At 33.4% G+C, this 72,089-nt stretch overlaps 5 protein-coding genes and 3 pseudogenes across 9 annotated transcripts; 4 read left to right on the forward strand and 4 right to left on the reverse strand.

Moving 5' to 3' along the window:
- The first annotated feature begins 16,463 nt into the window (after positions 1–16,463).
- LOC118044596 (DDT domain-containing protein DDR4-like) lies at positions 16,464–25,185 on the forward strand (annotated as a pseudogene).
- Positions 25,186–25,525: 340 nt separating this feature from the next.
- Positions 25,526–26,963, reverse strand: LOC118044860 (AAA-ATPase ASD, mitochondrial-like; annotated as a pseudogene).
- A 12,370-nt stretch (positions 26,964–39,333) lies between these two features.
- On the reverse strand, positions 39,334–43,326 carry LOC118044595 (hydroxyproline O-galactosyltransferase GALT6). 2 transcript variants are annotated; one of them, XM_035052967.2, is made up of 7 exons: positions 42,293–43,324; positions 41,668–41,900; positions 41,294–41,584; positions 41,072–41,200; positions 40,802–40,975; positions 40,306–40,413; positions 39,334–40,221 (listed from the first exon to the last, which is right to left on the reverse strand). In XM_035052967.2, exons 1-7 carry the CDS (start codon positions 43,152–43,154, stop codon positions 39,877–39,879), a joined length of 2,142 nt encoding a protein of 713 aa, XP_034908858.1. In that variant the 5' UTR covers positions 43,155–43,324; the 3' UTR covers positions 39,334–39,876. The 2 variants fall into 2 exon arrangements, with proteins under 2 accessions (XP_034908858.1, XP_073259798.1); XM_073403697.1 differs by having other exon boundaries at positions 41,072–41,584; positions 42,293–43,326.
- A 4,307-nt stretch (positions 43,327–47,633) lies between these two features.
- On the forward strand, positions 47,634–49,508 carry LOC118044859 (transcription factor MYB92). Its single transcript, XM_035053339.1, has 3 exons — positions 47,634–47,766; positions 47,875–48,004; positions 48,638–49,508. The coding sequence occupies exons 1-3, from the start codon at positions 47,634–47,636 to the stop codon at positions 49,506–49,508; spliced, it is 1,134 nt and encodes a 377-aa protein (XP_034909230.1).
- A 1,565-nt stretch (positions 49,509–51,073) lies between these two features.
- Positions 51,074–53,803, forward strand: LOC118044594 (uncharacterized). 3 transcript variants are annotated; one of them, XM_035052964.2, is made up of 4 exons: positions 51,074–51,585; positions 51,717–51,833; positions 51,948–52,241; positions 53,511–53,803. In XM_035052964.2, the coding sequence occupies exons 1-4, from the start codon at positions 51,139–51,141 to the stop codon at positions 53,640–53,642; spliced, it is 990 nt and encodes a 329-aa protein (XP_034908855.1). In that variant the 5' UTR covers positions 51,074–51,138; the 3' UTR covers positions 53,643–53,803. The 3 variants fall into 3 exon arrangements, with proteins under 3 accessions (XP_034908855.1, XP_034908856.1, XP_034908854.1); XM_035052965.2 differs by having other exon boundaries at positions 52,739–53,545; XM_035052963.2 differs by having other exon boundaries at positions 51,075–51,585; positions 53,402–53,803.
- A 7,392-nt stretch (positions 53,804–61,195) lies between these two features.
- Positions 61,196–64,375, forward strand: LOC118044593 (transcription factor bHLH79). Its single transcript, XM_035052962.2, has 6 exons — positions 61,196–61,581; positions 62,173–62,376; positions 62,601–62,666; positions 62,950–63,018; positions 63,126–63,203; positions 64,042–64,375. Exons 1-6 carry the CDS (start codon positions 61,309–61,311, stop codon positions 64,168–64,170), a joined length of 819 nt encoding a protein of 272 aa, XP_034908853.1. The 5' UTR covers positions 61,196–61,308; the 3' UTR covers positions 64,171–64,375.
- LOC118044858 (germin-like protein subfamily T member 2) lies at positions 64,325–65,745 on the reverse strand (annotated as a pseudogene).
- LOC118044592 (5-formyltetrahydrofolate cyclo-ligase, mitochondrial) lies at positions 65,641–69,215 on the reverse strand. 2 transcript variants are annotated; one of them, XM_035052960.2, is made up of 8 exons: positions 68,912–69,215; positions 68,669–68,809; positions 68,266–68,430; positions 67,249–67,290; positions 67,080–67,125; positions 66,316–66,386; positions 66,054–66,180; positions 65,641–65,972 (listed from the first exon to the last, which is right to left on the reverse strand). In XM_035052960.2, exons 1-8 carry the CDS (start codon positions 69,177–69,179, stop codon positions 65,954–65,956), a joined length of 879 nt encoding a protein of 292 aa, XP_034908851.1. In that variant the 5' UTR covers positions 69,180–69,215; the 3' UTR covers positions 65,641–65,953. The 2 variants fall into 2 exon arrangements, with proteins under 2 accessions (XP_034908851.1, XP_034908852.1); XM_035052961.2 differs by having other exon boundaries at positions 65,641–65,979; positions 68,912–69,213.
- Positions 69,216–72,089: the final 2,874 nt, after the last annotated feature.

Consider the following 72,089-nt stretch of genomic DNA (forward strand, 5'->3'; position numbering starts at 1 on the left):
CGCTTTAAACGCCGATGATATTAATCGGGCGGCCTCAATGTTTGTGAACCTGAAAAGAAATGAAATTAATTTGTGATTACTTCATAAATTATGTTTTAAATTTGTTTTTTTTATATAAAAAAAACTAAAACATTAACAAACTTACATTGAAAGATCGTCCTTCCACTGTGCCTCGAACTGGCGGGTAAATTGATTCCGCTTCAAAGGCATGCCGCGTCTGCGATGTGAAACATCGCTGGAAGAGGCAGCATCGGTTGACGGCGCAGGTGGTGTAGGTGCCTCTTCTTGAGAGGCATCTAAGGAAACATCATCATCGCTGCTAGACGAACTTGATTCGACTTGACGACCAGCTCTGGTTTTCATTTTGCGCATCTAAACAATTTTATATTAATAATTGTAAAATAAAATTCAAAAGTTAAAAAAGATACTACCTAAATCCACAAACCTGCAAATATTAACAATAGCCACAACCAATCGAACCAATCTATACTAATTATTCCAACATATTCAACTATTAATCCTAAGATAAATTCAACGTTAACAATTTACAATTCACAAATTAATCAATAATTATATTCAAAACAATAAAAAATATAACAAAAAATAAATTCAATAAATTCAACAAATTATACTTCAACAAATTAAACAATTACAATTCAACAAATTCAAAAAATTCAAAAAAATTCAAAAATTCAACTTTAACTAATTCTAAGTTAAATTAACTAATAACAATTCTAACACACAACAACAAAAAATATTCAATAAATCCAACAATTAAATTCAATTATTCAAAAATTAAATTAACAAATATTCAACAAATTCAAAAAATTCAAAAAATATTCAAAAAATTCAACTTTAACTAATTCTAAGTTAAATTACCTAATAACAATTCTAACAACACAACAACAACAAATATTCAATAAATCCAACAATTAAATTCAATTATTCAACAATTAAATTAACAAATATTCAACAAATTCAAAAAATTCAAAAAAATATTCAAAAAATTCAACTTTAACTAATTCTAAGTTTAAATTACCTAATAACAATTCTAACAACACAACAACAAAAAATATTCAATAAATCCAACAATTAAATTCAATTATTCAACAATTAAATTAACAAATATTCAACAAATTCAAAAAATTCAAAAAATATTCAAAAAATTCAACTTTAACTAATTCTAAGTTAAATTACCTAATAAAAATTCTAACAACACAACAACAAAAAATATTCAATAAATCCAACAATTAAATTCAATTATTCAACAATTAAATTAACAAATATTCAACAAATTCAAAAAAATATTCAAAAAATTCAACTTTAACTAATTCTAAGTTAAATTAACTAATAACAATTCTAACAACACAACAACAAAAAATATTCAATAAATCCAACAATTAAATTCAATTATTCAACAATTAAATTAACAAATATTCAACAAATTCAAAAAATATTCAAAAAATTCAACTTTAACTAATTCTAAGTTAAATTACCTAATAAAAATTCTAACAACACAACAACAAAAATATTCAATAAATTCAACAATTAAATTCAATTATTCAACAATTAAATTAACAAATATTCAACAAATTCAAAAAATATTCAAAAAAAAAAAGGAACGAAATATACATACCTTAATAATGTGTCAAATTCAAAACTTTATCTACATTGCAACAAAAAACACCAACACAACAAAAATAAAAACAACTAAAAATAAAATAAAATAAAATAAATTAGAAAAAAAACACATACCTTTTAATATAATGAAGATTTACAACACCAAATCTTGCTAGAGATTAAAGGTGAAAGTGTTTAAGGATTGAGGGGGAAAAAATGAAAAATCTAGGCTGAAAAACGCAGGAGAAGAGAAGAAGCGGCGGGGAGAAGAAGAAAAAATGAGGCGAAGCGGCGGGGGTGGAACTTATAGGTCAATTTTACCGACGGACTCCCCGACGGAATTAACATCCGTCGGTAACAGGTTACAAATCCGTCGGTAAAAGGTCAAAATTCCGTCGGTATTTTTCGAATTTCGCCCCGAATTTTTAAAAGCCCTCCAAAATTTTTGAAGTCCGTCGGTAATCTGACAAGTTCAGGGGCGCATTAATTAACGCACTTTGGGAAACGCGCGGTCCGTCGGTAATTCTGTCGGTAAAATGGGTAACCTACAAATTACCGACAGAGCTACGCCGTCGGTAATACCGTCGATGGTGGTTTTATGTTTTCGAGCTTACTGTGAGATGCCGACGGATGTTATTCCGTCGGCATGGCCGTCGGTGATTGTGGCATTTTGTTGTAAATATTTTCGAACTCTCTGTGAGATACCGACGGACGGTGAGTCCGTCGGCATGGCCGTCGGTGATTGTGACATTTTGTTGTAAATATTTTCGAACTCTCTGTGAGATACCGACGGACGGTGAGTCCGTCGGCATGGACGTCGGTGATTGTGGCATTATGCAGGAAAGTTTGTCTTTGTATTGCCTGTTTACCTTCCTGCAGAAACTTAACTGATAAACTGTCCATCACATAAACACAATAACCACATTGCTTAAACAGTAAATATTTTGTTTTACAAAATACATCATCAATAATCTAAATTACATGAGACAAATGTTTTTACATAGGGCTTCATGTTCATAATTAGTCGGAATTTTCTTCTTCTTCCTCGTCAATTGAATTGTCATCATCTTCATCGCAATCTTCAATATGGATATCATCTTCTTCATCGACATTTGGTTGTCCGCTAGAGCTGAGAACAACATTCAACTCCTCTCCGTCAATATCAACAAGACTATCATCGAGAACTCGAAAATTTGAATTTTCTTCCAATTCAATCGAAGGAGCAACTCGATATGGTTCAACCAACTCACGAACTTGAAAGACTTCATCTCGCACACTTGTGTCTTCGTTCTCATCCTGAACAACCTCGACACGACCCCGTGGTTTCGTTTTTAAAACGGACAACCAATCAACTCTTGAACGATCCTTTCTAAATGAAGGGGTGTATGTGTAATAAACTTGTTGACATTGCTTTGCGAAAACAAAGACATCGTTTATGTTGCGGAGTCTAGCTTTTGAGTTGATTTCGACCAGACCATGGTGTGGATCAACTCTGATTCCTCTGTCCGTCGTGTCATACCAATAGCATTTGAATAAAAACACTTTATTCTGCTCGCTATGATATTGCAGTTCGACGACCTCTTCTAATCTACCATAGTAGTCAACTTCTAACTGGCTACTTGTGGATCCCTTAACACAAACACCGCAGTTGTATGTCTTTCTTCCTTGCCCGTATTCTTCAGTATGGAAAACATATCCATTGACAAAATACCCGTTGTAGCACTTAACTTTTCTTTCAGGGCCGAGGCTTAATGAAGACAATGACTTGGGCGCACTCCTTCCCATTTGATAAACCTTGTAAATATATGTAATTAAATGTACATCCATACACGGTAAATGAACGAGAATCTTATAATGACATGCATACGTTAGAATGAGTTTGTGATAGTGCTTACATGTGTTCTGAACCATGTGGCAAATTGTTCATCTTGTAATTGAAAGATCTGGGATTCGGTCAGCTGCGAGTTATTGGAGAGCAAATATTGTCGATGTTGCCTGCAAGTGATAATGAGTGTATGATATTACAATATATAATTAATAGTATATTACTGACAAAGTTTAATTACTATTACACATATATAGACTTACTGAATAAATGGTCTCAGCTCATCACAGTTAAATAGAATATAATTGTGTGCTTGTTTGAATTCTATTTCCGACAAATATCTTCCTCTTACGGCATTTTTAGGTGTGGGTCGTCCAGTATTGGAGAATATTGACAAGTTCCCACTGGAAGGCACTTCACCGCCATCGTCATGTCGTGGAACGCGATTGATTCTTGTTCTCAGATGAGGTTCGAAATAGTACGAGATAAATGTTGATATCTCTTCAACAATATAGGCCTCAGATATCGAAGCCTCAACATGCGCCTTGTTCTTAACCTTTTTTTTTAGATTAAACAAGTACCTGCATTGAAGTACAATTCAAGTATTTTCAAATAAGAAAAACATAGAAAATACTTTAAGATATGAATTCCATTGCAACTGTAATATCTCACCGTTCGAATGGGTACATCCATCTATACTGGACCGGTCCTCCAGCTTTTGCCTCGAACGGTAGATGTATAGGAAGATGCTCCATTGAGTCAAAAAATGAAGGAGGGAATATCATCTCAAGTTTGCATAGTGTTTCGATGATATTCGTTTGAAGCATCTCAATGTGCTCAACATTCATCTTGCTGGAGCATATATCTCTGAAGAAATGACTGATCTCCGTTAGTGCATCCCATATTCCCTTTAGCAACAAATCACGAAAAGCTAATGGGATGAGTGTTTGCATAAACATGTGGCAGTCATGGCTCTTCATTCCATACAATCTGCAGTCCTCTATGTTAACAAGCCTTGATATGTTCGATGCATGTCCATCCGGGAAACGCAGACTCTTAAGCCATTTGTAGACTAGCAGTTGTGCGTTTTTCTCTAACACAAAGCTTGCCCTTGGTTTTGCAACCCGTGACTCGTCATAAACCAACTCTATATTTTTACGGTTACAGTATAAAGCTATATCCAATCTAGCCTTCATGTTGTCCTTTGTCTTCCCCTTCACATCCATGACGGTGTTGAAAATATTCTCAAACACGTTCTTTTCGATGTGCATGACGTCAAGGTTATGGCGGAGAAGATTAGTCTTCCAATACGGAAGCTCCCAAAAGATACTTCGCTTTACCCAATTATGGGTCAAACCAAAACCTGGAAACTTTTGCTTACCTGATTGAAGGCCAAACACAATGTCACCGTACTCTGATATAACATGATGCAATTCTTCACCAGAAAGACGCGGGGATGCAACATCTTTTTCAACTCTACCAACAAAGAAATCTTTTCTGTTCTTTCTGAACCTGTGATTAAGTGGCAAGAAGCGACGGTGACAGTCAAAAAAAGAAGCTTTACCTCCGTTTGCTAGCGTGAATGCCTTGTTGTTTTCCATGCAGTATGGACATGCGAGTTTCCCATGCGTGCTCCAACCAGAAAGCATTCCATAAGCTGGAAAATCACTGATAGTCCACATCAAAGCCGCCCTCATAAGGAAATTTTGTTTTCTAGATATATCATAAGTCAGAGATCCGGAGGACCACAACTGCGCCAGCTCATCTATCAACGGTCGAAGACAAACATCTATATTCCGCCCCGGGCTGTTTGGACCGGGTATGACAGTAGATAGAAACATGAACTCCGGCCTCATACACATTCCCGGTGGCAAGTTATAAACTGTGAGAATGACCGGCCAACAAGAATAGGGAGCAGCAAATGACCCAAATGGATTGAACCCGTCTGTACACAACCCAAGTCGAACATTCCTTGATTCAGCAGAAAAGTCAGGATGAACACTGTTAAAGCGTTTCCATGCTTCGCCATCAGAAGGATGCACCATCACACCATCAACGACATCGTGTGTTTGGTGCCATGTCATGTGCTCAGCAGTCCTTGGTGACATAAATAACCTCTGCAGTCTAGGTGTGATCGGGAAATATCTAAGTTTTTTATATGCCACTAGAGTCTTCCCCCTGCCAGTTCTGGGTTTGTAACGGGAATGCCCGCATGTCATGCACTCGGTCATCACAGCATTTTCAAGGTAGTATAACATGCAGAAGTTAGGGCACATGTCAATTTTATGGTATCCTAAACCGAGGGGTTTCATCATGGACTTCGCAGCATAGAAGTTCTCTTTGAGCCTGTTCCCTTCTGGTAAAATGCTTCTTGCCCAATCAATAATTTGGTCATACCCGGCCTCACTCAACCCGTGATCTGACTTGATGGTGAACACCTGTGCCACAGCCGATAATTTACTGTGGTTTGTGCAGCCATCCCATAATGGTTCGTCAGAATCTTTCAACAAATCAAAAAACCTAGCTGCCTCTGCATTAGGTTCTTCTTCTACGATTGGACATTGATTGACATTATCTTGATTCATTCTCATTGCATCCATAACCATGTTTCTGTAAGGATTAGTGTTGTCATTTGCCGCTTCATGCACGTTGCTAGCACTAGAAGTTGACCCAACCACCGTTTCTCCCATTTTCCTATTACTAACAAATACCTCTCCATGTGCATACCAACACTCGTAATCCTCCACAAATCCTTTGTGTAGAAGATGCATCATTACAACATCTGGATGCAGATACTTTTTATTTTGACACTTCCTGCATGGACACCTAATACCGCCTCCAGTAAAATTTCTGGGAATAGATGTTGCGAAATTAATAAAACCCTGAACCCCGTTACAATAATCCATCCTCCGCAATCCTTGGGGTGAATCTAGATACATCCATGAACGATCATCCATGACTTCTATCGAACCTCTATAAAAAGGACCTATTAATTAAGCAAGCTCTTAATTATTTCAAAACACAACATGTAATTCGGTAATTCTACAAATTAAATTTTAACAATTTTCAAACAAATACAATCTTACAAAATCTAAAACAAACCATAACAAGTATAAAATTATACATTCATATACTACAAGTTTGTTTGAGAAATAACAATAAAACATGTACATCTACTAAAAAAAAATAATACATATACTAAAAAAACAATAAAATTAACATTTAAATGTTAAAATTTTAAAAGATAGAATTACTTACAAAAAATGATAAAATCCGTCGGTAAATCAGAACACGGATGCTGTGACCACAAAACAAATACAACTTGTTGTGCTGAGATGAGAAAAATTCTTGTTTTGGGGTGAGGGGGGGCTGGTTATTTTGCAGATGGGGAGGGTTAGGATTAGGAAGAAGAAGGAGAAATGGGGGAGAGAGTGTCGGCAGAGGAGCCATATATTAACTTTTGCTGACGGACTTACCGACGGACATTAATACCGTCGGTGAATCCGTCGGCAAAACCGTCGGTAATTCTGACGGGCAATCGACACGTCACCGCACGGACCTGCTGTTCAAATCCATCGGTGATTCCGTCGGTATTTTTAACGGTGCACCCGTCACGTCACTGGTACGGATCTGGCATTTCAAATCCGTCGGTGATTCCGTCGGTATTTTTTGACGGTGAATAGGTCCCATCACGCGTACGGGCCCCAGTTTTTAATTCCGTCGGTGATTCCGTCGGAAAAATCACCCGCCAAAACCTCTGCGCTACTGCCCACCCTTTTTTCATTAATTCTGAATTTTCGGTCGGTAATTACCGACGGAAATAGTCCGTCGGTAATTACCGACCGAATTACCGACGAATATTTTCCGTCGGTGATTTCGGCCGAAAAATACCGACAGAAAAAATTCTGTCGGTATGTCCGTTGGTATTTAGCGATTTTCTGGTAGTGAATATTATAAAATTGATCCTATTATTGTGATAATAAATGTCTAAAACTAGTGTTAATAACATTGATTCACCGATTATCCTCATAGATCTCGTTGCCTCAATTGCTTCTACTAACTAACTCTATTCTTGTACATGCCCAACATAGAGAAAAACCTAAAAAGTTCAATGTTGTGGACTTTAAGAGATGACAACAAAAATTGTTATTCTACTTGACCACTTTGAATCCTATATAGTTTTCCTACTGGAGGAGGCTCCAATTCTCAATGAAAAAGAATTGTATTTGACCAAGATTGATATGGTAAAAACATGAAAGCACTCAAATTTTATATGTAAGAATTTTATTCTTAATAGGGTGGAGACAACACTCTATATAACATATATAATCCAATTAAAATTGCTGAAATATTGCGAGGGTCCTGGATAAGAAGTATACGATTGATGAAGTATAAGATTGATGATGTTGGCATGAAAATATTTATGGCTTTGTTCATAATATGTAAGGACATTATGCTAAGGACATGCAAGGACATTATGCTAAGGACTATCCTTATCGTAAGTGGAAGAATGCAAAAGCCAATATGGTTCAAAGTGTTATCGTAAGTGGAAGAATGCAAAAGCCAATATGGTTCATAGTGTTGATGACAAAGATATAAAGCTTGTTGTAGTTGTGTTAGAAGTGAACTTGGTGAACAATTCTAAAGATTGGTGAGTTGATATTGGAGTCACTTATCTAACATGTTCTAATAGGAAGAGTTTTTCTAAGTATATAGCAACTGGTGATCAAAAGTAATTGTTTATGGGTTATTTTTTTATGTGCAAGATCCTAATGTATGGAAATATGGTGTTAAAAATGACATGTAAGAAAGAGATGACTCTAAACAATGTGGTTTATGCTTATGATATTCAAAAGAATCTTATTCTTGTCTCACTTTTATTAATGATTGTATAAGATATTGTTATGTTTATTTGCTAAGAAGCAAATAAGAGGCCTTGAAAGTATTCAAACATTTAAAAACGAGGTTGAAAACAAATTTAGTAAGAATATGAAGGTGGTAATAAGTGATAGACGTGGAAAATATGATTCATCTTTTAATGAATTTTGTTCTGAGCATGGCCTTATCCATCAAACTAAGGCTCCTTATACACTACAAAATATGGTATTGTTGAGCGTAAGAACTAAATGCTGAAAGAAATAATAAATTATATATTGATAAGTTTAAAACTACCTCAAAACTTATAAGAAAGGCTATTTTATCAGTAAATTATTGTGAATAAAATACTCCTTAAAAAAATTAAATAAGACACCGTATGAATCATAAAAGGGTAGAAGACTATCATTTAAATATATGAAAGAGTGGGGATGTCTAGCCAAAGTCATGGTTCCTCTATTAAATAAAGTCATAATAGGACCTAAAACCATTGATTACATATTCATAAGATATGCTAACAACAGTTTCACTCCTTCTTTTCTTATACATAAGTCAAATAATTTATATATTCTTATTAATATAATAATTGAATCTAGAAATGCATCATTTTAAAAAAATATTTTTTCATGAAAAAATGTATAAGAAAAAATGCTACTAAGAGAGCTAATAAGTCCATTAATAGTGATCCTTAAAAAGTTAAAGAGAAAGAAAAATCTAAAAGAAGTAGAAAGGCTAAAATATCTAAAACTTTTGATCTTAATTTTTTAACTTATCTATTAGAAAATGAGCCTCAAATATATATATATATATATATATATATATATTATATATATATATATATATATAAAGCAATGTCAACTCCATAAGCATTATTATGGAAAGAGCCCATCAACAATGAGACATAATCCATAATACAAAATCAAACATAACAATTAATGAATCCTCTTCTTAAAAATAAATCATTGAAGTGCGAATAGGTATTTAAAAGGAAGATAAAAGTTGATGGATTTATTCAAAGCTAAACTGGTAGTAAAGAGTTACAAGTAAAGGAAGGTTTGGATTATTTTGATACTTACTCACCAATTACAAGAATAATGTCAATTTATATGTTAATTGTTATGGTTTTTGCTTAGCAATCTTGAGATATACTAAATTGATGTTAAAATTGCTTTCATGGATGAGGTCTTAGATGAAGAAATATACATCGAACAACCAGATAGATTTAAAGTACCAGTATATAATATGCATGTTTGTAAGCCTGTTAAATCTTTGTATGCTTTAAAACAAACACTAAAAATACGATATGAAAAATTGACAATGTAATGCTATCAAATAGATTTCACATTAATAAATATGATAAATGTGTTCAAGTAAAAAAAAATATAAATATAACATATATTGTTTGTATATACATTAATGATATACAAATCTTGGATGGTAATACTAATATCATTAAGACTATTAAGAAAATATTAATTAGTAAGTTTGATATAAAAGACACAAGTGTAACATATGTGATTTTAGGAATCAGAATTTCTAAAATACATGATGGCTTAATATCATCTCAATATCATTATATTGATAAGATTATTGATAAATTTGATAAAAAAAATAAGTATAGATAAAAAATCAATTGATATAAATCAACATCTATAAAAAAAAAATATTAGTGATAAATATCTTAAGTAAAATACTCATGTATCATTAAAAGTTTTATGCATCTCATGAATTACACTAGACCAAACATAACATATACCTTTAACAAATTGAGTGCATATAAGTAACCCTAAAAAAGATTATTGGAAGGCCATTATAAACATTCTTGGATATTTGAGATATACCTTAAAATATAAAGCTATATTGCACAAGATATCTAATTGTACTTAAATGGTAATTGAAATATCTTATTCTAAAAAATCAAAATCTATAAGTAGATTTATCTTTACCATTATTAAAGTTACAGTATCTTATAAATCCTAAACAAATATGTATAGCTAGATCCATTATGGATTTTAAGTTTATAGTTGGAAAAGATGCAAAATGGCTTTGAAACTTTTTAAAAGATATATCAAGTTAGCCAAAATCTATGCTTATATATACATGGCAATAGTCAATATACAACTGGTCAAAAATATTATGTGTAATGGTGAATCTCAATACTTTTGTCAAAGATATAATATCGTATAATAATTACTCTCAAATTGAATTATCTTTATTAATTACATAAAATAAAAGGATAACATCATGGATCCATTTATAAAAGACTTAACAAGAGAGTGAGTTGATAAATTACCAAGAAGAATGAGACTAAAGTCTATATTTAAAGAATTCACAAGATATCAACCCAACCTAATTGATTAAAGATCCTAGATTTATGTTCAAAAGGACAACCATATCAGTTTAATAGTAGCGTTCTTATCCATTATTATCATGAATAATATTGCATGAGGTGAAAACTAGAATAAGTTAAGCTTTTAATGATTCTTCTAGCTTGATAAATTTAAGTGGAGTATTCTAGGATACTCTTAATAAAAAAATCACCTGTATGAATTTGAAATTAAGTCACTTCTATAAGAATTGAAAATCCTAAATTCTTTAAAGCACTCATAAAAACTAGAATATGTTTGAGATTAAATTGAACACAATTATGAAAACCAAAATTATACAAAGAAGAATCATGTGATCTTTATTGTCTAGATATATATGAAAGGCTAAATAGTTTAAGAAATTATGGTCATTGCTTATTTGAGTAAATTTGATAGTTTTCAGTAGAAAATATTCAAAGTAAAAAACTACCTCACTTAAGACAAATACTTTAAAACAAATACTTTTCATTGTTATTCTCTCTTGTGTCTATTTCATGGTTTATTTTGATCAAACAAAATTTATATTAAAGATTGTTAGGGTGAGTGATAAATTTAATTTTAAATAGATTTGTATCTTTTTGAAACAATATTAGTGTATGTTAAAATAAATAAATAAATAATTTTATTTTCAAATGATAAAACTATAATAAATTGTTAGAATGTTTATTAAAATAATTTTTTTATGTTTTCAGATTGTTTTAATGTGTTGATGTCAAAAATAAATTTTAAAAAATAAAAAAATTTTATTTTGATGTATTTATAAACGAAAAGCACTTTAAACTGCCACTACTACAATCCCAAACAGGTCCTAAATGTGGAATGTTGATGTGAATTTTTTTTTTTACGAATTTGTGATAACAAAACCAATCACAAAGTGCCATATGTTTAACCTTTTAGTAAAATTTCTCATTGTTATATAAAAAAAAAAAATTCATGTTTTAACCTTTTAGATTAAGCCCTTTTTTTTTAAGTGTAAACCAAGAAGAAAATTTTATCAATGTACATGAATTTAATTAAACTTTTATTTACATTTTCATAGCCTTTCACTCAAGTCAAGTCCTTACATGGTAAAAATATTAAAATAAACTAAAAGGATTCCAATTTTTATTGTAACTTTATTATTTTGCATATATATATTTATTGTTGCTATGGTTTGGAATAATAAAATAACGATTTCGCCCCTATAAACATAACATAATTGGCCTTGGGAGCAAGGGTATGATAGTCTTTTTATGTTATTATTTACATAATAAAATTACTTATATGCCTTTATAGATAAAAATTGAAACACTAGCATGTATGACACTCTCGGCCTTTTCTTTTTAGTTACAAAGTAAAATAACCACAATGCTCTTTGATCATAATCATTTTATATATATATAAACAACCACCCTTAAATAATATGAAAAAATAAAAATTAGATATGCTAAGATACATTGCAAGTAACCCTTAAAATGAAAGACCATAGTGAGCCAAGTCTTCTAAATGTTAATCAATAACAAAATTGAATTCATATATGGAAAGAAAATCAAAAAGCTCAAGTCAGCCTACCACAAAATGAAGGAAATCGAAACACTCATATCCCGAACAACCAGAAAGAAAAACACTCATGAATTGGTTCCTCTCGTTGGTGGTGCTTTTTCACCCTACAACCTTACTTTGCTATTGGTTAAAAAACATTATGCTTACAAATGTTTCAAGTAATTAATTAATACTTGGTTAAATTCTATTAATATGTTTTTTTAGATATAAAAGATTAATAAGGAAATTCCACATGGTACAAATATTTTATTAACAAACACTAAGTTATGTTGCTGTAGCATTTTACTTTTCATCCTCTCAAAAATCACCATGGATTGGAATAGTCAAATTTTTTAAAATTTTCAACTTGGTCTTTGAACTTCTTCTTTTTCGACAATTGAGCTCTTCTAAGCCCAAAATAGCTTCCAATTGCATTTTTTTTAAGAAAATATTGAATTGAAAGATAAAGGATTAAAGTGTAAGGACGGGTAAAATATATGGTGTCTTTTAATTCATTTTAAAAAGTTCATTTTAGTCTCTCTTCTTTTTCATCTATTAAATGACCAATCCCTTTAGTCTCTTAAAATTCAATTTTAGTGCTAAACTTCATTTCTCTTATTTTTTAATCCTTTTTTTACAAGAAAGGAGAGGGAGGCTTACTAGATTCTAGTGTAAAGATACAAATTCATCATGATAACTATTCCAACCACAAAAATAATTGACTTTGATGTCAGTAGGTTCTATTTCATTATAGAAGTTTAACCTATGTGTTTTCTTTTCCTTCTCCTTGCCCGAGGAGATAGATCTGGCTGCGAGAATAATTTTGGCTCTAGGTGGATTTTGGCCTTTTGAGCTGTTTTTTGAGTTTTTTCTGGCTATAAATAGATCTGTCAATGTGTTTAGGGTGTTTGGGGTCAAAATTTAGTTGGAAAATGAGTTTAAATTGAACAAAACTAATCACTTTATTTTATGATGATCCTTGATCGCCGAAATCTACAGAAAGCGAATGATGCATTATTTGTTGTCTTTAAAAAAAAGAAGGGATGGATGATAGGTCGTTCATTGCTTTAAAAATTAAAAATAAAAAATAAAAACAGGTCCAAGCTTGTGGGCCTGTCTAGAAGTCACATGTTTCTATGCTTTTTTTTTTTTTAATGCTTAGGCCTAATTGGATGTGCTTTTTTTTTTTAGTTTATATTTTATATTTAGTTTTACAAAATTGAAAAAAATAAACCATTGACCCAAGTGGGTTTCACAGGGCAATCCAAGTGGATTAAATATTATTCTATTTCAATATTAATTTAAAGTATTATTCACTTCAATATTAAAATCTATTTTTAAAAAAATATATATTACCAATACCTACCTAGAAATTTATTTTACGCTCAAGAAGTTTTTTTTGGTGTCATGTGCTAGTGTGTTCTAAATATTACATGTTATATGTGTTCATGCATTACAGTAATCCAACAAAATGATTGGACCCTTGAGATGTATGTTTTTTTTATGATAACAAATTAACTATAGCTCTGAGCTAACATCGATTTAATCAAACTCAAATCAAACCAGGTTAAGAAGATAGTCCATAGGATTAGCATTTTGTTCAAATTATTCAGTTTGGACCAAAATAATTCAATTAAACTGAATTTATTTTTCAAAATTTTGAACCGAATGAAAGAACTAAATCTATCAGTTGGATTTGATTTTATATTTGTTAAAACTACATAAGTTCAATTTGAATTTTATGAACCTTTAGAGGTTTTTTTTTATCAGACTTTGATGTAAACAAGCCTTGTGTTTTTTTAGGTTTGATCGAATCGGGTGAATTTTTTTGTTTTAAAAATTTGAATTTGAAATTGAATAAAATATATTTTTAAATTTTTTATTGAAATTATTTTTAAAAAAATTGTTCAATTCAGTTAATCTCAAATCAGTTTTGACAAGTGTTCTAATTAATTCGATTTTTTTTTAGATTAACATAGGTGTTCGAGTTAGCTTGCGCATCCCTTGATTAATCCCGTGAGCCCTAAAATTAACGACTATATAAGCCTCTAGTGGGCCTGAGGTTTGTAGAACTCGAATTGGTGACCTCTAGAGAGTAAATCCAGAATCTGACTAATTGAGCTACACCCCTCAGAGTTATTAATTCTATTAATTTAGTCGACCTTGTGCAGTACCATAATAAAACCTGGCATGATGCCAACCTTTGCAAGCTTGGAGAGGAGACAACACTATATATAAGCTAAATCAAATCAAACCAAGATAAGGTGAACTACCAGTTGATAAACACTAATAAATTTTTGTTGTAACTAGATAGGTGGTTCACGTTATACTACTGGCTGAGTTAAATTTTCTCTAACATAAAAAAATGGAATGTTCATGTAATGCCAATGTTTTTTAACAAGCAAGAAAAATATGAGACATCATTCATTAACTTGACCAAGTTTAATAAACTTGATTAATTTAATAATATGATAAAAAAAAATCGATAGTAAATAAAGAAAAAAACTTTTTTTTGATGATAATTAACTATAAACAATAAGTTGCTAATATCATACTCAAGATGAGAAAAAAAAAAAAAAGCATGTTAAAGACTCTCCGTTGCTTTACTACAGACACTACCTCATCACTAGAAAGAGCTCACTGAGATGGTTCTAATGCCATCGTGAAAGGCTGCATAACGACATCAAAAGAGGCTATACGTGGCGTGAGAGCAATGACCTAGAAAGCAAACCAAACAAAGTATCATAAAGTGAACATCTTATGCTTATATTCAATTAATTTTAAAACAAAATTTCTTTAAAAATACATAAATTTAACAAAAAATGATAAATAAAAAGACCCGAGATAACCCGAGTCATTTCAAAATCAATGAAAAATCCTATAGGAAATAAAAACAAAAAATAATGGAGCCCATTTTCCAATTAAATATATATTTAAGGATAAAACTAAAAAATATTGAGCTTTTAAAAGGAGGGAAACAAGCAAACCAGGATGGATGTCCTAAACCTAAATTAATATCTCAGACTCGCTACTCGTTAAATCCTAGAACCTAACTCAATTAAGAATTTCAATTCCCAACTAAATTTAACGTTGAAGGATAAGACGACAAAACAAATATCAATTTAAAAAGTTTATAAAAGTAAAGAAAATAACAATCAAAATAATAAGAATAAATTATTATAGGAAAAAAAATTAAAGGAGGATTAAATCATAAAAAAAAATCAATTTTAAAAATGATCTTAAATAAAAAAAATAGCAACCAAGATAATGAGAACCAAATCTAACATATTAAAAAATAAAAAGAAGATTAAATTGAAAAAAAATGTTAATTTTGTAAATTATTTCAAAGAAAAAAAATAGTAATTAAAAGAACATGGACCGAATTTAAAAGCAAAAAAAATTGAACAATTGCACATAAAAATCGAGGAGAAGAGAGAAAAATAAAAAAAAAGAAAAGTTTGTGTACATCAAATTGAAGGTACGTTGACCATACGCGCTGCCTACGCATGAAGAGGTCATCAAGGAGATTCCAATACTGCCTCAAAAGCTCGTGTTTGGCCGCTCGAAAAGCGCGACCACTGCCCATATGTTGATATGTGTAACAAACACATCAACCGTTTTGTTTTTAATAAAATTTATGTTAATTAAATGACCAAATCACCCATAAAATGAACTTGATAATTACAAAAAAAATAACACCACTTAATGAAAGTTAAAAAATAATAATTTGATTTTAAAGATAATATAGTTATTTAATTGTGTTTTAAGTAAAAATACAAAAAACATCTCTAGATGCTGGTTTAATTTTTTTTATTTTTAAAAATAATTTAGTTTATTTTATTGTGTAAACATAATGTACAAAAACCAATTTATTCCCTAGTAATATAATAATTACAAATGGATCAAATGAAAAAGAAAACTTTATTATCCCCAACTACAAGTTATTTGATTTTGTTATAAAAAGGTGAAATAGTAATTATATTATTTCAATCTGGAGCGTAAGTGTTTTACTGATATTTTTTAGTTTTTATTTTATTTTTAATTTTGTAATTATAATTTTGTAATGATAAACTAGTATTAATTGGAAATTACCATCCCAACCCAGAATAAAATCAACCAAGCTAAAATTATCTTATCGAATGTATATCATCATTCAAATACCTAAGAAATGAAGGATTTTTTTTTTATAAGAAAAAACCCAAATTGAACACCCAATATCAGCCCTGGGTTAAAAAGGTAATAACCCTCCAACAGAAAAACACTCCCCCAAATTCGCAGGCTATTGTCCCCTCGTTCTCCTTCTTCCTTCTCTCGACAGACACCCTCCAACTTCACAATCACAAGTCCTTAGTCTCCTAAATTTTTTTTTCTTTTTCCACCTCCAATAATAAATATTAGAGCATTATTAAGCATTAAAAATCACAAACATAATTATAATAATACTAATTTAATTATTGGATGGATGATGGTTAGGACCTTAGGTCCTCCATCTCTCCCTCTCTCTGCAAACATCGAGGATCGTCTACATGTAATCCTACATTAACTAACATAAACCCTCTCGATCTCTCCCTCCTTAACCATGTCTCGGGAACAACCCTCGCCTTCACCGATCTCCCAAAACGACGCCCAAACTCCTCTAAACGACGACGCCCAAGCGCAATCCCAAACCCCGCCTGTTAACAGGAGCAATCGGCCGTCGCGAGCTTGTACAATAAGGGCGGCGGCGAGGCTGCAACAGCAGGCGGTGATCGAGCGGAAGCAGAAGCCGAAGAAGCAGGAACAGAAACAGCAGTTAGACAAGTCTTCGGTGCAGCAGAAAGAGCAATGCAGTGGTGGAAGTAGCAAGATCGTGACGCAGCTGGTGGCCCCTCCTGAGCCGGCACAGTTGCCGAGGTGGAGCCTCCGCTCCATGTGGGAATTAGCTTCAGTACTCCATTTTTTAAATGTAAGTTTTTCTTTTTTTTGGTTTTGGGGTTTTGCTAATTTCTTGGAGACTTCGATTTGTTTAGAAAAAAAATATCATTAAAATTGTTGATGGTTCAGGTATTTAGGCATCTATTGAATATAACAGTGGAGTTCTCAGCTGAGGAGTTTGAGACAGCTTTGATTACACCTAATGATACTTTGGGGGATATTCATATGCCTTTGTTAAAGGTTTAGTGCTTGCTTTCCTTCCCTTTTCAACTTCAACAACTTTTTTTTTGTCCTTGCTTTGGATGGATGGAACCTCTCGAGTTCTGCATCTTTAGAAGCTTAAGTTACAGCAAATGTTTTTTACTTTGCTGAGGGTCCAATGTTAGTTAGTAACATCAATTTATTTTATTTTTTTTTTCTTTTCATTTTCCACTGCTGCGAACAAAGTTGATTGTTGCACAATAGCATTTTCATTGGAGATTAAATACCTCAAACAAATAACTTTTTTTTTTTAATGTGTCAATTTGAGTATTGAATGCTGCTTTCTCATGTTTCTTCCATTATGGAACTTTACCTTTGAAGTATGTGGTTGGATGCGCAGTGTTTATTCTACAATAGAAAGAGAAATTGGAGTTTTGTGGGTTTTAGTTTAGGCTCTTGCTTCTATCTGTTAGGGACTGCTTGAGATCATATGTGCCACATGTTCGAGGCTTGTATAGGCTGATCTGGAATTATTACTTGTAGGAAGTTTGGTATTATTGGTCACCAGAGATATCACTGGATTTGGTATCCTCAACAACTTCTTGAATCTTTGGATGTTTTGGGGCCCTCAAGTCAGACATGTCGAAAGATTTGTCATAGGTGTTGGAAATTCACTATAATTTCAAATAAGTTGCCTCCAGAAAGTTGCAAAACGTGATATGTAGGTGGAAACATGCCCAAATATTTGCTGGATAAATGGCTAGTCTTTTGTAGTCTAACAGGAAGAAGCAGTAATTTGTTTGCCCAACTTGAGTTCATGTGATGTTGCTGGTGTGCACCTTTAAAATCAGACTAGGGTTTTCTCAAGTTTGGTAGGAAAGTGATAACCCTGAATGGTTATTGTTTCTCGCTATCCCCACTGGAGGATAAATTATTCTCCACAGAGAAAGAGAGGGAAAAAAACATGATTAGCTATCATAATTTTGGAAGCAAATATGGTGTTTTACAACATAAAAGGTGCAAGATGACTTGGATCATATTTTGGACAGGGAATGGTACTATTAACCTACAATTTTTCATGCAGGAACTTCTTTTAAATTTAAACAATATTATCAATTTTGCGTCTTGATTTGAAATGACATCACAAGTTTCTGGAGTTCCTATACTGATATCATCACCTATTTTGATGAAATCATTGATTTGGAGGTACTGTGGTTCTCACTAATGCACAATTGACTTGCATGATTCTTAGGCATGCTGTAGCTTATTAGGGTTGCATATGCTGCTAGGTTAGGTCTTTTAGTTAATGCGGTTTCTCCCAGTGTTTTTTTTTTTCTCACCACTGAAGTATAAATTGCTGCAGAAATAATTCCATTATCCATGCAGTTTTGAGCACTATATCTAGATGATCATTTTAAAATGGGAGATGCTTGAAAGAAGTTCTTTCATGTAGCTGTGATCTATGAAATTTTTGAGAATGTTTTTTGGTTCCTTTCAGTCTATCTTCATCTGTGACTTATGGATTGATTTCTAATTATCTACACAAATCTATGGTCTGGCTTTAGTTTGAATTCATGCTTGAGAGTTTCAAGGCAAAGGTTTTAAATCTTAGAAGTAGAGCAAACAAACATTTTGGATTTGTATTTAAGTTTTAGTTGGGAAGTATAGCATTTCACTTGTTGCTATTTTGCGTTGTAAAATCACATGCTTGAACTAATTGATATTTACTGAAGATAGGGCACCAAACCAATGTGTTACATATTTGTCATCATCCTTTTCTTTTCTTTGTTATATGTTGTGTATTTACTATTTTCTGATTGATATTGTATTTGTAACATGCATTTCCCTTTATAATGGATGTCTTCCCTGCAAGGTAACGCCTAGATTACATTACCCCAAAAACCAGATAGATGGGATATCAGCTTTCAATAAATGCTCTAAGTTTCGCCTTAAATGGTAAAACCCAATTATGTATTGGCAGCAAACTATATGTGGTATTTTGTATGGTCATCTTATTTGACAATGGAAACTTTTCTTATGGTTTGGTTTGATTGATATGATAAATTATGCTTGGAAAAGCTAACTGCTACTTAAATCAAATTGCATTCTGATGCAGTATTTGAGGTGCAACAGGATCATATTTATGTTCTTCCTGATGGAAAGCCAGCTTGTATTACATTGATGTGCACTATTGCAACATTGATTTCTCATCGCATTTGATTTATCTCATTTTAGGCAATCCCCCCTGTTACGAGAATGGCCCTTACACGAGATACTTGGGTTACTGTTTTGTGCAGAAAATTAAGAGACTGGTGGCACTGGGTAATTCACTATACTGTTTTTTAATTAATGTTGACAGTATTGAACAAGAAAAAAGGGGACCAGTGGGGGGGGATTTAGCTATTGTGAATATCATTTTAAGATGACTTTGGTGTCTTTGCAGGTTGCAGATGGGGAACTTCCCTTGGTTGCTTCACATGGGTGAGTAGATTTGCATTCTGGATACTCTTGAATCAAATGTTTTTAGATTTCTGATTCGTGTTTTCACCTTAATGTTTATAGGTGGAGGTTGAAGTGTATAAAACACTTGATCCTAGTGTCCGTGTGGTGATACTGAAAGCATTATGTGACATTCGTGTTGAGGTACTGTCACTGGCAGCAAAAATTTTGTTGGATTCTTGGTTATTTTACTGCTGCTTGGTTCTCATTTTACTGTTCAAACTGGCAATACATGTCAACTGCAGCATTAAATTCATGTTAAGATTTGTTTGATTGGATGGAGAACAGAGCATGATACCTTGATGGCCATTTTGACAGATAAATGAAATTTCTGGAGAATTTGACTCTCTAAGAACTTTTACCTTTGTTTTTGTACAACGTGACCACCAGTCCTTTTGGCATTTGTTTCATCTTGTAGTCCCTTCAGCTTGAATCAAATAGGTCCCAGCTCTTGTTTTATATGTCTTTGTTGTGCATAACTGAGCCCCTTATTTTTCTGTAGAGTAGTATATATGGTAGATAATTTACTTGGTATTCTTTTCATTTATCTCAATATCATTGTGTCCTGTATGCATGTACTTCACTATTCAAAATATTATTTGTTGCTGTCAAATATTTTTCATCACAAAGCTTTTGGCATCCTTGTAATGTCAGGAAAGTTTCATCTCTTATGTATTCCACAGAATAATTTAGATGCAGTTTCTTTATTATGTGTTTCTACGCATCATTCTAGAAGTACCTTTGTGTTTATTTATAATCATGTTTAATCATTTCCATATAGAAGTATTTCCTTATTGTCAATACCTTCCATTAATCACGTAAGTAAGTGGAACACCTGCCACAGGTTATCTCCTTTTATCAATTTTGAATTAGTTTGTGGCTTGCCAATAAAATCTTGCTTTTGAAAGCTTTTGTTGGGATGTTTTACTAGGAAATTATGATGGGGTTTGCCATTTATTATTATTTTTTTCTTGGGATATAATTTTGTTTTCTTTTATTTGTCTTTGCACTTTTTGAACACATCTTGGTTGCTTTGCACTAGTTTCTTTGGACTTTTTTTTCTATAGCAATGAAATTGAATCTGGGTGATCTTCCGCAGCAAGAAGATATACGGAATTACATTGACCAACTCCCTCAAGCATGGCATTCAACTTTCATTAATTTCGTTCAAGGAACGTATTGGAGGTGATTCACAAGGAATTAATTACTGGTAATGGAGATAAGCTTCTAATGATGCATTTAAATTTACTTATGGTTACTCGTGTTTGCTTATCAATCTTTATAATGATTGAAATGATCAGCTGGATATTTTTATGTTGATAACTAGAGATTTTTCTTCTTCTTTTTTCCTATTATTTTTGTAGTTGTTTTTGTCCTTTGTGTAGCTAAGTTGTAACAATTACAGTTTAGTTTTTTGGTCCTTTGTGTAGTGCAAGTTCTACAATTACAGTTTTGTTGTGTTGATGCAGGTATGAAGATGATCCGACAATTGTCAAAGGTTATACCGGGAAATAAAAAAAACTGAGGTGAAGGCTAAAGCAAAGGCAAAGGATCTCAAATCATCCCTATGTGACATACCTGTGGAGACAGTTGCAACTAATTTTGAAGAATTTCAAGATGTTTTCCGTAATACTTCAATGGCATGATTTTGTTGTTTGTGCCTTGTTCAAGTACTGATGCAAGGTTGTCATGATTTCTTATAATATGAAACTTTTCTATTTATTTCTACAAGCATTCATGGAAATTTCACGTTCATATCTCATTCTTTTTTTGTGTGGATGATAATGTGTTGTTGTGAGATTATGTTTTGAATCTGTGATGTGCCTTGACATCCGTGGCAGTGTGCCTTCCTTGTAATATGTCTCTCTCTATTAGATTCTTTCTCCGGGCAGTAATGACTTATTGATGAAAACAGAATTATTGGATGATGAGAATGTGAGATGTTAATCTAATAAGGAATACTACGGTGAAGAACACAAAAAAGAGAATTTTATTGTGCAAAAGAATTGTCAGGTTGTATGATTTTGGGACTTGTATAAGTTAGATATTATGATGCCCTCCCTGCTAGTCCTGTAAATTTACTGTAAACAGAGTGGACTTTTTCAATAATCTATCACACAAGTGCGCTGAAAAAATGGATTCCAAGATTGTACATAAAGAGGTTTGCTTGTAGTGCCCATTGACATATGTTAGTTTGAAAATGGCATGGGATGAGATTTTCTTCCAGGCTGCAGGAAGTCTATATAGATGGTTGAGACGCTGTGCATGGATCCTTTTAGTGCGCAGCTAAAATTTTTGAGACTACCTATCATTCACAATGTAAAACGCAATCCAGTCAAGAGATCTAGAAGCTAGAACCCATTTTTTCAACTGAAACTTCTTGGCCAAATGCCAAACTGTGGTGTTGTCAAAGCTATCTCTATGAGCCTTGACCCTCTCAAGTTCCATTTTTGGATTTCTCACTTGGTGGATTTTTATTTCATACCATTCCTGGATTTGTATTTCATACCATTCTTTGTGCCACACTTTCCTTTTCTGGTCTCATCAGAGCAATTGTACTTGTAATGAGTACTTTTAATTTTTTGTGTGAGGCTAACCTTCTCTTCTACAATTTTATACTCAGCTGCCATTGCTGATTAGTTCCTTTGATAGGTTTAAAAACCTGAAAAACAAAGTAAAATTAAGTTGTATGATACACTAATTACGAACCAATCTTACTATCTCAAATAGCTTTTTACTGATCTTGGGTGTTCAGTTGTTGACAGTGAAACTTCGCAATGTTTAACAATTCTATACACTAACCTTTTAGTGACAGTGGTATTCCAGTTGTGGTAAATACACTTGGTCCACCTGATGGTTTCTAACGTGGCCATTTGCTATATACTTTTGTGGGGGTATTGTTCCTCATTGAGGCTTTTTTAAACTGCTGTAGGAGAAGCTCTTTACTAGCAAAAATAGAACAGAGGCTTCATTGGGGAAGAAATTAAAGAATGACATGCTCCCCGAGATTGAGAAGGTTTACAAGGTACTGAAAATTGCTTAGTGATTAACATGTTTTAGGTGATTGGATTTCATCTATCAAGAAAGAAATGTTATTTCTTTCTTGCCTCTAGTATTCTTGATTGAAATCTGCTTTAAGTTCTCTTTCCTAAAAATAAATCATATTCAGGATTCCTTCTTTTATACTTGTGTTTGCTCAGAGGAAGAGAGGTTGCTGAAAAAGCAACATAGGCAGGCTTTACTTCTTGATAATTTCTTGAACATAGATGACTTGCACCAGGACGTTCACTCCGTGATAGAAAGCCTGTTACATATACTTTTGGTAAGCAAAGAAACTTATGAAACATGCAGTAGCAATAGATTTAGTAGCTGTTGTAATTGATTACTCTCGACACCTGTTGTATTTTCCTATTACTATTTCTCTCAAAGTAGATTTTACCTATAATGCCTAGTCCTCTATGTTTACCATTCCAGGAGTTTTGCTTTTGGGAACTTGAGGGATGTTGAACAGAGAATTTATATTAACATTGGAAAGTAAACCGGGAAATCTACTTTTTGCAACTTATCCCTCTAATGTTCTTGAAATTCTAATTTGAATAAAACTTTCATATGTTATCTCAGTTTTGCTGAACTTTCAGACATCTGTTCTGGCTGATGAGCACTTCTAAATTAGGATGTGCTATTATTATAGTAATAATTGTTCTCATACAACAATGGGCAATCTGATTGCTGTGTCAAATTTATTTTACAGATGATTATGATCGGTCAATCAATGAGGCTATCAAAATAACAAAGTAAGCTACTGATCATGGACATTCATCATTTATTTGTTTCCTTCCCATGCTTGGAGGAATTCATTTTATCTTCATCCATGGAATATCAATTTCTCTCTCATTCTTTACTTTTTTTAGGCGCAAACCACCATCCCCAGAACCTGTTCACAGAAGAGAAGGTTTTTCTAAACCTGAAGCTTCTACAAATGGTAAATGGAGTGGTCCTTCACATGCATCGCAACATGGCACTTTCAGTGCTGCATCTCCTAATTCTCTTGATTACGATGACATGGATGAAGACCATAAATCTGAAGCTTTGGACCGGAGGTTAAATAAGTTTCTCTCTTTCAGAACTTACAATGTTTCCTTGATCTTGCAAATAAACTTATCATTGCATAATGGCTTGCAGCAATAGACGAAGACAGAGGCCTCAACGGTATTCAGCAAAAGAGTTTGTTGAGGCAGTTTCAGATAACGAGGCAGACTTTGACAGTGATGATGATATAGTTGGAGAAGCTGTCTATGATGATGAATACTTGAGGAAACGCAAGCAGAAGAGGTTGTCTAGCAGCTCCGAAGGGGATGAAGAGTATCAGTGGGATGATGAAAATGGTGAAGAGGAGGAGGAAGAAGACGAAGAAGAGGGTTCCTTGAGTATCAGCGAGGATAGTGATGAACCCCAAAAAATCAAGAAATTGCCAGGCCGTACACGCAGGGAAACAAAATTAAGGTCTGTTGATGAGATCCAGTCAGGTCTTAGACGCAGTAGAAGAGCCACCCGAAACCAGATTAATTACCGACAGTATGAGCTGTCCGAGTCAGAAACAGAGTCGATGAAACACGAGAAATCAAATGCATCAGATGAGCATTCAGATGCAAGTGAGAATGCAGAATATTCAGCCAGAAGTCAAAGTGGAGATTCTGATGGCAATGATGATGAACAATCTATGAAAGTTGATCAGCCTGTTGAAGGTGACACCGTGACAGCACGGGAAGAGCAAAATCAGCCGCCTGAGGAATCAAATAGCCCAGTCCAAGAAGAAGTTGAGGGTGTAAGAAAAAGACGTTTCCTTGATCTCAATGAACTTGCGCCAGGTTCTGGTTTTGATGATAGTCCAAACACAGTAATGAAAGATGAAGATAGAAATGATTTTTGAGGTTCCCTCTCTATTGGAAAAGAAGCTCAATGTACGATAGTAAAATGTTATTAAATTTTGTGATAAGCCTGTGGAGGAACTTACCGTCTGAGTTCTTCCATGGCATAAGGTAAGCAACAACCTTGATGCAATTCATTCAGGATTTGCAGCAAGGAGCAACTTGATGCTGAGAGTTCTGTAGATTAGGTAGAGTCATTTTTTAGCATGTCTACATTCATAGAAGCCTACAACGGGTCAATGAGAGTTCACTGGGGTTACTTATGCTATCCAATTAATGTACAATAACCTTAACTGATATTGTAGCTGAAAGATTTGGCTTTTAGATGTTCAGGCCCTATAGTTTAATCTTTCAAGATCGTGGCTATGATCTGCCTCATGAACATTTTGGCTGGTTGTGTTGATGAAATGATCAGGTCAGGGCATTGTTTTCTGTATGTGATGGATCATCCTCCCTTGAAAGGTAATTATTGTATCACTTTCCAATTTAACATTTTTCCTACGTTGTAAGTATCATCATTTTTGGATTTTAATGCTCAGATTTTTATGCTAGTTTGTCACACTAAAGTCTGACTCAATTAAACTATACTCGTGTGATGCAACTGCATGAATAGTGTTACTACCCCAAATGGATTTGTGGGTGCAGATTTTAATTTAAATTTCTGCTTGATTATAACCTCTGCACTGCAACCTAGGACCACAAAACGTCAAGGGGAATTAATACAAATACAACTGATGGTACTGCTAGTTCTAATTCATATTTTGGCATTTCGATGACTATTTTCTTGTGGTTGGGCAACATCTTCCGTGGCAGGGACCTCTGCTGCCTTGGTAGCTGCTTGAGCTTTTTTTGGCGGATGCTTCTTTCTCATCATTTTCTGTAGCTTCTGCTGCTTCTTTTGCTTCCTCAAGAGCTTGAATTAAGCGTGAAAGGCACTTCTCTGCATCATCCGAAGGGGACTTGGGCATGGGGTTCTCTGCAACATCTGCTGGTATGATCTTGGTCTCCATTAAGCTTTCGATTTTATCAAGCAAAGGATGCGCTTCATGTCTCAGGTAATTCCTTGAAAGCACTTCGAATGCCTCAAAAATGCAGTAAGAGAACTCAATATGCTTGTCCATTCTTCCCCTTCTTGTCAAGCTTCTTCACGTAATTAGTAGTGAACACAATAAGCCTCTCCCCTCCACAAGCAGACCATAGCTCATCAAAGAAATTCAACAACTCAGAAAGTCACTTTGCTGCTGCTCTCTTCTTTATGTTCTTTGGGAATTTCTTTCTCCGACTTCTCCTTGTCCTCATCTGGAGATTTCTCTTCTTTCTTAGTCCGCTGACCAGTCAGATCAAGCGAGCAATCCATGTCTTCAATCACTATGATGGATTTTCTAGTACTCTCAATCAAAGGCTTCCTAAAGTCGGTATTGTCTTTCACAGCTGTGAGCTCGAGATCATAAACATCATAGTTTAACAAGTTAGCCATTGCAGCAATCATGGTAGACTTTCCGGTCCCCGGTGGACCATAAAGAAGATACCCTCGCTTCAACGTCTTTCCAGTTCTGGCATAGAAATGCTTGCTCTTGCTGAAAGTCACCAGATCTTCTATAATCTCCTCCTTTGCAGGCTCCATGGCTAACGTCTCGAATGTGGCAGGATGCTCAAACACTATATGGCTCCACGAGGTCTGCCTGTAGATCTGCCACTTGTTTCCAGAATCATTAGTGTAAAGCTTCCTCTATCCGTGTCTCCCCCTAATTTCTTTCCCTTGCTGTGTCGTATGCTTCAAGTAAGCCTCAGTTATGATCTCCCGGTACCGCTTATGAAACGAGAGCCTTCAATACCTTCTCTCTTGCTGAGGATACATGGACTGTGGTGGTGGCATCACTTTGCTCGAAACCCACCATACTTGTATACCCTGAAATTCATCTTTGACTCGCTCATATTCGTCCATACTAAGCACCAAGTTGCTGTAATCTCTTGCTATCTCGTCTCTTAGCGCACTTGGATGGGTTAATGCTGAGATATGCCTCAACAGCAGCATAGGCCTCACTTCTCTCGAGGCGATCTCCGGTGTGCTCATGGATTGATATCTTAATGCAAGGATAGAAAAAGCTCATGATTCTGTGTATACTTGCCAAAGTAAAGGCGAACCTCATACGGGGCCCAAATGAACATGAAACTGGCAATGGTTGAACCCGTTGTTGCCTACACGTCGGCCATTGTTTGAGGTACAATCATGGTTTTTTCTTCTCTAGGGTAATGGTAAACCTCTTTTGTGATCCTCGTTTTCTTGCTAGCTATTGTGTTTCTGTAGGCTTGCTGCAATTCTCTTTTCGACGGGTTTGCATTTTGCAATCGCATCCCCTTGTGCAAAAGGAGTGACGAGGACTTGAAAAAATAATAATAATAAAAAGGGTGAAGAACGAGATATGATCTTTAGTTTTGCAAAAAGGGAAGCATTATGGAACATGCGTCAAGAAAATGGACAATTGTGGACGGATTGCGAGGTTCTTTCTCGATTAGGTGCAGTGGGTTTTGTTTTTCCTTGCCTTTTCAATATTTGTTCAATTTAATTTAATTAACAGAAATACGACCTTGTCATTTTCTCGGTGAAGTGCAAGAGAGTGAAAGAAACCGGCGAGTTTCAGTTCACTTTCTGACCACTTGGGACTTCATATGATGTGAATCCACGTACGATTCTCATTTGCCATGCCTTTGAATAAACAGCTCTCGGAAATGGTTGCATTGCAGTTTTGCAGACGGGGAAGAAGAGGGCAGGTTCTTATGACGTACAGAACCAATGGGTCATCGCATCTCATCTCATAAGCTTTTTGCAATGAGCAGTCAGTAGTCATCGGTCAGTCATCCATACTTTTCCATCAATCGAGATGAGAAAGGTCATTGCAGTTTTGCTAGATTTTTCTTCTTTAAGATTATTGTTTGAATTCAGAAGAGAATCGATTATCATGCTGCTCCCCATCGTGGACAAGTTCAATCGTTAAAAATTGAAAAAAATGTAGAATATTAGCACCAGGACTAAACACTGAAATATCCATAAAAGATGAGAAATTTTAGGGTATTTCCACTTATTAACACTTTTTTTAAAAAAATATATTGGCCAAATAATACAATTTATTTATTTATTTTAAATAACATAATTTGATGCATGTCGTGCGATTGACAAATGTAATTGTCATGATTAGAAAACACAACATTTCAAAAAAATTGTTAAATGAGCTAGCACAAATTATAATGAGAAGAGATAAGAGATGATAAAGAAAAAGAAAATGATCATAGGCATTCATCAAAACTCTAATTATGCATCACCAATATCATTAGAAAAATCTCAACAACATGAATCTAACGACACAAAAAAATCACCAACAACTATCAAAATGGATTATACACATTGTCCAAGGATAAGCGACCAATTACAATGAGAAGAGAAAATAGACAGAAAAAAAGAAGAAGAAAAAAGACCTCAAATGCACGTTAAAGCTCTGATTTCGATACAACTAGTACCATCAGAAAAATGTTAAGGAGATGAATCCAACAATATTAAGAAAGGTCATCAACAGTGACCTAGTAAGCCGCACACATCGCTAAAAAACAAGTGAGCAATTACAATAAGGAGAGAAAAGAAAGAAAAAATTGAAACAAAAAAAAAGACCTCGAAGGTATACCAAATACTTGATTAGGACACCACTGTTACTATTAAAAGATCATGACAAGATAAATCTAATGACACTAAAAAAGATTATCACCGATGATTAGAGTGGGACACATGCGTCACCTAAAAGTAAGTAAGCCACTTATCGTCTTTCGGCACCACATATGATCAATTTCAATTATTGTTGGTGACCTTTCTAAACTTGTATAATCAAAATCTTTATAATTGTACCTGTTGTATCGAAATCAAAGCTTTGGTATGCTTATGAAGTTTTTTTCTTTCTTTTTCTCTTTTCTCATTGTAATTTGTGTAAACCCATTTAAGAATTTCTTTGAAATGTCAAGCTTTCCACCAACAACATCTTAAGATGTCACATTGTTCAATCATGACATGTATCAAACTATGTTATTTTGCCAAAAAAAATTTCAAAATATGTTATTTTGCTATTTTTTAAAACAATGCTAATTTTTAGAAAAAAAAATCTAAAATCTAACTAGTGAAATATTTGAAAACAATTTATAAAACATAATAAGTACAACAATAATACAAAATAGACGCTTGATTTTTGATATGCTGGAACGATTTTTTTTTCTTCAAAGTAGCATAATAGGAAAAAGTTTTTGAGAAATAACATAGTTGAAAACTTATTTGGAAAAAGAATTGACAACCTTTTTTTGTTTTTTGTGTGTTAAGAAGCAATCAGCTAACACTATTAAAACACTAATTAATAACCAAATAAATATAAGTATGAAAAACTTAAATGAACAACTTATTTGTTTATAAAGAAAAAATCTTTTTAAAGAACTCCTCAACAAATAAAAAAAAACCCTTCGAGGACACCAAACCTAAGATACACAACTTTCAATAGTTTAGAAGATTACAAGATAAATATTTATAACTACAAATCCTTTGTAACTATACTATCTTACTTATCAAGGAAAACAATAGTAGCTTGCCATAATACTTAGCAATCTTTAAACTATTGTCATCCTAATTGGAACATCTAGTTGCTAATAGTTAACTCGGGAACTCCCCTTAGGAGTTTGTAGGCTTTCCTACTCTACAATGAACAATTCTCTTTTAGAATTTTCTTCACACTCCATTTATGTATTAAGAGTATATGTTGCGAAACTCTGTGTAACTTCTTAGCTAGTTAGACACTTTTGCTCCGATATAAGTGCTGCACTCACCTTACTGATGCTTCAGATTTTCGTTTCTTATATAACATCCATGTGATAAGGATAAGAACATTATCTTCAAGCTTTTTAGTTTGTTACATTCTTAACAAACTATTATCTATGTTTCATAAAAACACTTATGTGACAATTATCGTTGGCCAAGTTGTATTTATCTTTTATATGAACTTTCTATATAATTTATCCAAACAAACAAGATAATTACAAAAGTAATCACGTTATATCTTATAAGATAAACTTGAGTAATTCTTTATCTAATTTGGATAAACAATCTAAACAAATTCATCACAAATAATCCTTCACTAATCAAAGCCAATCATTGTGACATTTTCATTCTTCCTTTCTGGCTGATTTGTGACAAAATATAATAAGGATGAATTATCATGCAAGTAGTTCAAATATTTTGATCATAAATAGATACTTCAAGCGTAATGGGTGTGAGATTTTATATTCTTGTGCTAGAATATAAATATTTAATTTAGCATCACTTAGGATTAATGATTTCTAGTTGATTTTTCTTTTGGAATAGCTTGTGTGTGTGTGTGTGTGTGTTCAAAACAAACTAGATAATTATAGATATTGGAATGCCTCTAATGGCTAAAACATTCAGTCGACTGGTTCTTGCAAAATTCTCAGGTGTTCATCACGAATCGACAATGATCAACTGGTTTAGCTTAAAAACCAGTTTTGATATTTTCAAACTTAGTGAAACTTGAATCTATTAAATGTATATCAATCCTATTTATACATGCAATGTGAAGTTTGCAAATTCATTTTAGTTTGTTATTAAGAAAAATATAAAGATTTAACAATAAGCTCTAAAATGAATCATTAATAGCCAAGTCTTTAATCGCTTTACATCTTGCACTTGTTGATGAATTTCTTCATTCAATTCCATATGCATGTTGGTGATCTTAATATAAAACATATTTAAACTTAATTTCATCCAAGCATATCATTAGTTCATTTTCCATTAATTGTTATAATCAAAATACAAGATATTATAAATATTAATATGTGACCCATAGGTCAACAATCTCCCTATTTTTTTTTTTTTATGATAACAATTAATGTATTCTTATAGATACAAAAATATGCACCCCCCCTATATTTTGCAATATACCCTTGGAGATTTAAACAATATTATGCAATCTATAAATATATCTCTCCCCCTTAATTATGTAAGCATTCATTTATATGTGTGTGTGTGTGTGTGTGTGTGTGTGTGTGTGATCTGAATATAAAACATATTTAAACTTAATTTCATCCAAGCATATCATTAGTTCATTTTCCATTTAATTGTTATAATCAAAATACAAGATATTATAAATATTAATATGTGACCCATAGGTCACCAATCTCCCTATTTTTTTTTTTTTTATGATAACAATTAATGTATTCTTATAGATACAAAAATATGCACCCCCCCTATATTTTGCAATATACCCTTAGAGATTTAAACACTAATATGCAATCTATAAATATATCTCTACCCCTTAATTATGTAAGCATTCATATATAATTATATATATATATATATATATATATATATTATATATATATATATGTGTGTGTGTGTGTGTGTGTGTGTGTGTGTGTGTGTGAATGCTTACATAAACCTCAATGAGCTAGTACCAACATCTTTAGGAGAGGAAGATAAAGGTGGTGTCTCAAATACATTAGCAAATTCATCATCACCAACTTGTTGTTCGTCTTCTTCATCACGCTTTTCCTCATTAATTTGGTCTTTCAAAAACCATGCAACGTCCTTATTTAAGATAAATGTTATCTTTGATAGGGTCTTATTATCTATCTCTAAATGTTTGGAATACGGTGTCTGATCTGTATTCATGAATTCAATATCAAAATACTCAAAGATAGTTGTTAAGCAATGACCATAAAACAAGGACTTTTGTTTTTTACCATTTTCCATTATCAAAATTTTCATTATAATAGATGACAAATTAGTTGGCCTTCTTTTAATCATACAATTGATAAGGCATAAGTCCATAAAAGTCACTTCATCAAAGTGCCTTTTCTGGGGCAAATATTATGTGATATGACCCTATAAAACAATCTAGGTCTTAGCATCAAGTCTTGACTTTTGATCTTTGCACCTGAAAATTTTTCTCTCCCAGTAAGCATAATAATCGTCTCAACATATATAAATCCCTCAATTATAGGGATAACTTTCATCTCATATACATGAGGATCATCATTTGAAATACTTAGCATGTTAGCCACCATTTCACAATTAAATTCAATAGGCTTGTTTTAAAGGCTACTCATTGATATGATTCGGACAAGGAAAAAACAATCAGATTTGTATTTTGACATAAAATGCACAACTGTCCAGTTTTACGGCAATAATTAAAATTCTCAATTAGATTGTTGGATTGAGCTAAAATTTTACATGGAGTCTTCTGACATGTTTTTCTACCTTGGGTTAAACTTTCAGGTCAATTGAAGTTCAGAAAGGCATCGCAATACTAATCAATAGAGGCTGTAAGAAATTTATTATTTACTTTCTTTTGACTTGTGGACTTTCTATTTGGTTAGGATTTTTTTTCTACAAGGATATGACATTTATTTTTAGAAATTTGCTAATATTGCAAGGATATTTAATGGGCAACAACATAGTTTTCATGTATGATATGCACTCCATATTAGTGTTGTTGTTACTCATTTTTTAGCCCCACGTGCTGAGGATGATGTGTACCCCTTTTGAACCGAGTGCAGGAATTTAGCTCATGTTTGCTAGAAGATTGATAAAAGCAGAGAAGAAAGAAATATTTTTCGAACCCTATTTGAGCTGTTTTCCACTCTTTTTATCCTCCCCATTTGCTGCCAAAGTCATCAGGTTTCTTAGACTGATTAGGAGTATTCATAATGCTAAATTCGTTCCTTTTTTATCTGGTCTTTAAGGTTAGAAAAATCTCTCATAATTTCCAAGAGAAAAAAAAATTGATTCAGCTGTTATCGTAATTTTTTGTTCCAACTTAAGCTTTGATTATGACTTGGTTTCGTGCAATATCTAACCATCCCAACTATATTTTGTCACTCATGACATGTTGAAGAATTAACTTATACCTTTATTAAGTCCTAGGGCTCACTGTTCTTATGATAAACTCTCAGTCAGATTGAGATGTTTGGCATTATCAGTTTCCTGAATCAGATCAGGAGATCCTTTTGACCAACTAGATTGTAGCCAGATTCTGTTCTTTAAAACAAATTTATCTCACTTTGAATCCTTCATGAAAGCTGTAGACCTGTATGTGTTGATGAATTTTGGTTATTGAATCGCCTGATTTTGATATCAGAAGCTCAAGATATTCCCCTTTTAATATCAAGCGTGAAAGTAAAGAATCTTGCCATGAGAAGGGTTCCAGCCTGAGTTTTTTTTTTTTTTTGCAATTCTGTTCTTTAAAATGATTTTATCTTATTTTGAATCCTTCATGAAAGTTGTAGTCTTGTATGTGTAGATGAATTTAGGTTTTCAAATCGTCTAATTCCAATATTAGAAGCTCAAGATATTCTCGTTTGAATGTCTAGCATGAAAGCAAAGAATTATGCCACGAGAAGGATTATGACCTGAGTTTGCAAGTCTGATTCGAGGGACCTAAGTTAATGTTTCAAGAATTTGTTGGGTTAATTAAAGACCAATGTTAAACTTTGGAAAGATAATTGGTTTCGTTTAATTGGGACTGGACATAAAACATCATAATAATTATGGTTACTGGCCGCCACATTGGATTATTTCTGCTTCTTTTCACAAGAAAAAAAACCACCGTTTGAGACTTTATAGCATGAAACAACATAGGAATTAATTAGCATGGTACTATTCATTTATGTTTTGAACAATACCCCTCCCCATATGCCATTATTTCCTTTATCATCGCGCTTGATTTTTGGAGCTGCAGACCACGTTTTTTTTTTTTTTTGCCTCACACCGGAGGAAACAAGTGGTCTCACATTGCCAGTTGTGTGAGGGCAGAAAGGAGTTGTACCACCCTTTAATCATGGGAAAATAACCACTAGAATCATCAGAATATCAATCAGAATAATCTATTTTCCTATTTTGTTTGAGCTGATTGTAACCCAGAATGATATCCTAGATTAGTGTAGTTTGTTTTCTAAATGGAGCTGCGTATAGGCTATATATAAGTTGTCGCACCTAGACATCGTAACGGCCCTAAAAATGATCATTAAATTATGGGGGGGGGAAAACAGATATTTGGCATCTTGTTCTTTTAGGGGAAAATATCTTGTTTAAGGAGTCGCCACCTAATATTATTGTTACTAGGAACCCTAACTGGTCAATAGAGATTCTATAGTTTGGGATTGGTTACGTAAAAAAAGAAGATATTATCACTCATTAAACGTCCTGCCTGAGGCAGACTACATTGCTGGTTTTGTCTTAAATTGCTAAACGTTTATTGATTTATGCCCTGATAATTTGCTCAATATTTATGACTTTGGCACCAGTGAATATTCAACTATGAATATCTCCAACTCAGGTGTTGGTAAATATTACATAGTTATAAAATAAATTAGATCAATATTTTTTATTCCCGACTCTAGCGCTAGTGAATAAATAAATAAAAATAAATTTATTTTTACACATGCAAATATTTTTTTTATTTTTCTAGCTAAATAAAATAAAATACAACAAATAAAAATAATATAAATTTAAATCGGTATTTTTTATTCCTGACTCTGGCGTCAGTCAATAAATCAATAAATTTACATTATTTTATTCATACAACCATATTTTTTATTTTTTTATTTTTTTGGGGCTGGGCCCAGCTTAGCCCAAGTGGGCTGGGCTGGGCTGGACCCAGCCAACCCGGCCCGGTCACTGGCCCAAACCCACCCGGCTGGGCCAATGACTCAAACTAAGTCTCTCCTGCGTGTGCACAGTGCACAGTGCATGTGTAATTAAAATTGCATGTGCACAGTGCCTGTGTAATTAAAGATGGATAAAGAAGGAAAGATGCAAACTTACCTGGTGCAGCTGCGGGCTGAAGACGAAGACGATGGTGACGACCGGTTAACTCTGGCCGGCAGACACTACTTCCTCTCCTCTGTTCCTTCTTCTATGTTTTTTTTTTCTTTCTGTGTTGGATCCCTCTGCTCTGTCTCTTATGCGCGTCTTCTCCCTGCTCGTTCGTGCTCTCTATTTTTCTTTGTATTTGTCTGTTCAGAGGGGGGGTGGCGCAACCGGAGAGAGGTTGGCACTCCTGCGTTGGCTAGCTAATGCCCCCCTGCAGACACCACTTCCTCTCCTTTCTATTTAGCCCTTGGCTTTTTCATGTTTCTCCTCCAAGCTTTTCTTCCCTGTTCTTGGTCGCTCTCTCTCTCTGTTTTTCTGTTCCCCTCTCCTCTCTTTTTTATTTGTTCTCGGTCTCCCCTGCTCTCAGTTTCCCCTTTTTTTTTTCTTTAGTTTCTTTCTTCTCCGGTTCTGTGATTTCTCCGTCTCTGTTCTTCCTTCTTTTTTTGTTCCTCCTTTGTTTTTTTCTCTCCGTCTCTCCCCCCTGTGACCATCTGGGCAGGTAACCCATTACAATCTACCATCCTGAAAAATCCTCGTATTTTTTCATTGGGCAGGTAACCCATTACAATGTGACCATCTTTGAAAAATCCTCGTATTTTTCCATTGAACAGGTAACCCATTACAATGTAACCACTTTTGAAAAATCCTCGTATTTTTCCACTAGGCAGGTAACCCATTACAATGTGACCACTTTTGAAAAATCCTCGTATTTTTCAAACATCGGGCAGGTCGCTTGGAACAATTAGACCACTCGCGAAATTCTTCGCATTCTTTTATCATTGGGCAGGTTGCCCAAAACAGTTTCATCCATTTCAAACAAAAGAAAACAAAAAACAAAAAAAAAAAAGATAGGTCATCTTTCAAATGACTTGTTTCTTGATTTCTACATCTCTCTGTAAAGGTCGAGTGTCAAGCTACTATTTTCAAAGTTTTCAAGACTAAAAAAAAAGAAGCTAAGGTTCTTTCTGTATCTATTTTTCTTTATAAATTTACTATACAAAGCTAAAAGAAAATGAAATTTTCCAATATCTTTGCATAGTAAATATTATAAAGAAGGGGCAACTGTCATAACCCAATTTTTGACCATTTTTATTTTTATTTTAATTATTATTATTATAAAAAATGATGATAAAAAAAATAATAATGATGAAAAAACAAGTAAAACGAAGAATGAATTAAAATTTGGGTTAAGGGCAACATGATTGGAAGTTTTGAGGTTAATTAAACTTTGGAATTAATCTAATTAAGCTTGGAATTAGTTTAATTAATCCAATCAAGGGTTTAATTGGAGAATTGATAAGTTTTGAGACTTAATTAAGCTTGAAATTAATTTAATTAATCCAATCAGGGGCTTAATTGGAGAATTGATAAGTTTTAGACTTAATTGGACTTTGGATTTAATTGAATTAATGGAATCAGGGACTTAATCGAAAAAATATCAAAGTTTGGAGTTTAATTGGGTTCTAAATTGCAAAAATTAGAGTCCAAGGACTATTTTGTAAAAATACGCTGAAATGCTGAGGTCCAATTAAAGTTTATCCAGGGGCTTGATTACAAAAATTTCAAAACTTCAAGGACCAAATCATAAATAGCAGTTGAATGGGAAATCGTAGCCGTTTCTTGGACACAACTGTTCACTGTCTTCTTCCTCCGTTTCATCAGTTTCCAGCCAACACTTAAGTTTGATCATTGAAGGCGTTTAAAGGGTCGGTTACAGGGCATTTAAGAGGCCAGCCGTTACCACCGATTTTGGCCTTATAAAAGGAGAGGGAGTCGCAGCCAACAGGAGGAGATTTTTGGACTGAAACCTGGGAAAGAGACCCAAGAAGAAAAAGAGCAGAACCGAAAGAGAGGGAGAGGCTAAAAATCCCAGACGAAAAAACCCAGTAGACAGGGGGGGAAGAACTGGAAAAAGAGAGCAGAACTGAGAGCAGGGGAGAGCATGAATGCAAACAGAGAGGGGACCTAAAAATGGAGAAATAGGGAGAGGGCGAAAGGATAGCAGGCCTGCTTTGTCTTTGTTCTCAAGACGCGAGTGAAGTGCAGGGAAACTGCAAAGGCTTGCCAGCCTAATTAATCGTCTCCAGACACACACTCCAAACCATCAGAGAAAGTAACACCAGGAACACCACAAAACGCAAGGACAGAGAAGAACTAAGAAAAACAGAAGCACAGGGACAGAGAAGAACTAAGAAAAACAAAAGCACAGAGATAGAGAGAATAAGAAATAAACACGGAAGAGACAGAGCAGAGAGGAGTTAGCGTCGGCCAGCCAGAGCCCCAACATCGTCTTCTTCAGTCTCCAGCACCAGGTAAGCAAACCTTTGCTTCTCGTCGTTTGTTAATTTAATTAACATTGGCTCTGTGCAAGTGAATTTTAATTCACTTGCACGCGGGAGCTCAGCCCAGCCTGGTCACCGGCTTGGGCCAGTGACCGGCTGGCCTGGGCTGGGTCTAGCCCAGCCCATGTGGGCTGAGCTGGGCCCAGCCCAAAAAATAGAAAAAATAAAAAAATAAAAAAAACAGAAAACAGAAAAAATGTGTATTCATGAATAAAAATAATATAAATTTATTGGTTTATTCACTGACGCCAGAGTTAGGAATAAAAATACCGGTTTAAATTTATATTATTTTTATTCGTTGTATTTTATTTTATTTGGTTAGAAAAATAGAAAAATATTTGCATTCGTAAAAAATAAATTTATTATTATTTATTTATTCACTGGAGCCAGAGTCGAGAATAAAATAAAATATTGATCTAATTTATTTTATAGCTACGTAATATTTACCAACGCCAGAGTTGGAAATATTTGTAATTGAATATTCACTGGCGCCAGAGTCAGGAATATTATAAGCAAATTTTCATAGCATAAACTAATAAACATTTAGCAATTTAAGATGAAACTAGCAATGCAGCCTGCTTTAGGTAGGACGTTTAAGGGGTGATAATATCTTTCCTTTTACGTAACCAGTCCCGAACCATAAAATCTCTATTGACCAGTTAGGGTTCCTAATGACCATAATACTAGGTGGCGACTCCTTAAACAAGACATTTTTTTCCTAAAAGAACAAGATGCCAGAAATCCATTCTTTTTCTATAATTCAAGAGAATTATTTTTAGGGCCGCCGCGATGTCGGGTGTGACAGTTTTCATGTGTGATATGAACTCCGTATTAATAAAAAATATTTATGGTGTATAAAAACAATTATTTTATCTTTATTATAGTAGGAATCTATCATTAAATAAGTTTTCAAACCAGTTAAAAATACTTTAAAATTATAAAAATAGCGGAATAGTGGCTGCAAAATGGGACTCCTTAATTTCCACCAAGACTTGCAGAAAGAAATAGAGGCAGAAGGATTATTTGATGGAGCTTGAAGGTTAGCTTTCTTGCAAGTGAACGGGACCAGAGAAGAGACAGAGATAGATGAGGAAGTACTGGAGCCATAGTAGGGACAGGCTTTTCACAACTGAGAGGTTGCAGACGAAAGCAAATGCTCCAATGGGATAAAGAAAGTGAAGGGTGAGGTAACAATGGCATGATCTATCCTATAGATGACGATTCCTTCATCTTTTGTTCTCAGGTCCCAAAAGCCTCTATCCAACCAAAACTATTCGTACAATTACAAATAAATAGATAGATAACAGCAGTCTAATGCAGATGCTGTTTAACTTAAATTTCAGTTGTTTTATTGTTCGTAATCAATACTGAAAATTCACTCGAGAGATGAAATAAGTTCAGTTAAACTCACATGTTCTAATAAAAAAAAAAAAAAATAGATGTTACTAGTTTATTGTGTGTGCTTTCATTGCAGATTGGATCCAATTTCTTCGGAACTTAAAATAATAATACATAGATTGTCATAAACTTTTCGATATTGTTATTAAACTCAGCACAATAACTCGTGTTTAAAAAAGTTCCGACCCAACTCTTTTATTAACTCGGGTTTTTAAATTAAATTATATAAGAGTTGTTTCAATGTGATCTTATCAATTAGATAGGTTCAAAAAAAAAATTATAATAATAATAATAAAAACAAATAATATCAACCTTGGTTGGCCTGCTAAATTAACCCGTGACTTCAATTATGGACTTTACTAGGTTAGATTAATTTTTTTTATTATTATATAATAAAAAATACAAAACTAAGTTATTATCAACTCAATACTGAATAATAAAATAAATTAAAAAATTCATATTTAAATTATAAGAATTTATTTTCAATTTATATCATTTACTTTATCTTTTTATTATGTTATTTATAATCACTAAAAAAATTGAAAGGAATTATTTTAATGTTGGGATACCTAGTGTGATAGTGTTTGGGAACACGGCGGTTAAAATTATATTTTCTAAAAATTTAAATTTTTTATTTAAAATTAATTTTTATTATATATATTTTTATATCGTTTTGATGTATTAATATAAAAAAATAATTTTAAAAAAATTAAAAAATATTATTTTTAATATATTTTTAAATAAAAAATACTAGCCACCCTTTCAAACAATATCCAAACTTAAACCTATTTGAATGATGGTACAGAGCGTGGGTCGGAATTTATTAAAAGAAGAATAAGCAATTAATGAGCATCTAAAAATTTTAAGTTGTTGACTCAGTCAGCTACATGATGAGTTGAAAGGTTGCCAAACATTGTTGCAAGAGAACATAGAATATGAAAATTATAAACTTTATTGATAGGTTGGTACTAATTTCTTTTCCTTTCTAAAAAAGTACATGAGCTTCTTTCACTTTTTTTTATTTTTAAATAAAAATAAAAATAAAAATACATGCTGATACAATATCCTCTACTGCCAAGAATGACAAAAAGCACAGATATGAAAATACAAAAATATAAACTGCGCGAACATATAAACATCATCTTCCACGCAGCGTTGTGAGACCTGGCCCTGGTCAATTTCGTGACCCGGGTCAGCGCACCAAAGCTTGAGTTGACTCTGAGTAACCCTTGACCCTCGGGTGCATGATCTTGCTATCATTTCTAAAGTAAAAGAACTAGGATTTCTATAGTTCACCCATCTTTATCACCTCCAACCTCAGGCCTAGATGCCAGATAAAGAGGACGATACAAGTATGAGCAAAAAACGATGACTGAATTAGGAAAGGGCATTTCCACCGCCTTGGTGCTGCTAGGCGAACCCCTTCCACAGAATATACAATGCTATATGGCTGCAAAATTGTCTCCCTTGTTCGTTATATCTTGAGTTTTTCAGGACAGTCACCCCAGGTGGTGACTCTCATCCATGATCCAGTCCTCATTTCACCAAATCTAGTGATCATCCTCTCCCTGTTCCGGCACTTGGGCCTCTCATTGACTGAAGTCCTGATCATAATCTGATTGCAGCACTGAGCCCTTCCACGCTTCTGTAATTTTTCCCAAAGGCAGATCATTTGCCTGGGGGTCTGGTAATGAGCCGTATAATAACCTTCAATACATCCGAACTGGCAGAACTTCAAGCTGTGCACATACTCCACAGGTCTTGAGCGATTAAACTGCTCTACCCACATTCCCATACTGACATCTTCCATCTTGAACAACTGCACAAAATGGGAAGTGCGAGTCAGTTAAACGGGAGGGAGGGTCAGAGAGAGGAGAAGTTAAAAACCATTCCAATTACTTGCCTTTAATTTATGACTCTCAAACTCAGAAACAATGAAGCACGCAATGTCAGAAGATAAAATGTAGCCTGGCCCATTTGCGTAGGGTGGATAATCTTCTTCTGGCCATTCCTGAAACCACCACCAAATGAGAAGAGATGGCAGGATAATCTTAAATTAGAATTCCATCACAAAGTCTTGACATAAAATAGAGTATGGCCTCCGGAAAATATGCATGAGGAGACATCAAACCAACACCATACTTGGGACCAATCCCCACACTCCTCCTTTTGGGGTGGTTGGTGGGGTCGGGGGAGGATCATATCATCTATTTCTCACAAACAATACACATAGGGAGCATTGCATTCCACACAAGAACTACACATGAGACTTCTAGAATGAATGTGATGCTATGCAACCAAGCGACAATTACCAGTGGCCTTTGACATAAAGCTAAATACAATGATCAAAAGCAACTTTAGGTGAGCGCAGGGTTTAGCAATTAATAGGTTCGGCCTACCTCATATGTCACTTCCCATTTACCATATCGCAAGGGCTTATGGTAGTAATTTATGTTTCCAATGTACAAGCTCCTACCAGCAGGAACATTATTTACTTCATCTATAATGGAATCCACTCTCACAAATGTATCATCATCAACCTTCATAATATATTTTGCACGCACTGTACGGACCTGTAAAAAACCAAAGCAAAAAAACAAAGCCATTTTTATATAACTAATACCCAAAGATAACTTCTTTTCAAAATCTCGAAATAGCTCATTACTCACCCCATATTCACAGATGGCAACAGTTTTCAACACCACAAGGTCATAGTTATCCATGTAAGGCACCACGACAATATCACCAAAATATTCAGCCTCTTTCTTTAACTCTAAATTCACTTCCTTTCGAGTGTGCTGTCCAAACATTGACTCAGAAGGGTGAGTGAATGATTTTGTTAAGCTACAACAATAAAACCAGCAGATTCCACTGCAGAAGTTTTCACATACCAGGGCTACAAAGAAACGAGCTACCACATTTGACGATTTTATAAGCCTATGCTGCATCCAAGACTTCCTAACAGCCATTCGCTCAGAAAAATGGTTAGCTGCAGAGAGAACACCGATAAAAAGTTCCACTGACCCCACAGAAAGAGATGGTGCTTTCCATCTGCTAGACATCTGCAGATGCCTGTGAAGAGAAAAACCAGGGTGATTCGAGGGCAATGAAGCAGCAAATACAGAGTGAACATCTATGTCCCCAGTAACAGCTAACCCCGTTGCATCCTCAAGAGTAAATCCCTGTCATCATTACCACGATACATTACAAAAACTCCACACTCCACATCCATCATGAGATTGATAAGCTGTAGGATGTTACTCACAGTTCGATAAGGGAAAGAAGTGACATGCCTCCCATCAACATTAACATGGTAACCCTCCAAACCAGCACTCAGAGTTAGGACAAACAGTTTCTCCTCTGCAAAAGGAAATGGCCAGTCAAAAGTCACCTTTTTTGTTCGATCTATTTGCCGGTTCAACCACAAAGTTGCCTTAGACTCCTCTGATATATCATCATCGTCACGGATCCACTTCTCACACTGCACTTGATCATCAACTGAAATCAATAAAAGGAATTGCTCAATTTGGTGGAAACACAAAAAGAAATGGATGAACTCAAAGAAAAAATTACTTGCACGTAGAGGTAAAATTTTAGTCTCTTTCATAGCAATTTCAATAAATGACGTGGAAAGAAAAGGGAGATGGAAACCTTGCATGCACTGTTGTCTGTTGTTAACCTAGCAGCTCACAATATCTAATTCTTATGCGCAAACATAATATTAAGCTGGTGAAACATTATTATCCTTCAAAAGAACAAATCTGTCACCTATAAAGTCTTATAAAAAAAACCCAACAGCTTAGATTTAACACTCTACCAAACCAGGAAGAAGTATAAATTCCTCAAAAAAACACAATCACCAAAAGAAACTCTACGAATCAACGACTCACCAGTCTCCTCATCAGTCCCAGACCCCCATCCCTCGCAACGCAAAGCAGTCCCCCAATGCATTCTATAACAAGTATTCTGCTCAATTACAGGCTTCGAACTCCAATCCCCTTTCAACCTGGGATTGAAATGAAGAATCCTTGGTGGGTCCTCAGCCTCCACAGTCTTCAATCCCAGCAATTCCATTATGAATTGGGAAACCATCACCTCGTCGTCTGCTTCCTTCACCAAGGCAATCTTGGGGTCCTTCTCAGCATGTGCTGCTCTTGGCTTACCCACCAGCGTTATATGTGACCCCAAAGTGAGCCCACAAGGCAACTCCACCAAATTGCTTCGCTTCAAAAAATCGGACCCAGATAGCGTAACCGAAATAGGACATGGTTCGGATATATTCTTGAGGTTTGAAACCTCCAAAAGTTGAACTTTACCAGATTGAACTTCATCCCATAACTTCATCCCCTCCTCCCAAGCAGTTTTTGCAGCTTTATGGAGGTCGACGGAGCCGTCTTTCTTAGTGGGATCCAAGGTCTTAGGGTGGAAACCCAAAGAGGACAAGATTTTGCTCGCAGCAAGTTGAGATTGAGTAGGGCGGGAAAAGTTATGAGAAACCCAGTTAAGAGGTCGAGTTGGGGCATCTTTATCTTGCAAAACTTGTTCGCTTTGAAGCTCAGAAAAGCGAGCGAGGGTGGTGGTGGTGGTGGTTTCAGAGGTGGGGCCAGAGTCGAAAACAAAAGGGATTTCAAGAGTGACAAGGAGCATGTAGATAACAGCAACAACAAGAAGGATTTGAACGGATTTTTGCCTGCTTAATGACACAAACCTATCTAATTTGTCCAACTTGGTATCCGATTTGCCTCTCTTCATCTCGGAAAAAAATATGGCTTGATCAATTTGAATTTAATTTTCAAGTTTGGAGAGAAATGAAAAGGAGAAAGTGAGACCGCGAATGTCGTGTTTAACAGGAAAAAAAAAAAAAAAAAAAGAGTGAAAGAGAAGAGAAATGGTATTGATTTTTAAAAAGGAAAGGGAATTTCCATAGCTTTTTCAGAATTGGAAAAACACGATGCTTTTCCAATAACTTACGCCACAATTATTAGGAAGATATTGTTTTTTTTTTTTAAGTATTTTTTATTTAAAAATATATTAAAATAATATATTTTATTTTTTAAAATTTTATTTTATATTATTATATCATCTAAAAATGTCTAAACAAAATTAGTTTTACGTAAGTAAAAAGTTTTAATTTTTTTAAAATATTTTTAAAATACAAAAATATTTATATTTCAACCTTTAAACATAATTATTAAACTCAAACCGGCTTGGCGGGTCGATCCAAGATACGGTTGACTCTGTGATTGGACCAGTTTTGGTTTATTAAAAGACCGGCTGGTTCAACAACTTGGCAAAACCTGGTCAACCCATGACTCGGGCGACCTTGACAAAACCTTTTTTTTTTCAAATGTAATTTTTCTTGTATGCCGCTCTATTTTATATTTTTTTTTAGTTAGTTATTAACACTTTTTAAAGTTCGCAATATAAATATTGAAAAAATATTTTATTTTTTCAATGTATGATATAAAACCATTTAATATATATACTCTATGTTTCCAAGAAAAAAATTATTTTTTTCAATGTAAGATTTAAAGCATTTTCATATATACACTCTATGTTTTACAAGAAAAAAAATTATATTTTTTCAATGTGGGATAAAAAAAAATTTTTGGTTTAAATATTTCAGTTTAAAAAAATAACATAGTATATTTTCAATATAGGATTTGAAACCTTTTAATATATATACTCTATGTTAAAAAAAAAATTATTTTTTTAATTTGAAATTTAAAGCTCTTTAGTATATATACTTTATATTCACAAGAAAAAAAATTATATTTTTTTAATGTGGGATAAAAAACTTCTTAAAATATTCTTTTAAATTTTATTATTTATAATATATATAACTTATATTCATATGAATTTTTTTAAAAAATATATTATATATAATATTAAAAAATTAAATATTTTTTTTTAATTTTTCTGAGTTGATTTAAACTAATTTAAGTTAATTTGTAAACCGGAGACTCAATCTCTTAACTATATTAACTCTCATAATTTCATAACTATAGAGTAAATGTTTCACATATGGACGATGATGTTCCCGTTGCAACTTTATTTTCTTCCGCCTAGGTTTTTTTTTACTTTTTCTTTCCTTCTTCTTCTTTTTTCTACGTTGGAGTATAAATAGAATTATGAAAAGATTATTTAATTTTCTATTGAATCGGATTTAAGTTATTAATTTTTTATTTATTTCGCTAACGCATGCGAATCTATAATCTATAATTACAGTTACCGGCATAATAGATTGTTCATCCAACAAAATACTACGAAAACTCTTGATGAAATGTTTTAAAGCAATGAATTTATTATTCATAAAAAAAGCAGAGAATTGATTACATGAAGTACTGAAAGTAATAATTGAGTGGTGTCTAGATTTATTTATAATTTAATTGCTGAGCTTTAATAATAGTAATAATAATAATAATAATAATAATAATAATAATAAGTGATGTTAATGAATATAATAAAATAATATCAAAGTTTTTAGTTATTATGATTTTTTAAAGTAATATCAAAGTTTTAATTATTTATATATAAAAAAATTTAATGACCAACAATTATAAACTCAAATCATACTATTTTTATTCTTCTAATTAAATCATTTACCAATAAATAAATAAATTTTTTTAAGTTCATCAAAATCTTGTATATAAGATAGTTACGGTAACAAAATTCAATGCAATTATCATTAAGGTATATTCAATAATTAGGATAAGAAGATTAGTATACATCAAGGAAATACAAACCTATTGAAAGTTGGATTTGTGGTCTAATAAAGTTGTCAATTCTATTCTTTTTTAATTGAAATGACCGGTATATTTTTTAATATTTAAAAACAAAAATATAACAAAATAGAACAAGTTTCGTCTCACTTGGGATCTTGGATCATTCTAGAATTCATTCAAATTTTCAGTTAAGATATTCCAAATTTACATTGTCCGTTTCAGTTTGAATAAAAATTTGACAAAACTAAAGTGTGATTTTATCATTTAAAAAGTAAAGTAAAAACACCCAATAAAAACATAACCAAATTTATATATAATCATGGATTAGTTTTATCTTTAATGAGGAAAAACTTTACTAATAAAAATAATATATGACTTCCTAACATTATGAGGTTTTCTATCCTTTTTTAAAGCATTCAATGTTTATTTAAGTTTAAGTTTTTATAAATGTTTACTTGCATGAAATGTATAAAATCAAGCTATGATAAAAGTAAAGTTAGAAAGGAAATAATTGTTATAATTTTGCAAGATAAAGATTTTTGGCGCCAATGTAAACATATAATCAAAATTAGTGAGTTTTTGGTGCCATTTTTTTTTATTAATCCATAGTAACTATTATTACTTGTATTTTTTAAAATATAAATTTTGTTTTTGTATCTATAATATTTAATTTATTGAACTTTTATTTCAATTAGTTGTATGCTGGGAGTGATTTGGCAAGATATTCTATAACCTTAAAAATTTATATTTAGTCAATTTATAGTGCAATTAGGTGTGAGAGAAATTTCAATATATTTTAATTCATCCATTCCAGAGATAAAATAAATAGGATAGAGTATAAAAGACTAAGTGATTTGATTTGATTTTTTTTTTTTTGGTTACAATTTGAGGAGTCCACCAAGGTAAACTATTAAATACTAATATTAAAAATAATTATTATAATTTTCATTAACATTGATTTTATTTTTTAAGAATTGAATTTATTATAATATATATATATATATATATTATGTTTATACTTTATAGGAATTTGAACAAAATAAAAGATGTTTAAGATCTTATTAGCCTTAATAAAATTTACTAATTTACTTGTTGAACGAGAGGATTTGTGAAGAATCTAACTTTCTTGACAGGAAAATTTAAGTTAGGAGATTATCGAGATATTTTTTATCTATTTTAATTTTAGAGAATGAAGAGACCCATTTTAATGGTAGTAATGAGCTTAGTGAAAATAATCATCTATTACAATGTCTAGTTGATAACTATCCAACAATAATTTTTGAACTTGTACTCCCTATATATTGTATGTTATTCCATATAACTTGGTTAGTAGCTGGTCAGTGAATATGGTAAAAACAGAAGTATGTATGCATCATGATAATATATCTGTTTGAGAGTGTGGTTGCAATTACTTTTCAAAATGTTTTTCGTGCTGAATGTATTAAAATAATATTTTTTTTATTTTTTAAAAAATTATTTTTAAAATCAGCACATTAAAATCATCCAAAATATATAAAAAATAATGAATTTTGGTGGAATGCGGTTTACTCCGCGTTTCAAACACCCTGATACATACATACATATATGTATGTCATCAGTTTCTAGCTAGTTTCAGTAGCCAGTATCATATACAATTCATGCTTGTTTTGTGGCTGCAAGTCCATCTCAAGCACACTCAGATTGTTTCTCCATGCTATCTCTTCAATTCCTTGGTTCATTTGCTTAAAATAACTAGTCTTATCAAACTTGTGATTGTTGGAAACTATTTTAAAAAAAAAACACCCAATTCGAGCCTGATTCTAGTGCTCTTGGGGCTCAGCATACATGTATTGTGAGTTTAAACATTTAAGATGATTTCTATGTGTTTTCTGGGAATGCTGCCCACCATTGCCATGGTCAGTTTGGCTTTTACACTCTCCACCTAATTGTTAACACTTGTCTAGCAGCAATTCTGTAACAAAAGCTGGTTACTGGGAAAACCCTCCCCTCCCTCTCTTCAAGTGAAGTTGAAGACGACATTTCAAAGAAACTTTCTATCTCAGAAAATGTTTTTCAGTATTCTTATTTTGACATTATTTAGGGATTATCAGTTTAAGTTATCCGGTGCTCCACATGGTTCTTAAGTAGACTTGGCCAACTAACACAGCAGGTGTTCAAAATGAATGCTTTTATTCTTCACGCATGTCAGTGGCAATGGTAGCTAGCATTCTCCTATATTTTTTTTTTCATATCATCCCAAGATGTCATGAAATTTAGTTGAATGTGAGCAGCTTCATGCTTTTCTTGCTTCCACGCTTGTTGTACCTTTAAACCCACATTCTTCCTCATCTCAACCTCTCAAAAAGCAGGGAAATAAATTTAAAAAAAAATAGCATTTTTCTGTAGAAAGCTTCGAGTTGCATCGCTATTATACCTCGATTAAACTTGTCTTTTTTTTGCCCCTCTCTTAGCTTGTTTTATTTTGTAATATCATCTTTTGATTTGTGACTTTGCATAAACAGATACGATGGTGAGACCTCCTTGCTGTGACAGATTGAATGTGAAGAGGGGTCTCTGGACTGCAGAGGAAGATGCGAAAATGCTTGCTCATGTGTCCAAGCATGGTACAGGGAACTGGACTGCTGTTCCAAAGAAAGCAGGTCGATTTACAGATACATGATGTTGATATGATTTGGATTACAGTTAACCTTGCTATAATGTTGAGTTTTCCTGTCAAACAGCTTTCCATAAACGAGCATGTTTTGCAGGACTTCAAAGATGTGGGAAGAGTTGCAGACTTAGGTGGACAAATTACCTGAGGCCAGATCTCAAACACGACAGCTTCACACCTCAAGAAGAGGAAATGATTATTAGGCTTCATGCAGCAATAGGTAGCAGGTGAGGTTTTCCACAAGCTCTCTTTTTCCCTTCTTGTGCCAAATTTTCACCACTGATCGATGCAGTTCTGCAACATAAAGCTTCATTAATAGAAATATTTTCTTACAACACTTCGTCAAACTAACATTTTAAACTTATAATTAGTTCCACTAAGAAGCAAACTTTATGTCCATCTACACTAGCGTTTGTTTATATAAATACATACATCGATTTTTATCTCCTTTTGAAAGCCATTTTCCAGCCTTCACAATTTCCCTGCTTCCTGGCCTCAATGACTTCTCGAATAAGCTGATTATTAGTTGCAAGCCCAGCTTTCTACTAGCCTAAGTTACAGTATATTCTCACCGAAGTTTCAGTCATTTAATCAGAGGGAAGAGTTCGATGAACAACGCTGTTAGCAGCCGTGCCAAAAGCACACAGGGGTGCGTTACATTTTTGTCCCCACAGCGTGCTGTTTGGCATCAGCTCTCAATTCTCAGTTGTAGCAAGCCATAACAAGCTTAACATCCGAGGAAGCCTGCAAGAGATGGAGTTTTTTTTTCTGACAGCCTGTTTCTGTAACAGTGGAAGTATAAAGACACACACTCTACTCTATCTCTATCTCTCTCTCATGGTTTCCCTTTCATGTTCCAGGTGGTCTATAATAGCCCAACAGCTTCCAGGAAGAACAGACAATGATGTGAAAAACTACTGGAACGCTAGGCTAAGAAAGAAGCTGTCTGAAATGGGGATAGATCCTGTCACTCATAAGCCGTTCTCTAAAATTTTAGCTGACTACGGAAACATCGGTGGCCTTGTAAAATCTGGGAGCAGAATTGGGTCACTCAGCAGAGGCCTAAAGAATGTTTTCACTTTGAAACCAGAGCAATATCCATTCACTCCTGAAGGAATCTCGAACATCAACAGCCATTTGATGACCACAACTGTACCACCTAAGATGGAACCAAACCAGGAATGTTTCTCGAACAATATGTATAACAATGACGCTAATGACAATCACTCACTAGATCTTCTTGATCAGCTTCAAGCCATCAGACTGGTGACGGAGGCCTCAAGTACTTGCACTGCGTATCAAACTATTCTAGCACCATGTATCCTTGATGAAGGCTCATTATCATCATCTTCGTCATCTACTTGCTCCACCGCAGCTCAAGAAAAATTCCCAACAAGCTTTAGCTGGTGCGATTTTCTTCTAGAAGATGAATATCTCCCTGGTGATCATCCACGTGCAGAACAGGAAAACGCAGCAGAATTCTCATCCAAGGACTTGACGAACCAAACACCGAATCCGAATGTAATGATACCGCAAAGTGTTCAATCTAATACCGAGGTTAGTGCTGGAGTTAACGGAATGGGTTTGGCACTTCAAAGCAACACTGGTTCTGATGATCGAGTTGCATCGTCATCGCCACAACACAGTTCATTTGTTGAAACTATCATGGATGGAGAAAGCAAGATATTCTTGGATTTTCCTAACTTGCTGGAGGAAATATTCTACAACTGATCAATTACTCAGTTCTTAAAACTTCAACCCCCCCCCCCCCCAATTTATGAACATGGATACTTTCTAGTTTCTCCTCATGTTAATTTTAGTTTTGAACAAGCTTTTGTGTCTGAATTTTCTGTAACCATTAATTAAACAAAGAGTGAATGGATGGATGTTTCTTATCACGAGTGTCTGAGAAGGGTCCATGCTTTCTCTTTTGAATTCCTTGGACGACAGCTCGTCTGCCATTCACGTGAGGATGAAATACATGTTTCATCCCTCAAGTATGAGCACTTAGTCAAATCAAGCCATGTAGCTTTTTAATGGTTAAAATGAGCCTCTTACTTCCGAGTTATTGGCAAGGATTTCATTCATCATCTCCATCACTAACAATCAACTATACAAAGTTTATGAAATAATGATAAATAATTTCTTAGTGTTCCAAGTATATGAATTTTTATTATTATTATTAATTTAATATCCATCTAGAAAATACTCTTTATATATTAAGAAATATTAAGTCAAGTATCGAATTGTATACTTAAAGATCTAAATGTACTAAAAAATATATTTCAAACAATATTCACATATTATTATTTTAACAAGTAAATATGTTGAGCCATTGGTTTGGCTGTTGTTGAGATTGCAAAATTGCTTTATTTCAAAAATATAGTTTTGATTGCACTTTTCTTGAAACTTTTTAAAAATGATTTTTATTTATGAATATAATTTTTTTTATTTAGTATTTATAAAAAGAATTAAATATTACTTTATATGTGTGTTTTTTTCTTTATTGAATTCCAAATTTCTTGTAAGTTGTAATAAATAAGGATACAAATCAACTCTTAAAGTGACTTGTTTTCATTAATTTAGAAGCAACTCTTTTAGTTTTAGTGTTTGGCACCGCATTCCACCAAAATTAAAAAAAAATATTGTTAAAAATTATTTTTTAAAATGTTTTTTTGCTAAAAATTAATTTTTTATATGTTTTAGATCATTTTAACGCACTGATTTTAAAAATAATTTAAAAAAATATATTTTTTAATGTATTTCAACATAAAAAATACTTTAAAAAACAACCACAACTACATTCCCAATCAGATCACTCGAAAATAAAATTTAAAGATAGCTCTAATTAGGTACTCTCTAGTATGACTTGCATTAAACAAATTCAATATAATTTTTTCTAGAAAGGCACACTTTGTGATTTATTTTTTCAAGCTCTAATAATAATATTTATTTTCTTCGTAAAAAAAATATATTTTCCAAGCTTTATTTTTATATATATAGCTTTATTTATAGCCTCGTGTAATGCTTTATTTAGTACTTTTATTGGTATTTGTCAATTCTTACTTGATATAAAAGGTGTGTTTGAGGCTTTTCTTAATCCTTTTAAAATTAATTAGTTCTAAATATAATTTTGAATTTAAGAAAGAAATTTATATCAATAACACTTGTTGTATTAACGGTATATGTGTCAATGTGCTGAGGGGGCTATGGAGGACTAAATCAATGATAAATAGAAAGTAGGGGGTCAAAAGGAGAAAAATAGAAAAGTTGATTGGAAATTTATTAAGCCAACGACAAGTGGTGTGTGTCTTTGAGTAACCAACCTGTAGCTTTTGTTCTGATCTACAAATCGAGCGAGATGGTGGCGATATCGCTGTACAGAGGGAATTTGCACAGCGTAGCAGACATCCCTCGTCGATGGCTAATGCCTGCCCCCAAGATTTCTCCTAGAGACTTCAAAACCCTTTTCCACCGCCGTTCCAAAGCTCTCTGTCGCCTCCGCTCCACCACCACCACTTCAAACCCTAATTCAAATCACTACGAGAAAGCCCCAATTGAACCTAAATTGGAAGCAGTAGAAGAAGAGATTGTTGCAAATAATAATGGTAAAGAAGCAGAACAAGCAGAAGATTGTAAAGGTGGAGGAGATGGAGGAGCTTCTAGTTCTAGAGAGGATGAAAAAGATGATGGTGGGTTGGAAGGCGCTGATTTCTCCATGAAGCCCGCTGATGATGCAGTTAATGGCGATCCGAATCCAAATAACTTGCAAAAACCCGACGACGTAGCTAATAACCCTAGCGTGGAGGTATTCGGATTTAAATCTTACCTTTTTTGTTCTTTTTAATTATTTGTATACTTCATTTTTTTATGATTTTGATAATTTGTTGTTTAAATGATAATTGCCATTCTTAAATTTTGTTGGCCCTTACTTTTTAGACAAAGAGCAATGCAAACGAGTTAGATGACGAAAAAGAGAAAAGGAAGAGAGAAATCGAGGACAAGTTACAAGTTTTAAATGCAAAGAAGCATAACCTTGTAAAAGCGTTGAAGCAGGTAACTCTGTGTCTTCTCTCTGGGCTTGATTAAGGAGTGTGAATCGATTTTTTTGCGCTGTTCTCTTCTTTTCCGTCCTTTTTGAACAATTGGTGAACTTGGAATGATTGACAGATCTTGAATGTGGAGGAAGAATTAAAGAGAAGAAATAGTACTCAAGGGATGCCGGTTCGCCCTTCTGTTCAACTTCAAGTGGATGTCTCAAATGACTCTGGATCGATGACTAGGCATCCTACTCCTAGGATGGGCTCTGAGGCGAATCCTGGTGGTGATATAGAAGGGGGAGAAGCTGAAGATATTTCAAATCATAACACTCATTCACGTCATGTACATAGAATGAGCAGTACATCTCCTTCTCCCTCATCTGAGTCTCCTCTTAGAAGGCCTCCCTATATTCAGCCCAATGCGGTAACATAAATATACTCTGCTACAACTACAATTTGCCTCATTCTATTGATATTCCTGTTTGTGTTGCAGTTCATTCAAATTAAATTTCCTTTCTTTCCCTTTTTTTGTTTAATTTTTTTATGGGCCGTTGTTAGATATTAGTGAATTACATTCAGAGAGATTTTCAAGTAGTAAGTAGAACGAGGCCACAAAATAGATTGCTAACCAAACCCTGCACGCCCTAATCCCTTGAGCTGGCCACAGGTTGCTATGGGTTTATGTTTAATAGACATTCAGTTGGTCTGGACCTTCCATATAGATGTTTATAAAAACTATTAAGGGTAGTCAGTATTGAGGAAGAAAAATCACCTGAAAAAAATATGTCAAGAGGGTGAAGTATATTATTACAGATTCCAAGGTTGTGTTTTTTATATTCTGCCATCTAGACGATCAGAGTGATTGGACAGTGTGCTATAACGCCAAAATTATTAGTTGTTTGCACACTAATGGTTTTGCAGGGGTGCTAAATGCCAAAGACAGTTGGCTTATTAGAGATGGATGAATTCAGCACTGGTTTTCCCTTTGCAACTTGGGTTGATGATGGCTATCAATAGTTTGATAGGAGAGCCAGACATGGGAGGCTGAAAAATATTGTCAACACGAATTACCATGAATTTGCTGTCTTGTGAACATAAAGGTTATTTAAGAGAAGTATGATTAGTCGACATAGGCATGTTATTATATGTTAACAGCTTTATCAGAGATTGTTTTATTCATATTGTGGAATTTAAAATGGCATAGAATTATAATTTAACGTGGCATATCTTTCTTGAATAAACAATTATTCAATTAGGCTTCGTAATAAATTAATTATGTGGATATTGTGAAACTTGAAATGGCATAGAGTTGCAAATTAATTTAACTTTTATCCTCACTTGAACAACAATATTTCAGTTAGGTTTCCTTGAAATTCATCAGTACACTTCATTAAACACGCTCAGGCTAAAATGTTTTGCATTGAGTCAAATCAAGAGGTGTCATGCGTAGCATGTATTTATGATTGGATTATCTTAAGACATCCTATGCCAGGTTTTTATTTTGCTATACCTTCTCCACCTTCAGTATCTTATATTGATGTGTACCACTTGCTATTGATTTTCAATTACTGAAATCATTTGCAGGTTCCACACCCCTCTAGATCTGGTTTGGGAACCTCTGTTAGTCCATCACGATTTGCTCCAACGGGGCACCATGGACATCCTTTAAACTTACCTACATTGTCTGTATCAGGCACATATTATGCCGCATCCTCTCCTTCTCCGGCAGCATCTGGTGGTACTTCAGCTTTTAAAGATGCTAGGCAACCAAGTCCATGGAATTAGAAGCTTCACAAGAACATCATTGTACACAAGCTCTATTTGACTTTGGACATATTCAGCTTTAGTGAGGTGGGCATCCTTTGTGGTCCCATTTCTATCTTGTGGCAAGGCGCGAGCTTGAAATCTGAAGCTTCCTAAAATGGCCCATTCATGTAATGAAACCCAATTTTGCTTGCCAACCTATGTAGTCAAAGGTGACAAGAATCCGACTTCTCTGGTGTGTGTGTGTGTGTGTGTGTGTGATCATCATTCTTTGTAGATGCAGCTTCACCTCTTGATTCCTGGTTTTAGGGGATAGCCAGCCCTAATTGGAGTATTTCTTGTAGGCTTTAGTCCCTCTTGTCCTAACAGCTGAGCTTGGGACAACCAAATAATAGTTCCCTTCGATAACAAGTTAAGAATTTCTAATTAATTTCATAAATAAAGATTAACCATAATAATACTAAAATAACATTCAATTTTTCTCATGTAATTACCTTTCGATGGTTTTGAAAATTTTATATTAGGATTGTTAATAGCCTTTATAAAATACGTATAACATGTGTATTATATTTTTATCTTGCCCAAACAAATGTGAATTATATGTCAAAATTATATACAACCATTACGTTTTGAGGCTGTATATTTTTTTTACTAATAAATAAAATTTGATTTTCTTAAGACATGCAAGCACACATATATGTGTCATTAATTGTATCAACACAATTCTATATGAAAAACTATAAATATTAGATTGTAAATAATTAACAACATTTTGTTTACAATTTATATTTGCCATTAATGAATAAGAACTACATTTGAGTTACCTTGAAATGATTATATATATATATATATATTGGATTCATCATAATTTCACATGGAGTGTTTTTAAATTTAGGGTTTTTTGGTTCTATAACATCTACTACAAGCAAATATATCATCTTTAAGACTTCATCGAAACATCTACTAACAGTTTAATTCAAATATTAAAATTTTTCTTGAACTTGGGTTTTAACTCATACTGTGTCTCTAAATTATAGCACAAACTTTGCAATATTGTTGTATCCATCCTAAACATATGGATACATTGTTTTCAATGTCTTTTTAAAAGTTCAATCAACCATATCATGCATGTGTTGTATAAAACTTTTTAGGGTTTCTTATGCACATAATTAACATAATGCATGTTTACAGCTTTGGTTGTGCATATATGTAGTTTTTTTAGGGTCAAAGTATCGCCTCCAAAATGATTTGTCATCCTCGTTATTATCATTGTTATCGTCATCATCATATTTATCTCCAACATCATCAATACCATTAGAGTCATCACTACAATCACCACTACCATAATTAATATGATCAACAACATGATTCATTATATCTTTATAATCATCATCAAAATATTTTTCAAATATAGCATTAAACTTTGTAGCTTTTGTACCTACTAGGACAAATGAATAAACAAATATATAATGTATTGTTATATTCTATATAAAACACCATAACACTAACCACACATATATGAAGTTCATAAAAAATTATTAAACAATTATATAAAAGTTTAACTTGTGTTTTTTTTATATGGGCTTTTTAAGTATAAATATTTATAATACTAGTAGTTTTTCATAAAGACTTTGCAATTTTGAATGTTTTAATAAAGGTATTCATACCTTATATAGAATAGAGTAAAAGTTGAATGTTGAGACTCAAAACAATAAAATGTTAGGTGTAAATTTTAGTATCATTGTATTGTGTCATTTATTGTTGGAATTATTTTATCTGGTTAATAGTTATTGATTTGTAAATATCACTTTGTTTCTCTTTAGTTTTTAAATTGTCTTCTACCTTTAATACAAAGCTTGTGAACAACTATAAGTGTTTTTATTTTTGTTGTTTTTATATAGCTTCTTCAACCTAGTATCTCTTTAACTTCTCCATATGGCTTATATTGTGTTTGACATTGTCATACCTTCCATATCAATTCATGATATACCTATCATTTCACTCCATTTTAGTGCATATAAGATAACTAGTGGAATCATACAAGATTTAATTATTGGCTCTATTTTAGCATGAAGTACGCCTTTGTCACCATATTTTTATCTTTAATCGGTGACCAAGCAAACCAAAACATAAATTGGTCCCTCAACTTCTTTCTTTTTGTATTAGGCCTTTGCAAATTTTGATTTTTTTTTTTTGTATTTTGAATTTTTTGAAAAAAAGTAACTTTAACATCAACTTAAAAAGCACGTTGAGTACTGAATACATAGAAGAAAAAAACGTTGTAAGTGACGTGAATACGTCAAATATATATAATTTTGATTTTTTGTTGTTTTTTTGCTATTTTTGGTTTTTTTTCAAACATTTATAAAAAAATAAATAGGAACAAGCTGAAAGCTTTTTATCTCCTCTTATTGTATCAATGAATTTGTCTTTCATTTCTCAGCTTCCAATGATCGAAATGTAATAAAAATGAAGTCATGGACCTAAATATAAAATCATAAAATAACAAGAACCAAATAATACATAAAATTAAACTTTAGGGATGAAAATGAGAATGGTATGGTTATTTATTTATTTTTATTTTGATTCTTATTCTTTCAAAAAAAAAAATACATATAACATTAAATTTTATTTCATGAAATTGATCTTTAATTCAATTTTGAATTTTCTCATATACTTTGCATATGTGGAGGGATATAAAGAAAAGCAAATCCTAACACATAAAATGATGTCAACATAACTTGTGATGATGAAATTGAAAGAAATAAAGTTTGATGACTGAAATGCAAGAAAAATATAAAATTATTACTTGAATGGTGTTGTCCATAATGAGTCATATCTACCGCTACAACAATCAATAATAAAACCACATATTTTTTTAGTTGTACTAGATCATTGGCCCATGCTTTTCTACGAATCAGATTAATTTATTTTAATGTACAAAAAAAAGGTTTAAACATTACTAATGTTTTCTCTCGTAGAAAAAAGTCTAAATCATGGAATGGTTAACTCAATGTGACCTCGATCGACATGAAATGTCAAAAGGCAACATTAACGACTAGTAAAAACATATTTTGACTCAAAAATAATTCAAGATGACATTTAAAAAAAAATTGAGATAATAACTTATTGGATCAACCTAAGTCATCTTGCCAAATTCATGACCTATGAAATATAATTCTTAATCAACTCAATGTTGAATGATGAAATTGAAAAAAAAAACATAATTAAAAAAAGAATAAAATAACAACCCAAGTTAACTTATCAAATCCACGACATGGGGCATGAAACCAAGATAACCTTATACAAAGTAAATCAAAATAAATTATAAAGTTCAATTCCTAATCAATCCAATTTTGAAAGATGAGATTGAAAAAAATCAATTAAAAGAAGGATAAAAAACAACATAAGTCAGCTTAAGTTAACTTGTCAAATCCACAACCTGAGTCATAAAATCATGATAACCTTGTAAAAAAGTAAATTGAAATAAATTATGAAGCTCAATTCTTAATCAACTCAATGTTAAGGGGTGAAATTGAAAAAATCAATTAAAAAGATATAAAAAATGACCTAAGTCAACTGAGGTTAATCCGCTAAACCCATGATTCGGGTTATGATACTAAGATAACCTCATAGAAATTAAACTAAAAAAATAATTGAAATTAGCCTGTCAAATTTGCAACTTGGGTCATAAGATTAGTATAGCCCTATATAAAGTAAATTAAAATAAATTATGAACCTTAATTCCCAGTTAACTCGATGTTGAATGATAAAATTAAAAAAATTCAATTAAAAAGGGACAAAAAATAACTCAGATCAACTCAAGTTAGCATGCCTAGTCCATGTCCTAAGTGATGAGAACATTATATTTTCATAAAAAAAAAAATTGAAACAAATTATGAAGTCTAATTCTCAATCAACTTAATGTTGAAGTATGAAATTGAGAAAAAATAATTAAAAAAAGAACCAAAAAATGACTAGAGATAATCTAAATTAACCAGATAAACCCATGATTCGAGTTATAATACTAGGATAACTTCATTGAAATCAAACTAAAAAAATAATCTGGGTCAACCCGAGTTACCTTGTTAAACTTGCGACTTGAATCATGAAACTATAATAACCTCATATAAAGTAAATCAAAATAAATTATATAGCTTAATTCCTACTCAACCCAATGTTAAAGGATGAGATGAATAAAATATCAATTAAAAAAGAACAAAAAAAAAACAACTTAAGTAAACCCTAGTTAATCTATTAAATCCACGACTTAAGTCATTAGACTACGATAACCCTATAAAAAATAAATTAAAATAAATTAAGAAGTTCAATTCTCAATCAATCTAATATTGAAAGATAAAATTTTTTAAAAAAAATATATATATCAATTAAAAAAAAAGACACAAACAACAACCTAAGTCAACTTATTTGGTTAACCTATCAAATCTATGATTAAGATCATGATACCAGGATAACCTCATAGAAATCAAACTAGAAAAATGACTCGTGTCAACCTAGACAACCCTACTATATACACAACAAGGGTCATGAGATTTGGATAACCTCATATAAAAAAAAAATCAAAACAAATTATAAAGCATAATTATCAAACAACTTATTGTTAAAGAATAAAATTAGGAAAAAGCTTAATTTAAAAATGACATAATAAAAAGACCTGAGTCAACTCATAGTAACCTCGCAAAACTCATAATCTAGGTCATAAGACCGAGATAACCTAATAGAAAGTAAATTAAAATAAATCTTGAAACCTAGTTCCTAATCAACCTAATATTAAAGAATAAAATTGAAAAAACAAATCAATTAAAAAATATATGAGTCAGCTAGAATAACTCGCTAAACCTACAACACTTGTAATTAGATTAAGATAACCACATAGAAATCAAACCACAACAAATCATAAAACTCAATCTCTAATAAATTAAATGTTGAATGATAAAAAAATAATATTTTAATGAATAGTATTTTGTAAGGTCGTGCACAATAAAAGCACCATCTTTTTTAGGCTTTTTGTTAACTGTATAATATTCAATTTTATTAATTATTTATATATTTTTATCAACTAAAATTGGATAAAAAAAGATTTAACATCATTATAAAAATATAAGAAAATGTTTTAAAAATTTTATGTATAGGAAATCTTATATGGTAGATGCTTATTCATTTGAAATACTTGATTGTACTTGATTTTTAGAAAACAATACTATAAATTATATAACATGATTTGATGTTTTTTATTTATAAAGAACTTAATTGAAAAATAATGAAACTATAAATGAAACATAGTTTTACTTTTATATTAAAATAAACTTTTAAACAACTTAAGGAACTTCCAAATCAATTGATCTTATATAAGAAATGTAAGCCCTACTCTGAAAATCAAAAAACTAGTGTTAATAGAAAAATTCTCAATTGAAAGAAATAATAATTAAAAAGGGGGATGGCTAAAAGCTTAAATATTTTGTGTTGGATGTATTGAAATATTGAACTTTTAGAGTTAGCTAAATTGGAAAGAATTATGCAAGTTTAATGTTTTAAATGATGTTAGGAATGCCTAAATTTGACTATCATTTTTGTAGTTGTGGTATGTGTTAAATGTGGGAAATGTAGAAAATAGATAAATTGTATAGACTTTGAAGTTTTATATGCTTGACAAAAATGAGTAAATATTTATAATGAATTAGTATGTGAAACATGAATATTATTATTGGGCGGTGATGTTATAAGAATTAATTTGAAACTCGAAAATAAAATAGATTTATATGAGGATTCAATGTCATAACATGGATATTCATTTATGGAATTAGATATTAATTAAAGTTTGAAGAGTATGTGGATATTAAGTTGGAACCTTTAATGTTAAAATTCTAGATGAAATGAAATTGAAATAAGGAGTTTAATGGATGTATAGGAATTTATAAGCATGCTTGAGATTAGTGTTGAATGTTATAATAAGGATTATTAAATGTTTAGTTGTTTTGAGGTATATATTGAAATTTTGAAATGTGTGAAATTATGTGTTGGGTAAAATTGATTTGTAGATAAATAGTTGGGCGTATAGGTGTAACATCCCTAGTTTTTAAACACATATTTGGTTATTTAACCATGACATGATCATGTAAGATGAGATGCTTTTTTTTTCTTCTAAACACATCAATATTAATCATTGCAAATAATTATTCATTACAACAATATCTTTAACAAACCAAATAGGCAATCCTCGATACTAATGATCCTTTTTGCAAATATCTTCATTATATGATATTTATAATGACTTGCAATATTTTATTTCAAAGTTACTTCTTATTATTTTCCACACATATAATGCAACTTCGAAGTCTTGATCTTTTCCACCAAGGAATCCTTCATTATTCTCATCCCAAATTGATAAGTCCTAAAATCTAAAATGCTTAAAAATAAGGTTTATGTGTTATATAATTAGCTAATCTCTTAGTTCAAGTAACTCAATCCATCATCCCTAGTCAAGGTGTCTGGTGACTTGATATGAAAATCTCAGGGAACTGATAACTTGTAGTAGGTGATGTCTAATAAGTCAAGATAACCAATAGTTGTGGTAGTAGCAGGGATGTAGGGCTAAGGCGACGAAATGCGGACTCTTTGATGATAAAGTTAGTAATTTTGTAAAGAGAGAAAGTGCAATGGTATTTTAAAAAGATAGACTGTGAAAATATATATGTTGAAAATATTAAAATAAAGATATTATGAACCTTGTTCTTGAAAGATTCATGAGATATTTATAGCCTATAAGTTTTGTCATTTTATAAAGGGGAAGAGTGAAATGTAATTTCACCTTTATGATATTTTGAATTATATTCTATTTAAAATAATATATATTGGATTGGTATAAATATTAAAATACTCAATGAGATTTTAGAAAAATTTTCAAAAAAAAGTTGAGCATGGACAAGTTATCTGAATCTATTAGAGGTTAAAAAAATATAAACCCAAACATGTTGCGTATAAAAGCTCATGAAGTCGGGCTCTTCTCAGAAGAAGTGTACATGAAGAGGTTATGCATATGTTAAAGGAGGCTTATATGTTAAAGGAGGCTTATAGGGGGGGGTTTAGGCCATTAATCATGAGTTTATCATGAATTCTCTTAAAAAGCACATTTTAAAGCAACTTTTTTAAAGAGACAATCCATGATTTTTCTATACTTATTATGGATGAAAATATTATATAAAATAAAGTAAAATAGCAATAATAATTTTTATGTTTTCAATGATAGGAACCAAGCTATCACTTTACCCTAGTAGAAGGGTTAAGCCTTCGATCACAATAAATTAAAACTTAGATAATAAATAGATTATCACAATTAGAAGCAAGGATAAATAAATTGAAAAATGAAAAGTATACAAGTGAAAATAAAGAAGGTATTCAAGTATGAAGATTTTCTCTGGGGATGGACGTAAAGATTTTCTAAGAGGATGGTCGTAAGAACCTATTTTTTTTTTAAAAAAAAATGATTGATTCGAATTAATTTATGTCCTACACCCTTATTTTCTAAAAAAAAAAAAAATAAACTAAGGAAAAGATATAAAAAGAAGGAAAAGCCTATTTGTGACATGGACAAAAAAAAAAACCTCCAGTCTGAGCTTGACGAGGCATCAACTTATAGTCCACTGGCACACGCTGACGCTGTCTTCTTTCTGGTGAATCCAATCAAATCCAATCCAATCCAATCCAATATGGATCCTCCATTGATAAACGAGAAGTCCTTCTCTGCGGCCAACCCATCTTCCTACTCATTAACTGAGATTTGGCCTTTTCCACCTTCTTCTTCAACTGCTTTGGGCCTCCGGATGGCTAATTTGGCCGACCGAGATGGGTTCGTTGACGAATCCACTGTGACCGAGCAGAGGGGTGGAAATGGAAATGGAAATAGGAAGGCTAGAGATTTGAGTTCCGAGGAGGATGACTCATCCATAATGGTTTCTACCACCACTAGTGCCCATGATTTGGTTCGTTTCTGCTTCATTTTCTTGTCTCTTTTGTATTTTTTTTTTATTCCTTTTGTTTGGTTTCTCAGAAAAAGGGAGATGTTCTGTTTGTTAATTTGCTTTTTTTAAGCCTGAACTGATGAATGTGCAAACTTTTTCTGGAAAATGGAAGGAAAAAAAGAGAAAGGAGACTTTTATATATATATATATATATATAGAGAGAGAGAGAGAGAGTGCCACTCTTTATACTTGTGTATAAAATGGGGAAAAATAAAGAGTTAGATTTTCAGTGTGGGATCTGTTAACTGGGAATTAATTTTTATTCTATTTACTAGCTTTGCATTTGAAATGGGTTGTTGGTTTTTATTTATGCAATTGAACTACTTTTCTTCCGCGCATGAACCTGTGATCTGTACAAGTTGCTGAATTGTCTTTTCCCTTGTTTATCTGTGCTTACAATTCCTTTTTCCGAATGGAGCTTGCGGTTGTTACTTTATTGATTGAGATTTTCAGCTTTTTGGACTGAAGATGTTAGGTTAGGGGATAGAAATGAACTATTTTCTTGAACTGGAAATGATGTATGTCTGTACCTTTTCATTGTGTTTGTGACAGAATGATTTGAATGGTAAGCGGAGGAAAATTTCGGGGTCAAGGAATGAAAACAATGATTCAAGAGCTCAAATAGAAGCAAGTTCTGCTGCTAATAACAAGCCAGCTGAACCAAGCAGTAAACCATCTGAGCCACCTATGCAAGACTACATTCATGTCAGATCAAGAAGGGGCCAAGCGACTGATAGCCACAGTTTAGCAGAGAGAGTAATTTGCTTAAGCCCTCTTTAATTTGCTAATTTTTAAATCGTTTCTCAATTTGAAAAAGAATGCAGTAGGACTTTCATGTAAAATGGATTCAGGTTGATATGAAATTGTAATCATTTTACTAGACTGTTGCTTCTTTTTTTTTTTATCTGTTTGAACCTTCAGAGTTTAAATGGTGGACATTTTTTAAACCTGCTGCTTACTATTAGACTTGCTTTTGGCAGGCTCGGAGAGAGAGGATTGGTGAGAGGATGAAGATACTCCAAGATTTGGTCCCTGGGTGTAATAAGGTGCTCATTTGTCTTGCTGGTCTTATCTTAGTCATTTTACCATAGTTCTGCAAAAAAAATTCTTAGGAAAATTTAAAGAAAAGGCCGAGGTAGGCTGAGGATGAATCTGTTACCTGGTCTCTGTTGTATTCCAAACTTCATGCCTCATAATTTAGCCATCCCATAACAGACATTTTGGAAGATGGAAGGTGTCAGCTGAAATTCCTCATTTTTTATTTTTTATTTTATCAGAATCACAATCATTTTTTAACACAGTTCACATATGGATTATTCTTTTAACAAGGTCATTGGTAAAGCACTTGCCCTTGATGAGATAATTAATTACATCCAGTCACTCCAGTGTCAGGTTGAGGTAGTATCCCCATCTTACAGTGCTTATTGCTAGTTCAAGACTATTTTTTCCTTTCTATTCTGTTGAAGTTGAACGTAGATTTATACTTCTTAAATTTGATTTTATAGTTCCTCTCAATGAAGCTAGAAGCAGTAAATTCAAGGATGAGCACGAGCCCCGCGATTGAAGGCCTTCATCCAAAATACGTAAGTAGACATAACATGATTGAGCACTTGACTTTTACATCATCACATAATTGATTTACCATTGTATGAGAGGTAGTTTCTGGCATCTTTCTTACAATTGCTCTGCCATTGTTGATTCCCATGTAATAACTATGACCACCTAGAAAATAAGAGCGTCATTGATACTGCTGCATCTAATTGGTGAGTGATTGTCAAAATTGGATATTCACCCACTCCGTATCAATTTTAAATTCTTACCAACTAATTCCATCTCGGATCCCTGTTATTGAGGACGGATGAGCCTTCAGTTTAAAAACAAAAGCTGCTTTGTTTTTATTTTTCATCTATTTGTAAAATTTCAGTTGAAGGTTTCTCTATGTAGTAGTTATGAAAGCCTGCCCGGAATTCTGATTGTTAGGCAATGCTGCCACTGTGCCAGCATTTAATAGCTTGCACAGAATCTAAACAAGTTAACATCTTCAGTTTTCAGTATTTCTGATGTCTAAGAACAAGGATCAGTAATAAGGTTTTGTATATGGTGTACATAGGAGAGATTGCACTAAAGAAATATTGGATCCCAACTGCTGTTGCCCCAGTTTCGGAATGTAGGTTGAGAGGTTTGCATTTGGAACACAAAAGGCAGCCAAGAGAGTTTGCTCGTTGTGAGAGCAATCTTAACCTCATCCTTGGTTGTATTTGTCAATCTCATACTGTATTCTTCCAATTGCTCATGTCTTTGAACAAGCAAACAAATGAAATTTCTGATGACATCACAAAATCCAGTGAGTAGAGCTGTGTCAGTAAACACTTCTGTTAGTTTTTTCTGTCATGTGATTTGTTCAATGATGGTTTGTTGTAGCTTGGTGCACAGCCATTTGATGCTACTGGAATGATATTTGGCCCACAACCAACAAGAGACTATGTTCAAGGATCCCAATCCGAATGGCTACATATGCAGGTTGGTGGAAGTTTTAAAAGAGCAACGTAATCAAGGAACTAGATTTCTTCAGTTTATTGAGAAGAAATTTGTTATTTGCTTCCACCTTAGATGCAGAAAGGTGTTTGTGATATCTGTGACCATCACTGAAGTTGTACTATCATCTCATTTGTAGAAAATACATCTAATCTTTAATTGTATCATATCATCTGACTGAATTCAGTAATGGATATGTGAGAACTAGTTCAGAACCAAACTTAGATTTTATGATATCAATTACACGTCATTTCCTACTTGGAATGCCTTGCTTAACACATCACCGGGAATTGAGGTTTGACACAAATAGAGTTGTTGGGACGATGGCTGACCCAGGCAAGTGACTGTTGAAAGCTGTGAAAAGGAGGGCGTTCTCTTCTCCAACGTTCAGCTGAGAGTGACAAGACCCCTAGGAACAACAAACGTCTGCCCAACAGTCAATACTTTGGAGTGAAAGACATTGCTAGTTGTTACAAATCCTACAAGTAGCTTCCCCTCAATGACCACACCAGTCTCGGTTGCACGAGGATGTGAGGGAGGCGGGTTTAATCCTCCAGGGGCAAAGTCAACTCGGTTCATGGAAATTCCAAGAGTATTGAGGCCAGGAAAGGCAAGGACATTTGCTGGAGTCACAGACCGACCAAATATGTTTGTTTGTGTTTCCCTCCTCGATGAACCCATCGAAGAACAAATCATCTGAAGTTACTTCTGCCTCAGGTTTACAAGGGAAGCCATTTACAGATATGGGGGTTTTAAAAGTCTTCAACACAGAAATCCTGCAGTTGATCATGGTCAGCTGGGTCGATATGCAGGGGAAGAACCAACAACCCTAAATGGTGGCAAAGAAATCATGGCAGGCAGGGACTTAGGTTACGGAAACAGGAGGTAGTTTGGAGAAGGAAGATCGGAGAGTGTGCTAGCGAATACAGTAATAATCAAAGATCACGGTTATTATACATTGCTCGTTATCTCCTCAGAACCCCATTAACAATCTTAGTTTCTGATATGTGTACGTTGATGACCAATAAAAAATTGGTGAAGTTGGTAGACTTGTGGCATGAGTAGCATGAAAAACTACACCAAGACGGCCAAAGAAATGGACTTAAACAAATGGAAAGCTTGGAGTTCAGACATGTTAAACAATGGCGATCTCTGTTATTTTCCAGAGTTGAAATGGTCATTGACAATGAAACAACGCATAAATAAAGTGACTTCCATGAACCATCGTTAAGAGGAAATGTAATGGGGGAAGGAAGACTCTTCATGAGCCAAAATTTTCAACCACCAACTCAATTGTGCTACACTAAAGCCGATGGGATCAGGTCATGCGTCACAAAATAAAAGGAAGCATCCAATTTGGGATTCCAGGAGGAGAAGCTACTCCTTGAATAAACGACATTGTGACCAGACTTGAAAAAATGATCACCATTATTTGTCAGCATTCAATTTACTTCCCTTTTATACAGCAAAGAGCTCGTCAAACAATGAAAAAACAAAGTATCAAGAAGGTTCGTTAATTATTCCAATACTCATTTCCAGTATCTCAACTTTGTTAGTTGCCCATGGCAAATACAGATCATGCCAACCCATTTCACATCAAGCACTGTTTATAAGGACCAAATGTCATGTTCCTTGGACAACCAATCATGGCCTCTCATTGATGGCATATCTGAAAGTTTAATCCTATTCCAATTGCAGAAGTCTAGCATTGCAAGCCTTAAAAATATAAGATCCTCGTCATGTTACATGCCAACCAATTTAATTTCTTGAAGGCATTGAAGAAGATTGATGTGGTGTTTCAAAGTCCAAAGTCAAATCTGCATTCTGGAAATGTACACTAATCATGATACTAGAAAGTTTAACCCAACTCGTTAATAGAAGAATATAGGCAGCAAAACCTGTTTAAGGCAGCTTGGCTAATGGGAATCACTCCAGCTGGGGACACAAGAACATCCACCGGTACATCATTCAAAGTTACCGGTATAGCTCCATCATCTATGATTTGCAGAGAATATGAAAGTGCGACTACAAAACAACAGCACGTTGTTTAAACAGAAAATAGAAACAAACAAAACAAAATCATCTGTCAAATGATTGTATTTATAAAGGAAACAAACAAGTTTTCCACATCATACTACAAAGAGGTGACCAAGTGAATACCTAAGAGGGGTTGCCTCCAATCTCTCTCCTTTGCAAGTTCTTGATACTTCCTCAGGAAAGTGTCATAATAACTAGGATTTTTCAATGCACATATAAACAAGAAAATGCAAAAATTAAAGAAAGATATAATTTGGTTGCAAATATTATGTTAGCAAAGTATAGAAAGTATGCATTGGAAAAGTGTGCAGGCCACAGTAACAAGAGCTTATGCACAGTCAGATGTGCTCGCTAGGTTAAAATTGTGATTACTGTTCTAATAGCCACGCAATTGGATTCAGTAATTACTGTGAGAGACCAAAAGTAATGCCCTAAATCTCGTGGCTGAAGCATAGCCTAGTTGATAGCTGCAGCTCTCCAGTAGAAGAGGTTCAAATTGGATGCCCCTCCCTTAAAACTGTCCAAAATAATACCCAAATCCCAGTACTATGTCAGTTCAGACTTTGCAACTTCCATGCTATTGGCTTTTAGAGGGTGTGGTTAAGGCTCCCATTTCTGTGCCATATGCTTAGTGGCTTCTCACCACATGTAACTTGACTATCATCCTAATATCATGGCTGATTTTATCCAAAAGGAAAAGTGAGGTTAAATCTCCAAACATCCAAAGCAAGGGTTTGGAAGAAATCTGGCATCATACCCACGGCTTTGAGATACAGATTGAGAGGGGGGGGGGTGTTCTAACAAGTAGATAAGACATCCAAACAGTTCAGGTCACAATACTTCATATAGACTAAAATAGAAGCATAGGCTACGATGCACAAGCTCACCCTCCACCACGGCCCAAGCGTCTTCCAGATTTATCAAATGCAAGTCCTGCCAACATAAACATGACATACATTATCTACTAGAATTTTCTTTTGCTAAAATTTCTTGTATGTATTTGCAGAGGAATGGTTGAGACAAAAAAAAATAAAAACAAAACAAACAAACAGTTACCAGGCAGGAGGAACAAATCAACTGGGTCATTTGCCTGCATAACTGCACCAAGAAGGATCATCTTGAATGTGAATTGTTATCAGATATAAAGCAAAAATGATTATATGAATCAATAAGTGTCTGCAATCTATTTCTAGAGGCAATGCCTATAATTTAACACCAGCATTGACATGGATGGATGTTAGTACAGATTATATGACTGAGGTTTTCAGGAAGCTGATATTCTCAACCTCCTCCTGAGCACAGTCATCCCTCCTTGAACCCAAAAACAGAAGGAAAAGGATCATTGTTCAGAAAATTTGTGGTCTAATGCTCACAGAAAAATGTGTCAAATCATAGCAAAAATTACATACTTCCTCAGCACCTTGCCCCCTTTGATCCTCCAAACCCAAAAAGCATGTTAGAAGCAACTTATCTGGGGTATTCGGATGCACTCACCAGCCAGAGATCAAGAAAAGCCTGGTCCAAAGCCTCCCCCATTTGGCCTCTTGTTTATTTGTCTCTAAACTGAACTAAACAACTCTCAATTGTTTCCAACTTTGCCAACTACTTAAAGAACAAAGGAAGCCAGTTGGCAGGGAGAAAGCCTAGTTGCAAAAGATAAGGTTTGTATAGAGTCTCTCACCATTGAGGACAAGTTTATAAATTAACTGCTGCATACCAGACATCTATATTTGATGCTAATGAATGAACGGCAAACTGATTTCCTTTCTTTAAATCACAAAAACTAATTGAAGGGAATTCTCTAGATTTGAGGAGGCAATAGTTGGCGATCAAAAATTCAGAAGTTCTACTTCTCTGCTAACTAAGGAGCAAGTACAAATTTCCAAAGCAAACAATCATATAAACAATAAGAACTCAAACCCTGACCTTCCCTCAGAGAGAAGAAAGGGCTTCAAATTATTCCTTTTCTCATACATTCAATCAGAGAAGGAAAAAAAACACAAACAATCTGTAGCACAGGGACGTCAGGGTTTATTTTTTGGACTGTAAGAAGATATTGTGTACCACACATACCATCTTCCCGTGCATTTCCATGTTGATCTACTGGAGCTGGTTCTAGAATATCCATAGAGTTTGCAATTAAATCATCCATACTTGAAATGTTGAGCATTCGCATGTGGCTATTCTTGTCCTCCACACGCGGAACATAAAGCTTTTTTGCATTCTGAGCTGACCCATCTAGAGTTCAAGAAAACATATAAGAAGTCCACCCCCATCTAGGATAGCTCATAAAAAAGTTACGAGGAATCATATTCTGCACAAGCTTAAGAGGGATTTTCCTCACATACAAAAAGCATCAAGTCAAGAAATTGTTTATTCTACTAACCCTACCTTATAGCATTCTCGAATTTACGTCTCTATCAAGGTCATTGTATTGACAATTTTGAGAAATTAAAGAATACACAGACAGAGCTACCTTTGGTTGGATTTTGCAGGATTTGAGACAACAATTTTGAAGTGTCAACTTCACGCAGGGCACTACAAGTTATATAAGCACACAGCCTCTGGCTAGATTTAAACCATGGAGCTTCCAAAACAAGACTTTGAATTGCATCGTCTGATGAAAACCCAGATGAGAATTAGCCATGAATGTATCAAAAAATAATGATTTTTATTACGATACGGTAAGGGGGGGGGGGGAAGATGGCCTTGATGGTACCTTCTTGAGATCTGAGGGAAGGGTCCATGGACTTGAGGGACTTGCGGACTTTGGATCGAAGGACCTGTTTCTGCTTGAATATTCCGTCGAGATTGGTGGCGGTGCTCATTGTGCCAGGCGAACACAGAGAAGCGTCGGCTAGGCCTAGAAGTGGCTTCTTGGTGAATGCAAAATGTTGTGAAGGTGAAGGAGAAGGTGGTAAGAATGAGCAAGATGGATGAATCATTAACAATTCCTTAACCCTTAGTCGAAGCCCACTTCTCCACATTATTATTTTGCACTGCTACTCCATATCCTATTGCTATTATTTTTATTCATTATGTCTAGACGCCACATCAGATCTTCTCTTCTACTGTGTTGGTCCACCTAGTAGTATGTCATCGAGTAATCTTCCACTTTAAAAAAAAATAATTAGAAGAAATAAATTTTATGTTAAATTTTTTTATTATTATTATTTTCGAATCATGGATTTTATATTTTTTTCATTTTGTATATATTTATTTTTTTAAAACGAGTCCTAAAAATCCAAAATTGTCGTTCGAGGAATTCATTACAGAAAGATGTTCGACAAATCCAAAAGAGCTAAATATAGCAGCGAATGTTGTCGAAGGAAGTTAGCGGTGTTCTTCGAGATCTGGAAAAAACCATCTGGTGTATATGTGGCATTCACAAGGAGTTCATTAATGGCTACATACATAGCTAGATGTCCTGCAAATGAAAACAGAGCCAGCATGATTAAACCAGTAGCTGAAACAAAAAAGATTGAAAAGGAGGAGTTGTTATCCATCTCATAGATTGAAAAGACCTGAATGGAGACATAACGCTTTTGTATGCTCATAAGGTTGTCTCTGTTGTGTGTAAGGAAATGGCTAGGTGTAACGACAGTGACTCGTGCAAGAAACCAGCTTATTACCGGCTATTGTTTCTGTCAACAGTTGTTGGGTCTCAATCTGTTGAAGTTAAACCCAGGAAAAGCTAAGCAACCACAGAAACAGCAGCAAGTTGATGGAAAACCCAAGTGAAGCACGTCATCTACTAGGGCAAACATTCCGGCTAAAGCTTTTTGCTGTAAAGTTAATGGCCATAAGCTAATGGTTTTTATTCCCTTTTTTGTTCTCCAGTGTTTAGTCCATTTTCTTCTAAGCCCTCAAAAACAGGGGATTAGTAAAGTTTGCTTTTGTTCTTTGTTTTGTCGGTTAATTCCTCTAGCAGCATGGAGAAAAAAGAAAGAAAGAAAGAAAGAAACGGAGTCCGATAGTGCATGGATAGAGATAAAGGTGAAGAAAGAAAGGATTAGATCTCAAGTTTCGGTTGCAAACCCATCGGTAAAGAAGGATTTGTACGCCGCCACCATGGCTGGCTGTTCAGTCATTGCAGAACGGTGCTGGCTTTCCCATTTTCCGATTTCTCTGGCTGGATAATTAATACTGGTCATCTACAGTATTAGAACAGCAACAGGATATTAACAGAAACGTCTACAGCAGAAAAATCCCAAATGATCCAAGAAATGTTTTGCCATATCAGACAACGTATCTGCAAAGTTTTGAGCATAAAAAGAGATTGAGTCCTGCAAACATAGACATATTAAATTTAAAAGTTAAGACAAATTAGGGAGTCCTGCAAACATAGAAATACTAAATTTGAAAGTTAAGACCAATTAGGGCACAAGTTCTTCGAGGAACAACATTTATTCCTTTTTCCTTGAGAGCATCATAGGTCATTTCATGGACATAGTTGTTGAGGGCGATGAAAGATATCTTCATGAAATATGGAAGCTCTTAGGTTTAACATTTGCATTATGTTGATCTTGTTAAAGAAGGATGTGAAATGTAGAAAAAATACTATTAGTTGTTGAGCTCTAAACATCTATGAACAGCTCAAGTTTATTCAATACTGTACCATAAACATCATAAGCATCATCTAAAGTAATTACCAGCACCTCCTCCAGAATTCTTTGTCGCCACCTAACACAAACCAGAAAAAGCAACAGACTTTTAATATACTCAAATGGACACTTGAAGAATTTCAAAAGCTTAAACATAAAACCTCACTAACATGCAAGTTACCAATAAAGACATTCAGAAAACCTGAACATTAAGATTAATTGGGTCTAGAAGTTGAAAATAAGCTAAAAGATCTTAGAGCTATACAGTAATATGTTACTTCTTGCTTCTTATCTTTAGGATCATGAACATTCTCCTTGTCATCCTAATCTTCAGGCTACCATTCAGGAAAGTGATGAAGACAGAGCACCCAAATGCTGCAATATGGATCTTAGAGTTGAACAATCTACTCGAGTTAGAGTTGCTGAATCTTCTCGGAATCGGTGTTGAGATTAATATTAGAAGCTGTTTGTTTAGGAGGTTGTGTTTGTGTTTGAAGCCAAACGCAAATACAACCTATTTGGTTTTTCAAAATACAATTTACTATGTACGAGGAATCCATGTATATTTTAAAAAACAAACTAGAAGTTCATGAAAAATTGCTTTTCACAAATCTATGAATGCATGCATTGGAGAGTGAAACTCTCTACTAGATGTGTCCACAATGGAGTTGAACTCCGCTATTCACAAGAATAGTGGTGTATGATTCTGATCGAACCGGGTCCGGTTCAAAATTAAATGCATTAGACCAGGTCCAACTAGGTAAAAAAAATTAAATTTTATTTTTTTATTTTTAATTATGTTTTATTATAACATTAGTACTTTGTCAAATGACCATTTTTTTCTCTTTTTTTTATATCTCATAGCCTTTAATCTTTTCAGTTCTCTATGCCTTTGACATGAATGGATCATGATAGGTTTAATTTGATGTTTAAAGTTTAGCCAACCCCTAAACTCCAAAGAGTATTAAAAAAAACCTAAATTATAAAAAATAATACTAAATTTTGGATCAATTCTGAATTTTAATTTTTTTATTTGAGTGCCTCAAATTATTTTTATGAAAAATAAGTTCTTTTTAGTAATTTTCATCATGGATAGATAATTTATTCGTGACATGACACAAGCTATTATAAAAAAAAAAAAATTATTAAGAGATGAAAATTGAACAGAAAAATCATATTTTACCCAAAAAAAAATAGTTTATAGTATTCAAATAAAAAAAAACTAATTTCAATTTAGTATGGTTTTGCTACATTAAGTTTCCCATAACTTTTAGAATTTCTTATAATAATTAT

The sequence above is a fragment of the Populus alba genome, chromosome 12 (assembly GCF_005239225.2).
Source record: "Populus alba chromosome 12, ASM523922v2, whole genome shotgun sequence".
NCBI classification, from domain to species: Eukaryota; Viridiplantae; Streptophyta; class Magnoliopsida; order Malpighiales; family Salicaceae; genus Populus; species Populus alba.

Coding starts and splice junctions, on each gene's coding strand:
- LOC118044594 (XM_035052963.2), top strand. CDS start 51,139: ATGGTGGCGATATCGCTGTACAGAGGGAATTTGCACAGCGTAGCAGAC. Junction 51,586..51,716: donor CTAATAACCCTAGCGTGGAG/GTATTCGGATTT, acceptor CTTACTTTTTAG/ACAAAGAGCAATGCAAACGA. Junction 52,242..53,401: donor CCTATATTCAGCCCAATGCG/GTAACATAAATA, acceptor AATCATTTGCAG/GTTCCACACCCCTCTAGATC.
- LOC118044859 (XM_035053339.1), top strand. CDS start 47,634: ATGGTGAGACCTCCTTGCTGTGACAGATTGAATGTGAAGAGGGGTCTC. Junction 47,767..47,874: donor TGCTGTTCCAAAGAAAGCAG/GTCGATTTACAG, acceptor CATGTTTTGCAG/GACTTCAAAGATGTGGGAAG. Junction 48,005..48,637: donor CATGCAGCAATAGGTAGCAG/GTGAGGTTTTCC, acceptor TTCATGTTCCAG/GTGGTCTATAATAGCCCAAC.
- LOC118044595 (XM_073403697.1), bottom strand. CDS start 43,154: ATGAAGAGAGGCAAATCGGATACCAAGTTGGACAAATTAGATAGGTTT. Junction 41,901..42,292: donor TGGGACTGATGAGGAGACTG/GTGAGTCGTTGA, acceptor TATTGATTTCAG/TTGATGATCAAGTGCAGTGT. Junction 40,222..40,305: donor TTGAGAGTCATAAATTAAAG/GCAAGTAATTGG, acceptor CATTTTGTGCAG/TTGTTCAAGATGGAAGATGT.
- LOC118044593 (XM_035052962.2), top strand. CDS start 61,309: ATGGATCCTCCATTGATAAACGAGAAGTCCTTCTCTGCGGCCAACCCA. Junction 62,377..62,600: donor GCCACAGTTTAGCAGAGAGA/GTAATTTGCTTA, acceptor TGCTTTTGGCAG/GCTCGGAGAGAGAGGATTGG. Junction 63,204..64,041: donor AAGGCCTTCATCCAAAATAC/GTAAGTAGACAT, acceptor GGTTTGTTGTAG/CTTGGTGCACAGCCATTTGA.
- LOC118044592 (XM_035052960.2), bottom strand. CDS start 69,179: ATGTGGAGAAGTGGGCTTCGACTAAGGGTTAAGGAATTGTTAATGATT. Junction 68,810..68,911: donor TTCCCTCAGATCTCAAGAAG/GTACCATCAAGG, acceptor GGTTTTCATCAG/ACGATGCAATTCAAAGTCTT. Junction 67,126..67,248: donor TGATTTGTTCCTCCTGCCTG/GTAACTGTTTGT, acceptor TTATGTTGGCAG/GACTTGCATTTGATAAATCT.